Source organism: Scyliorhinus canicula, chromosome 12 (genome assembly GCF_902713615.1).
Source record: "Scyliorhinus canicula chromosome 12, sScyCan1.1, whole genome shotgun sequence".
Taxonomy (NCBI): domain Eukaryota; kingdom Metazoa; phylum Chordata; class Chondrichthyes; order Carcharhiniformes; family Scyliorhinidae; genus Scyliorhinus; species Scyliorhinus canicula.
The window spans coordinates 69,249,192-69,321,280 of NC_052157.1; the positions used below are offsets into that span (position 1 = coordinate 69,249,192).

The following is a 72,089-nucleotide window of genomic DNA, read 5'->3' on the forward strand; positions in this document are numbered from 1 at the left end:
TACTGACCAACCCTCTGACATTCATATCTAAATCATTTATATGAACCACAAACAGAAAGGCCCAACACTGATCCCTGCGGGACCGCACTACATACAGGATTCCAGTCAGAAACAACACCCCTCAACCATAACCTTCTGCTTATTGCCTCTCAACCAATTCTGCATCCAATTTGCCAAATTTCCATGGATCATTTGGGCTCTTACCTCCGCTATCAGCCTCTCATCTGGGACCTTATGAAAAGTCTTGCTGAAGTCCAAGTAGACTACATGAAATATATTACCCTCATCTACATACCTGGTCACCTCTTCGGAAAACTCAACCTCCTCTTAACAAAACCGTGCTGACTATTCTTGATTAATCCCTCCAAATGCAGATTAATTCTGGCTCTCAGAATTGCTTCCAATAGTTTCCTCGCCATTGAGGTTAGACAGACTCGCCTGTAGTTTCCTGGTTTATCCCTTCCTCCCTCTTTGAATAATGGAACATTGGCTATCCTCCAGTCCTCTAACACCTCTTCTGTGTCCAGACAGGAAGAGAAAATTATTACCAGCGCCCCTGCTATTTCATCCCTTCTCTCACTCATCAGCCTGGGATACATTTCATCTGGCCCTGGAGTTTTGCCTACCTTTAAGCCTGCCAGACCACTCAGAACCTCCTCTCTGCCTATAGTAATCTCTTTAATTTTATTACAGGCCTTCTCCCTGATTTATATACCCACACTGGCCCTCTCATGAGTGAACACTGACACAAAGTATTCATTGAGAACCCTACCGACATCCTCCGGCTCCACACAAAAATTACCACTGTGATCCTGAATGGGCCCTACTTTTTCCCTAGTTATCCTTTTACTCTTAATTTACTTGTAAAACAATTTAGGATTTTCCTTTATTTTATCTACCCGTACCATTTCATGTCCCTTTTTTGCTCTCCTAATTTCCTTTTTAAGTTCCCTCTTGCACATTCCATATACCTCTAGGGCTTCTGCTGTATTGAGCCCTTGATATATGCCATCAGCCTCCATTTTTATCCTTATCCAATTCTGTATATCCCTTAATATTAAGTATGCACTGGATTTGTTGGTCCCACTCTTTTTCTTGAATGGAACATGTTGACTCTGCACTCTCCCTTTTTCCTTCAAGAATGCATCCCACTGTTCTGTCACAGATTTATCTAAAAGTGTCCACTCCCAGTCTATTCTGGCCAAATCATATCTGATCTTATTAAAATCCCCCAGTTTAGAACTTTGATCTCAGGTCCATTGTTGTCCTTTTCCATAACAATCTTGAATCTACCCGAGTTAATAATAATAATTGTTTATTGTCACAAGTAGGTTTCAATGAAGTTACTGGGAAATGCCCCTCGTCGCCACATTCTGGCAACTGTTCGGAGAGGCCAGTACGGGAATTGAACCCGCACTGCTGGCCTTGTTCTGCATTACAAGCCAGCTGTTTAGTCCACTGTGCTAAACAAACCCCTTATGATCACTGATCACTGTTATGATCACTGTCTGCAAAATGTTCCCCCACTGATACTTAAAACTACTGAACCTTCTTTGTTGCCTAAAATTAACTCCAGGACCACCCCTTCTCTTGTTGGACCTTCTATGTACTGGCTTAAAAGGTTCTCCTGGCTGCATTTTAAGAATAGGGCTCCCTCTAAACCTTTCACACTTTGGCTTCCCCAGTTAATATTGGGGAAGTTGAAATCCCCCATTATCACTATCCTATTACTTCTGCACTTCTCTGAAATTTACCCACATATCTGTTCTTCTATTTCTCTCGGACGGGTTGGTCCTATAGAATAAACCCACCAATGTGATTGCTCATTTTTGTTTTTAATGTTCCACCCATATAGCCTCAGCTGAAGAGCCTTCTAAGATGTCATCTCTCCTTACTGCTGTAAATTATTCCCTGATCAAAATTGCGACACCCCCTCGTCTTTTACCTCCTTCTCTATCTCACCTGAAGATTCTGTATCCTGGAACATTGAGCTGCCAATTCTGCCTCTCTCTCAATCATGTCTCTTTAACAGCAATGACATCATAACCTCCCATGTTATAATTTGTGCCCTCAATTCATCTGCCTTGTTCATCAAACTCCTCGCATTAAAATAAATACCATCTAATCTTGCCAAACTCCCTGGTGACTGAACTGGTTTTGACATCCGATACCTTCCTGACTCACTTGATGTCTGCTCTAATTTTGGCTGTGCATCTATTCCTGCTGAACCTTCTCTCAGGATCCCAGGCCCCTGCCAAGTTAGTTTAAACCCTCCCCAACAGCACTAGCAAACCTTCCTGCAAGGACACTGGCCCCATTTCAGTTCAGGTGCAAACCGTCCACCTTGTAAAGAACCCACCATCCCAAAAACGGTCCCAAGTCCAAGAAATCTAAAGCCCTCCCTCCTGCATAATCTCTCCAGCCACACATTAATCTGGACTGACCTCCTATTTCTATACTCACTAGCACATAGCACCAGAAGTAATCCAGAGATTACTACCCTCTCGGTCCTGTTTCTCTAATCTGCTTCCTAGCTCCCTAAGTTCTGCTTTCAGGACCTCATCCTTTTTTCTGCCTATGTCATTGGTACCAATATGTACCACGGTATCTGCCTGTTTGCCCTCTCCCTTTTGTATGCCCTGCAGCGTTCAGTGACGTCCCTGACGCTGGCACCAGGGAGGCAACATACCTTTCTGGAGTCTCTTTTGCGGCCACAGAAATGCCTGTTTGTTCCCCTGACAATTGAATCCCCTACCACTATAGCCCTGACATTCTTCCTCCTCCCTCTTGTGCAGCAGACCCACCCATGGTGCAGTCATCTCCCCAACAGTATCCAAAACGGTATATCTGTTGGAAAGAGGGATGGCCACAGAGGACTCCTGCACTACCTGCTTCCTCTACTTTGCCTGGTGGTCACCCATGCCATTTCTGCCTGTTCAACCCTCACCTGCGGTGTGATCACCACACAGAACGTGCTAGCCATGCCCTGCTCAGCATCACGGATGCTTCCACAGTGAATCCACCCTCAGCCCCATCTCCGAAATGCGGTTGGCCAGTAGCTGCAGTTGCACACACTTTCTGCACACGGGGTCACCAGAGACAACTGAAGCTTCCTTGATTTGCCACATAGTACAGGAGGAGCAAATCACGGGTGCAAGCTCTCCTTCCATGACTACCCTTAAGCCCCTTATTTATTCCCTTTTAACAAAACTTCAGCTATATCAGAAGACCATTTACTTACCTCCCTTATGCGAACTTTACTTCCCTTATCGTACTTTGTTTACCTATATTACTTTATTACAATGACCTTTGGCTTACACGTTTTTGTTATTCCCCTCCTCCAAACCAAGAAAACACTTTTTATCGTCACAACTTTTTCACTGTGACGCTGACTGTGAAGTGAATGAGGACAGGATTCCGACCTTGCTGTTTATGAAACTCAACTGCTCACCACTCCTGCCTGGACTGAGCTCTGCATGCAGCCTTTTCAGTTTCACTTTCTCCCAGTTTCATCTAACTCCCTGTGTTCATCCAATTCCAAAAGCACTCTCACTCAGCTAAAAAAGGCACTCATAGTGCAGTCACATGCAAGTTTTATTTTTAACTTGGTGTCGACGAAGACTTCGGATTTCTTCAGCACATTTTTAACTTCATTATACGCCTCTTTGCAGTCTTTTGCCCAAGTCCATTGTTGGTTCGCACATAATAATGTATGCAATGGTTTTAATGTGGTGGTGAGATTTGGAATAGATGTCTCACAGTAATTTATAAGCCCGAAAAAAGACCTTTGTTGTGAAATATTTTACTGTCTAGGCACATCTAAAATTATAGTCATTTTCCGAAGCTCCTTGTGGAGTCTGTCCTTTTCAATTACATGGCCAAGATAGCTTACTGAAGACTAGAAAAATTTGTATTTCTCTCTCTTGTTGTGGAGATTGTACCTTTCAAGATGCTCCAAAGCATCTTCCAAATTCCTTAGGTGCTCCTGTACAGCCCTGCCTGTAATTAGATGTCATCCAAATAAGAGTGAACTCTGTTGAGGCCACTAAGGATTTGATCAAAGAACTTTTGTGATAGGGCCGTGCTGACATTATTCTGAACAGTAGGCGCTTGTACCTGAACAGTCCATTGTGTGTTACAATGGTTATAAGCGGTTGTGACTCAGCTGCGACCTTCTTCTGGAGGCATGCTTGGGACAAATCTATCTTACTGAACAATTGTCCACCCGACAATCCAGCAAATAAGTCCTTTCTAATGGTAAGAGATACTGGTCAGCACACAACAGTGGGTTGATTGTCATTTTAAAGTCACCACAGATTCTTACTGAGCCATCTGCCTACTTAAATGGAACAATTGAGATTGCCCAATCGCTCATCATCACACTTTCAATCGCTCCACCTTTGTTCATAGAACATAGAACATACAGTGCAGAAAGAGGCCATTCGGCCCATCGAGTCTGCACCGGCCCACTTAAGCCCTCACTTCCACCCTATTCCCGTAACTCGATAACCCCTCCTAACCTGGACACTAAGGGCAATTTAGCATGACCAATCCACCTGACCTGCACGTCTTTGGACTGTGGGAAGAAACCGGAGCACCCGGAGGAAACCCACGCAGACACGGGGGGAACGTGCAGACTCCGCACAGACAGTGCGGATTTGCCAAGTTCCACTTTGACTTTTGATTTGATAACATACGACACTGGTCTTGCCTTGAAGCATTTCAGGGTGCTATCAAGTTTTATCTTGAGTCGTGCCTCAGTTTTGGTAATTTTTCCTAAAGATTTTTTGAATATATTCTTGTACTTTTCTAAGAGCTTCAGTAATGTGTACTTTCAATCACCAGTTGGTTCACAGCTTGCCAATTTAGTTTGATTTTGTTTAATCAAGCTCTTCCGAAAAGTGCAGGTAAATTCCCTTTTACCATGCATTAGCAATTTTTCAGATTGGCCATTTACTTCAACCTGCACCAAGATATAAGCCTTCACTGGAACCACCTCTTCCATGTAAGTTTCCAAGATTTTATCAGGCCACTTTAACGGGACGTTCTTGAGTGTTTGTTGATATAAAATTTCAGAGTTGAGAGAGAGAACAGCTCCTGCATTGATTGCCATTTTAATTTTGTTCCCATTCAGTTTCAGCTAGCTCTCTGTACTTAAAACTGCATCGATTATACAGTGCGTTCTGGTTCTTTGATCTCTGTAGACACCTTCCTGGGAATTTTCATCATCTTCAGCCATTCTGTAGACTATTTTGTGGATTTGGTTGTGTTCTTACTTTTATCCCTTTTCGATGTTTAAGGATTCTGTCTGCCCCAGCATGCCTTTATCATGTGACCTTTCTTGCTGCAATTATGACATTTGTTTTCTCGTCACCAACATTCCTTTGGAGATTGCCCCACCTAGGCACACCTATGGCGTGCTTGTAAATTGAGAGATCTTCTTTACTCAGTATTCATCTTGTTTATTTTGGCACCAGTTCTGATTTGGGAAGCTTATTTATTTGTTAAAATATTTTTATTCAAGGCTTTTTACCTTATATATTCACAAAATATCAGAACAACAACACATAAACCCAACAAACAACCACAGATTTCCAAACTTCCCTGATACCAACACCCCACTACACCTTGCCTTCCTCATTTTAACCCCCTTACCTGCCCTCAACTCCCCCCCATCCTTGCTGACCCCTCAATCCTCCTTGAAGAAATAAATGAACTGTTTCCACCTCTGGTTGAACCCTTCGACAGACCTCCACAGAGCAAACTTGATCTTCTCCCAATTTCAGGAATTCGGCCAGGTTACTCACCCATACACCTGCCTTTGGCGGCTCTGAGTCCCGTCAACCCAATTGTATCCATCTCTGGGCTATCAGGGAGGCAAAGGCCAATGCATAAGTCCCCCCCCCCCCCCGCCCCCCGGGTCGTCTTCGCAGCATGTCCTCAAGGCCCGGTCAAAACTCACAATTCTTTGCTAGTGCCTGCAGTACTGCTACCACCAAATGATATACCAACCCCCCCCCCCCCCCCCCCCACCCCACCCCCAGCCTTCCTTCTGGCAACCCCCCAATTCATTCCCATTAACTACCCTGCCCAGCAAGCATGTTGGCTCCTGCCCAAGACCTCTAACTTCCCTCACCCCTCCAGTCTACCCCTCCCCCAAACCTCCCAACGACCAACAAACAAAGAGAAACAAGCGGGCAGGGTACAAAACCCTGAACTTCACCTGCTTCTTGAAGAGGGCCTTCTTTATTCGATTGTACCGAGCTCTCCTTCCCAGGTCCTTCTAAATCTGCAGCTCGCTACCCTCCCAGGTACATTTCTTGGTCTGCCTCGCCCACCTCAGGATCTTTTCCATGTCCATAAATTGATGCAGTCTTACCACCATCATCTTCCGTGGTTTCGCCATCTGAGGCAACCTCCTCTGCGCCCTGTCATCCAATCCACCTCGATGGGCCAGTTGACGGTCCCCTCCCCCAACAACCTTTCCAGGATGCTCACCACATACTTGCCGGCCTCCGTACCCTCAATGCCCTTGAGATATCCCAACAATCCTCAAATTATTCCTCCTGGAGTGGTTCTCAAGGTCCTCCAATTTCTCTCTTATCCTCTTCTGGCTGTTCATCCTGAGCTCCGTTTCCAACGAGGCCAGCTGCTCCTCAATGCTCCACCCCCCCACCGCAACTCCTCCACCTTCTGTATCTCCAGATCATGAGCCTCCTGCCTCTGCTTCACTCGCTCAATCATCGCCCTGATCGGCTCCACCACTTTGGCCAAATCCTCCAAGGCCTCCTTCTTCTGCTACTAGAATTTGTTATTCAAAAGCTTCACCAACCGCTCTGTCGACCACTGGGTGGGCAATGTTGCCCCCTTAATTATTATTATTACCTTCACCTGTGCCGCACCACAAAAACATGCCTGCTCTAGTTACTCTCTCTTTCTTGTGGCACTTCTCGTCCTCTGATCCATACATCAATCTCACCAGAGGAGTATTACCTTCCCTCGGCACTCCTACACCTTTTGCCCTCAAGTACTGCACCATCCAGGTGGGGAAGGACCGAAAAAGTCCAACTTAAGTGGGAGCCACCAAATGTGCGACCACTAACTCCATGGCTGCAATTGGAAATCTGGGAAGCTTATTTTGCTGACAACTTTATAGACACTGCTATTTCAACTGAAAGTTTGAGATTTCGAGAACTTTCTGCTTGCAATCACCTCTTGATTGTCTCATTTCTCAATCCGCACATAAGTCTACTTTGCCGCGTGTCCTCAAGGCTCGGCCCAAACTCTCAATTCTTTGCTAGTTTCTGTAGTACTGCTACTATTTGTGGACTATTTTCACTCCCTTCTTGACTATGTCGATGAAATCTGAATATCTCCGCTATGGTTTATTGACTTATTTTTCAAAAAATTAATTTAGAGTACCCAATTCATTTTTTCCAATTAAAGGGCAATTTAGTGTGGCCAATCCACCTACTCTGCACATCTTTGGGTTGTGGGGGCAAAATTCACGCAAACACGGGGAGAATGTCCAAACTCCACACAGGCAGTGACCCAGAGTCAATATCGAACAGTGCTAACCACGGCATCACTGTTCTGCCCCTCTCTGCTATGATTAATGGTTTGGATGAGAGCTGGTCTCCAAGGGATCGTGTTGTGTGCAAGTTGGCTGCCAGGTTTCTGACCTCACAACAGTAACTATATTCCAAAGAGGAGGTGGCCTGATGTGGTAAACAGCTTCACAGTAAGGCACGTTATTCCTGTCAAGAGACTGACTTCTCCTCTCTCATTTTCTTTTCAAATAATCCTTTGCCATTTGCACAGCATTCCCCTGGAATGGTATCTGAGGGAGCGTTAATACATGAAAGACTTTCAACTGGATTTTCTGTCAGCGGGATCCTCTGTTTCGCTGGCAGCGCACTCATGCCTGCGGACTTCCTGACGGAGTGGGGGTGCCCACAATGGCAAACCCCATTGGCTAGCTGCCGGGACAGAGAACTCTGCTGCCAGAGGGGGCATGCCGCACCAGAAAATATGTGCGGAGGGATGGAGAATCCCACCCTTTGCATTCTATAGCACCATTCACCGCCTCAGGACACCCCAATTAGGTACTTTGTGAATCACAATCACAACCCAACATGGGCAGCACGGTACTACAAGTGGCAAGCACTGTAGTTTCACAGTGCCAGGGTCCCAGGTTCGATTCCCCGCTAGTTCACTGTCTGCGCGGAGTCTACACGTTCTCCCCGTGTCTGCGTGGGTTTTCTCCGGATGCTCCGGTTTCCTCACACAGTCCAAAGACGTGCAGGTTAGGTGGATTGGCCATGATAAATTGCCCTTAGTGACCATAAAGGTTAGGAGGGTTTATTGGGTTACGGGTATAGGGTGGAAGTGAGGGCTGAAGTGGGTCGGTACAGACTCGATGGGCTGAATGGCCTCCTTCTGCACTGTATGTTCTATGTTCTATCTTGGGTTGAGCCAACATCAACCTGTGGGTACCATAACATTGGCTGCAAGAGCAGGTCAGAGACTGTGAATTCTGTGGCAAATCACTTCTTAACTATCTACAAGGCACAAGTCAGGAGACCAATGGTATTCTCCCCACTTGCCTCAATGAGAGGTGGGAGCAACTTCTCTAGAAACAGAAAAACAGATGATCATTTCTTAAAAGAGGAGCGACTGGGAAATATGTGATGTCCAAAGGTACCTGGGAGATCTTGTTCATGAGTCATCGAAAGCTAACACGCAGCTGCAAAAAGCAATTAAAGAGGCAAATGTCACGTTGGCCTTAATTGTAAATCGATTTGCGTACATGAATAAAGGAGTCTTGCTGCAGTTGTCTGAAGCCTGAGTGTGACTGTGCCTGGAATTGTCGGCAGTTTGGGGCTCCTTACCTCAGGAAGGATATACTTGCCATAGAAGACGTGCAGAGGAGGTTCACCAGTCTCGTCCTTGGGATGGCAGGAATTTTTTATGAGGGGGGATTGAGGAGACTGGCCTGAATTCTCCAGAGTTCATAAGAATGAGAGAGGGGGCGGAATTCTCCCGCCGTTCGCTAGCGGCGGGATGCTCTGGTCCCGCCGCAGTGCACCCCCGCCAGCAAGTTTTCCGGCAGCGTGGGGTGGCTTAAATGGAAATTCCCGTTGCCAACAGGGGGGGTTCCTAAACTGGGAAAACAGTCTCTCAATAAGAGGTGGGCCATTTAGGACCGAGATTTTTTTTTTTAATTTTTAGATTACCCAATTATTTTTTCCAATTAAGGGGCAATTTAGCATGGCCAATCCACCTACACTGCACATTTTTGGGTTGTGGGGGCGAAACCCACGCAGACACAGGGAGAATGTGCAAACTCCACACGGACAGTGACCCAGAGCCGGGATCGAACCTGGGACCTCAGCGCCGTGAGGCGGTTGTGCTAACCACTAGGCCACCGTGCTGCCCGATTTAGGACCGAGATAAGAGGGAATTCCTTCAGCCAGAGAGTGCAGAATCTTTGGAATTCTCTACCCCAGAGGACAGTGGAGGCTCAGTGTGCAGAAAGTAGAGGTCAATAGCCTTTGAGTTACCAATTGCATCATGAGATCTGAGGGCAGGGTGGGAAGATGGCATTGAGGCAGAAGGTTGGCCATTATCTATATAAATGGAAGAGCAGGCTCGAGGAGAAGAATGGCCTACTCTTACTCCTATGTTTCTAGATGATAAACCCACTGAGATTGTTCAGTGAAATTCTGCACACCCCATGGTAGATTGTGTGCAGTAACGCAATAACACATCTTGGTGTTCAAAACCATTGACATTTATGAAATTGGACTGATGGAGAAAGTGATTGTCTTCACTCACATTAATTGCCTGTGTTAACTGTTGGTTGCCATGGTGATGAGGGACATATCCCACAGATATTGGCCAAACCTTCAATTAAAATACAGTCTCACTATGTTATTTGTTCCCTGTCGATAATAACTTCCCCTATCATTCTGATCAGTGATGCATCTATGTAGCTGAAAACATGCAAGATGTGGCAATGCATCTTGTTGAGGCTGGTCATGAACTGACTGTGTAACTCTTTATCATCTTCACATATGCTATGGTGAGATGATTGTTATATTAGGGGAAGTATTATAGAATGGTTACAGCATTGAAGGAGGCCATTCAGCCCTTCATGCCTGTGTTAGCTTCAATCCAATAAATCTCAATCCCCCAACCACCGCTCCTCCACCCCCAGACAGATAAAGCCAGAGTCTTGTGCCTGTACTGAAGAGGTTCAATCAGATGATCACAGAGACTCGTTTCTGTATTAAAGGGGTTCAATCAGATAATCACAGAGACTGGTTCCTGTATTGAAGAGGTTCAATCAGATAATCACAGAGACTCGTTTCTGCATTAAAGTGGTTGTGGTGAATGTGTGCACCTAATGCATGAGCTGTCTGGTTGATATGGTAACCTATGACCTGGAAGTGGTGATATGGGCTACTTCCAGGTATTGTACTGTAATCCCGGTGGGCTCCGCCCTCACCGGGGCCATATATAGACCGGCCACCTGTGGGTGACGCTCATCTGTACAACTGACTCTGGCTAGGCAAGTTCATGATTAATAAAGCCTAATGTTCACTCGCTCTCTCTGACTCTCGGTGAATTGACGGTACATCAATTTATTAATCATCGACAGCACCATGGAAGCCGCTCTAAAGCCAGATAAGCTCGAACTCGACGCGCATGCGTCAGAAGCCAAGGAGATATTCGGACATTGCTTCGATGCTTCGAAGCCTTCCTCGACTCCTCCACAACGCCTCTCATGGAGACCCTTAAGCTGTGACTCCTCCACGCTCGGGTGAGCCATCGAATCTCAGTAATGATTGAGAAAGCGGCCATGTACGAGGCGGTGGTCGTAACCCTCCAGGCACATTTCATGAAGCCCATAAACGAGGTGTTCGCCCAACATCTCCTCACTACACACCGTCAACGCGCCGGAGAATTGCTGGATGAGTACCTGGAAACCCTGACCCTACTCGCGAGGAACTGCAGCTATCGAGATGTGATGGCGGAGGAACACATGGACTTACAGATCCGGGACCTACGTGGCTGGGGTCCGCTAGAACTACATCAGGCAGAGCCTACTGGAAAACGGGACCTCTGTCCTGGGGGACACAATAAAGCTAGCGACCTCGCTAGAGTTGGCCTACCAGAGCCTCAGTGTGTTCCCCGCGGACCCGCCGAACCCCTCGTGGACACCATCATCGCGGCCCCTGTCGGACCCAACTACGTCACAGGCCTGTGCTGCACAGCTGCCAGTCCAGACCGGGGAACCGCAGTGCTGCTTCTGCGGCCAGGGACAACACACCCGACAGTGTTGTCCAGCCCGCACAGCGATGTGCAGTGACTGTGGCAAAAAGGGACTCTTCACTCGAGTCTGTTTGGGCCGACCTAAGGCCCAGAAATCGAAAACGCACCAGGCCCGACCCATGGACTCGCAGGCCCACAGACTCCGCAATGTGGCAGCGTGCCTGCCCGGAATGCCCCCTCCAGATGCGTCATCAGCCTCGTGCGACTCGTGGGGGCCGCCATCTTGGCTATCGGCTCCGGCACGACCGACACGTGCGACCGATGGGGGCGGCCATCTTGGTTGCCATCTTCGCCCCAGCCCGACACATGCGACTCATGGGGGCCACCATCTTGCGAATCCACCGACTACACAGGCTACCCGTAGCTGGGCACAGCCACCCTCAATCAGTCGCAGCCAAAACAGCTGAAGAACTCAATGATGGTCGTCCAGGTCAACGGGCACGAGACCCTCTGTCTTTTCGACTCCGGGTACACGGAGAGCTTTGTCCTTCCTGACACGGTAAGGCGCTGCTCCCTCCACACCTACCCAGCCTCCCAAACAATCTCCCTTGCCTCCAGTTCTCATTTGGTTCAGATCCAGGGGTACGCCAATCTCAGGATGCAGGGCGCAGAGTACGCACGTTTTAATCTCTACATCCTCCCCCACCTCTGCATCCCCCTACTGCTCAGATTGGACTTCCAATGTAATCACCGAAGCCTGACCCTACTGTTTGGCGGACCCTTGCCCCCCTCACAGTATGCAGCCTCGCGACCCTCAAGGTCTCCCCCCCTTCGCTCTTTGCGAACCTCACTCCCGACTGTAAGCCTATTGCCACCAGGAGCAGGCGGTACAGTTCGCTAGACATGACTTTTATCAAGTCGGAGGTCCAATGACTGTTGAGTGAAGGGATCATCGAGCCCAGCAACAGCCCCTGGAGAGAGCAAGTGGTGGTTGTCCAGACCGGGGAATAGAATCGGATGGTTGTGGACTACAGCCAGACAATTAACCGGTTCACGCAACTGGATGCGTACCCCCTTCCCCGCATAGCGGAGAAGGTCAACCAGATCGCGCAGCACCATGTGTTGTCAACGGTTAATCTGAAGTTGGCCGACCACCAGCTCCCAATCCACCTGGAAGAGCGCCACTACACTGCCTTAGAAGCAGATGGGTGACTCTTCCACTTCCTCAGAGTCCCCTTCGGCATCACTAACGGGGTCTCGGTCTTTCAGAGAACGATGGACCGAATGATGGACCAGTACGGTTTGTGGGCTACATACCCATACTTGGACAATGTGACCATCTGTGGCCATGATCAGCAGGACCATGCGCTAACCTTCAGAGGTTCCTCCAGGTCGCCCAATCCTCAACCTCACATACAAGAAGGAAAAGTGCGTTTTCCGCACTACACGACTGGCCATCCTCGGCTATGTCGTGGAGAACGGACTCCGAGGGCCCGACCCCGACTGCATGCACCCCCTCATAGAACTCCCCCCTGCCCACAGCCTCAAGGCCCTAAAATGATGTCTGGGCTGTTCTCCTACTACGCCCAGTGGGTCCCCAACAATGCGGAAAAAGCCCGCCCACTTATTCAAACCACCATTTTTCTCCTGACGGATGAGGCTCGCTCGAGCTTCAGCCGATTCAAGGTCGACATCACCAAGGCCGCAATGCACGCGGTGGACGAGTCCATCCCCTTTCAGGTAGAGAGCGATGCGTCAGATGTCACACTGGCCGCCACGCTCAACCAGGTGGACAGGCCAGTAGCATTCTTCTTAGGAACTTCCTTGGTCGAGAAGGAAGCAAAAGCCATAGTGGAAGCCATGCGGCACTGGAGGCACTACCTAGCCAGTAGGAGGTTCACTCTCGTAACCGACCAGCGGTCCGTTGCCTTCATGTTTGAAAACGCACAACGGGGCAAAATAAAAAATGACAAAATCTTGAGGTGGAGGATCGAACTCTCCACCTACAATTACGGTATCAAGTATCGTCCTGGGAAGCTCAACGAGCCCCCAGATGCCCTGTCCCGTGGCACATGTGCCAGCGCGCAAGATGACCGACTTCAGGCTATCCACAATGACCTCTGTCACCCAGGGGTCACCCAGCTGACCCACTTCATTAAGGCCCGCAATCTGCCCTTCTCCACCGAGGTGGTCAAGGCCATGACCAGGGACTGCCAAGTCTGCGCAGAGTGCAAACCGCACTTCTACAGGCCAGACAAGGCCCGCCTGGTAAAGGCCTCCCGGCCCTTTGAGCACTGAAGCATTGACGTCAAAGGGCCCCTCCCCTCCACCAACCGTAATATATACTTTCTCACCGTCATCGATGTGTACTCCCGCTTCCCCTTCGCTGACCCCTGTGAGGACAAGACCTCAGCCACTGTAATAAAGGCACTGCACAGCATCTTCACACTGTTCGGTTTCCCTGCCTACGTCCACAGCGGCCGAGGCACATCGTTCATGAGCGATGAGCTGCGTCAGTACCTGCACAACAAAGGCAACGCCTCGAGCAGGACTACGAGCTATAACCCGCAGGGAAACGGGCAGGTGGAGAGGGAGGAGAACACGACAGTCTGGAAGAACGTCCTACTGACCCTGCGGTCCAGGAATCTCCCAGTTTCTCACTGGCAGGATATCCTCCCCGATGCACTCCACTCTATCAGTTCCCTCCTTTCCACGGCCACGAATGCGACCCCTCATGACCGCTTGTTTGTTTTCCCTATTGGAGCTACCTCAGGGGCCTCGCTTCCATCCTGGCTGAAGACACCAGGACCAGTCCTCCTCAGAAAACACATCAGGAGCCATAAAACCGACCCTCTGGTAGAGAGGGACCAGCTCCTGCACTCCAACCCCCAGAACCCCGATGGCCGACAAGATACCGTCTCCCTCGGGACCTGGCGCCCGCAGGCTCCACCACCACCTCAGCCCCCCCATTATACCTCGCCCAACCTACCATGTCCAGCGCCCCCACTCCTATATGGCTCCCACGCTCCCTCCCGCCCGCCACACCTGTCCACAGGAATGAAGCTCCAGAAGAGACTCTCCTGGAGTCCACGCCTGTGCCCGTACCGGCCTCACTTCCGATGCCCGACACCCGGACCAGCAGCAACACCAGTGCTTCGGCGATTGCAGCGCACAATCCGTGTGCCAGACCGGCTGAACTTATGAGCCCGTCACCTCCGCCGGACTTCATTTTTTTACAGTGGGCGGATGTGGTGAATGTATAGTACTAGTAATTCACCAGTGTATTAGTACCATGTTCTGCCATTGTATTACAGCTATGGTATGTTGTTGACCTTGTGGGCTCCACCTATGGGCCATTGTGTGGCTTCACCCACAGGGGGATATGTTGGGGCATGTACGGGCTCCGCCCATGGCTCCTCCCCTGGAAAGGAATTATAAAGAGCAGTTGACCTGTAGGCGGTCCACAGTATTGTACTAGCCGCAGGCAGGCTCTGTTCTAAGCTGATTAAAACCTCGGTTTGCTTCTACTCGTGTCTTTGAGTGAATTGATGGTCGCATCAGCTGGGCAAGATAGCGGCGCCCATGGGCCGCACGTGGACTGAGGGGGAGGAGATCGCGGTGTCCACTGGCCACACATGGCCCCAGGAGGAGAAGATGGTGGCGCCTATTGTGCATTTGGCAGGGGGAGGGGGCGATAGTGGTGACTGCGCGGGTCTAGCACACTGCTGCGAAGTGGCCCTTTTTGCTACAGGACTTGCAAGTGGTGGCACGGGCCGGGCAGCGTTGGTGGGGGTGCTTCTGTTGGCTGCAGAAGTAGCAGCGGGGACCCCGGGGGTGCGTGGATTGGCATGCAGCACAGACGTATTGGCTAGGCATGGCCCAGCTGGGAGGGTCGTTTGTGGGGTCCAGGAAGGGTTGGACGGGCAGGCCACGCAACGAGGGGGGTAGGCCTGGGCATTATGGGATGCGACCGTCATGGAGAGTGCTAAAGTTTTTGTCTCCGCTCGGTTGAGCGTGGCCCCTTCAAGCAGTCATCGGATGGGGTCCGACGCAATCCCCGTTAAAAACGCATCGCGCATGAGGAGATTAGAATGTTCAGTGGCCGTGACTGCCTGACAGTCACAGTCCCGGACAAGTGGGATTAGGGCCCGCCAGAAGTCTTTGATGGACTCACCAGGGAGTTGAGAGCGAGAGGCGAGTACGTGCCTGGCGAAGATCGTGTTCGCTTTCTGCGCGTAGTTTTCTTTTAGGAGTGCCATCGCTTCCGCGTAATTCGGGGCATCCTGAATCAACGGGAACACGCTTGAGCTGAACCTGGAATACAAGACCTGTATCTTCTGAGCCTCTATTGGTGTGGGGTTTGCTGTGTTGATGTAAGCCTCGAAGCAAGCTAGCCAGTGATTAAAGTCCTTTCTGGCGTCGGGCGAGTGCGGATCCAGCTGCAGGCGATCTGGTTTGATTCTTATATCCATTTCGGCAGCTGCAGTTGGAGGCCACGCATCTGACTGCAATAAATTGATGCACAATCAATTGCACAAAGACTCAGATTGGGTACAACTGTGGCTTTATTGCAGTCAGATGCGTGGCCTCCTACTGCAGCTGGTGAAATGGCAGATCAATGGAAGACACGCATATTTATACGGCTCCTTGTGGCGGAGCCAGCCGGCAGAGGCTACCGCCGAACCTGTAGTACAGGTCCTGCCTTACATCCTTACATCCCCTAAAACAGGTGTACACAGACTCCGCACACACAGTGACCCAAGCTGGGAATTGAACCCAGGTCCCTGCCGCTGTGAAGCAACAGTGCTACCCACTGTGTTACTGTGCCATCCAGTGTGAGCGTGCGCGAGAGTGTATGTGTGAGTGTAGTGTGTGTATCCATGTGTGTGCCTGGCTGTGTGTTGAGAAGGTTGGGAACTGGGATTATCTTTTCAAATATCTTTATATCTTTATCTGGGAATGTTTTTAGCTTAAATAAAAATCCGAACCCCTGTGTTTTAGATTGAAGAAAGTCTATTGTGGTGGCTAGAGACAATGCATTGGAGATTCCAGTCACAACAACCATCCCTTAAAGCGGCCGCGCTACACATGTCAAAATGATTCCTTTGCGAACAGCACTTAAACGCTTAAGCACAGACACCAAATTAATAGTTATCCTAATAAATTACAAACTAACAACTTGTCACATTGAATGGAGGATTGGGAAGAAAAGGGCTATTCCTGACACACATGTCCTCACTGGTGGTAGAAGTCTGTGTAGAGAAATCTCATTGAGGCATTCCAATCAAAACGAACATTGAGGCCCAGAAATGAGATGTAGTTTGGAATTGGGGAGTCACCCTGTGTGTGATATGTTACTGATCCCCACTGGCGAATCTTTCCCTTCGAGCACAGGAGGAAGCCATTCGGCCCAATATGCCGGTGCTGGATCTTTGGAAATGTCCAATTAGTCCCACTCACCCATAGCTCTGTGAGTTCCTCGTGTTTAAATATTTATCAAATTCCCCGTTTGAAAGTTGAGTGAATCTGCCTCCACCGAACTTTCACAACAATTTGCCGTGTGAAGAAAGATTCACCTGATTGGTGAAGGGCAGCACGGTAGCATTGTGGATAGCACAAATGCTTCACAGCTCCAGGGTCCCAGGTTCGATTCCAGCTTGGGTCACTGTCTGTGCGGAGTCTGCACACCCTCCCTGTGTGTGCGTGGGTTTCCTCCGGATCCTCCGGTTTCCTCCCACAGTCCAAAGATGTGCAGGTTAGGTGGATTGGCCATGATAAATTGCCCTTAGTGTCCAAAATTGCCCTTAGTGATGGGTGGGGTTACTGGGAATAGGGTGGAGGTGTTGACCTCGGGTAGGGTGCTCTTTGCAAGAGCCGGTGCAGACATGATGGGCCGAATGGCCTCCTTCTGCACTGTAAATTCTATGAAATGAAAATGACAGAACCATCTGAAATTTTACCACAGCTCAGATCATTGTTCTCGGGGTTCTGATTAAAACAGGCAGGCGACCAGAGTAATTAATGGCAGGAGAGGGAGGCAGCGAACAGCTGGGCTGTGGTTATTCAGGGTCACAGTGTCCGCGGGCTTCACAGCTGCCGTCTGCGGTGCTGGGCTGTGGTTATTCAGGGTCACAGTGTCCGCGGGCTTCACAGCTGGTGTCTGCGGTGCTGGGCTGTGGCTATTCAGGGTCACAGTGTCCGCGGGCTTCACAGCTGGTGTCTGCGGTGCTGGGCTGTGGCTATTCAGGGTCACAGTGTCCGCGGGCTTCACAGCTGGTGTCTGCGGTGCTGGGCTGTGGCTATTCAGGGTCACAGTGTCCGCGGGCTTCACAGCTGGTGTCTGCGGCATTGGGCTGTTGTCGGATGAGTTCACAGGCGATGTCGGTTCCATCGAGTTGTGGTTAGAAACTGTCAAATTGTAGGTGGTATTCGCGGACGACGTCTCCACTGACAAGCTGTTATTTGCTAGCACAACATTAATCATGTTCACAGGCAATGTCGAGCTGTAGTTATTCGCGGTCACAGAGTTCGCCGGGGTTGTAGTCTGTGCTGTGCTGAGTCCTGAGGAGACACTGCCACGGTTACACCCACTCCCGTTGCAACAGTAGAAGTCTTGCTCGGGTCGGAGGTGGTGAAACTTGAGCAGGTCTGGGTTTTTGCAGATACTCTCGGAGGCACAGCCTTTGAGGGTGACATTCTGCAGGTAAGTGGCTGCAAAAGGTAATGGTATGAGTTTAGTGTTACGTTGGCACCGCGCCACTCTTAGTTTTTGAGATAGCTGATGCTGTAACATTTTTGACTTACCTGTTGCTGACGAGTGAAGGCACCATGACTGCTTCCCGACACATTTCACCATTTCCTTCCAATCTTCACACATTTTATTTGAAAGAGGTGCACACCCATAACACTGGAGGCCGTTCAAGGTTGTGTTTGCTTTCCCTGTCCAACAACCAAGAAACTACATGTCAAATTCTTCCAAACTGATCACTTCAGACGTGCTGTAGTCGGAGGTCAACCTTATTATTATTATTAATCTTTATTGTCACAAGTAGGCTTACATTAACACTGCAATGAAGTTACTGTGAAAAGCCCCTAGTCACCACACTCCGGCGCCTGCTTGGGTACACAGAGGGAGAATTCAGAATTTTCAGCTGGGACGGGAATTGAACCCGCAGTACTGGCCTTGGACAACTGTGAGGATGGTATCAGATTTGTCATAATATACATCCAGGTATATGATGGTGCACAGACAGGCAGTGATTGACACACAGGATGACCAGTGAACACACAAAACACAGCAGCCAATCACCAGATAGGACACGGCCACTATAAAGCCAGAGGGCACTAGTTTTCCTGCTCTCTCGGGATCCAGTCTCTGAGACAGTCAGAGCTGGTGAGCAGCAACTAGAACAAACACCATGTGGTAGTAAGATAGTCTGGTCAGGTTAGCCTCAGGTCTCTAGTCAAGTCAGCATAGTGTCAACCCACAGTTAAAGCATGTATTATAGTTAAGAGTTCAATAAAATCAAGTTGCATTTCTTCAAGTGTTGGAAGCCTGTCTCTCTCACTGCTGCAGTAAACGCAGTCCTCGCAGACCCAGTTTACCCAGCACATCAACATTAACTGTGGCTTATAGCATTTCCTCAACCCAAACCTCCTGAAATTCAGTTCCATTGACTTGATCTGGGCCGATTATAACAGACTCTGACCCAGCCATCTTCAGACTTGTCTAATAGGTCAGGGATTTTTTATCCCTATCTTGCAGATAGCTTTGATGGGGTCCGGAGTTTAAATAGAACCAAAGCAAGTTTACACTATGGAATGAGGCCACTCAGCCCATTATGTCTTTAATCTTGAGAATTTGAAGCAGAGTAGGGATTTGGTGCAGAGCAGGAGGAGGTGCTCTTTGCTTTTTCTCCTTGCTTTGTAACTTTTAAATCTTCAGAGAGGGATCTTGCCCTGCAGCAGCTGAGGCTACAAGGGTGAGAGCTAACTGGTAAGTAGTAGGCAAGGTCGGTAAGTCTTTACAACTTCATAAATTACAGTTTGAAAATGGGTTTTGTGGTTTATACTTTGTAAGCGCTCTAATTTATAGCGATGAGGACAGGTAAAGAAGGACCATAAAAATTGGATTTAATCTACTATCAAGCATCTTTGAAAGCTTTAATTTAAAGGGATAAGTCATGGCAGGAGAACTCAAAGCCTTGGTTTGCTCCTCTTGCTGCATGTGGGAGGCCAGGAATGTTTCCAGTGCTCGGGACCAGCATGTGTGCAGGAAGTGTCTTCAGCTGCAGTTCCTGGAAGCCCGCATTTCAGAACTGGGGTGGCGACTGGAGACACTGTGAAGCTTCTGCACCACGGAGAGTATCAGGGATAGAACGTAAGGAGAAGTAGTCACACCACAGGCTCAGACTCCATAGGCAGGAAGGGAATGGGTGACCACCAGACAGAACAAGAGAGCTAGTTATGCAGTGCAGGAATCTCCTGTGGCCTTGCAAAACAGATACACCACTTTAGATATTGCTGAGAGCAATGACCTCTCCGGGAAAAGCAGCAACAGCCAAATTTGTTGCACCACGGTTGGTTCTGCTGCAGAGGGGAGGAGTAAAAAATGTGGGAATAGTTATAGGGGATTCAATTGTAAGGGGAATAGATAAGGGTCTTTGTGGCCACAGACGAGACTCCAGGATAATAATCTTTATCAGTGTCACAAGTAGGCTTACATTAACATGGCAATGAAGTTATTGTGAAAATCCCTTGGTTGCCACACCCTGGCACCTGTTTGGGTACTGAGGGAGAATTCAGAATGTCCAATTCACCTAACAAGCACATCTTTGCAGACTTATGAGAGGGAACCGGAGCACCGGGAGGAAACTCACGCAGACATGAGGAGAACGCGTAGACTCCGCACAGACAGTGACCCAAGCTGGGAATTGAAACCTGGTGCTGTGAAGTAACAGTGTTAACCACTGTGCTATCGTACAGTATGTTGCCTCTCTGGTGCTAGGGTCAAGCATGCCTTGGACCATTTACAGGACATTCTGGAGGGTAAGGGTGACCAGCTAGTGGCTGTGGTATACATCGATAACAACAACATAGGTTTAAAAAAAAGGGATGAGGTCCTGAATGCAGAATATAGGATGTTAGGAAGAAAGTTGAGAAGTCAGACCTCAAAGGTAGTGATCTCAGGATTACTACCAGTGCCATGTGCAAGTCAAGAGTAGAAATAGTAGGATGAATCGGATGAATATGTGACTGAATAGATGGTATGAGGGAGGGGTTTTCAGATTCCTGGGGCATTCAAACCGGTTCTGTGGAGGTGGGACAAACTGGACGGGTTACATCTGGACAGGACTAGGACTGATGTCCTGGGGGGTGGGGGGGGGGGGTACTTGCCAGAGCAGTTGGGGATGGTTAAAGTAATATTGCAGGGCGAAGGGAACCTATGTAAAAATTCAGAGCAGGGGGAATCAAGAACAGGTAAAAAGGCAGAAAGGAGAAAAAGAAAAGTGCTGGGTAGTGAAATAAAGGGCCTGTATCAGATAATTACAATGTACAAAATAGTAACAAAAGGACAGGATACATTAAAAGGACGAGCTTTAACATTTTGTACTTGAACACACGGAGCATTCAAAATAAAATGGTTGAATTAATTGCACATATAGATGTAAAGGGATATGATATAGTTAGGATTATGGAGACATGGCTCCAAGGTGACCAAGGACGGGAACTAAACATTGAGGACTATTCAGTTTTTAGGAAGGACAGACAGAAAGGAAAAGGTGGTGGAGTTGCATTGTTGATTAAATAAGATATTGATACAATATTGAAGAAAGATATCAGTACAGATTATGTGGAATCTGTCTGGGTGGAGTTAAGAAACATTCGTAGGAGTAGTGGTACCAAACTGCAGTGGTAATGCTGGGAATAGTATTAGACAGGAAATCAGAGACGCATGTGATAAAGGATCATCTGTGATTATGGGTGACTTTAATCTGCATATAGATTGGGTGAGTCAAATTAGTCACAGTACAATAGAGGAGGGATTTCTGGAGTGTGTACAGGATGGTATTCTGGACCTGTATGTTGAGGATTCAATAAGGGAAAAGGCCATCTTGGACTGGGTGTTGTGCAATGAGAAAGGATTAATTGGCAAACTAGTTGTGAGAGAACACTTGGGGGTTAGTGACCATAATATGGTAAAATTCTTTATCAAGGTGAATAGTGAGGTAGTTGATTCTGAGACCAAGGTCCTGATCCTCAATAAATGTTACTATGATGGTATGAGGCATGGGTTAGCAATGACAGACTGGGAAACATTACTGAAAGGAAGGACAGTGAACAGGCAATGGCAGGCATTCAAGGAATGAATAGGTGAACTCCAAAAGTTGTTTATTCCTATTTGCTGCAAGAGCAGAAAGGGAATTGTGGCCAAACCTGGCTTATAAGGGAAATTAGAGATAGTATTAGATTCAAAGAAGAGGCATACACATCAGCAAGAAAAATCAATAGACCTGAGGAGTGAGAACAGTTTCAAATTCAGCAAAGGCAGACCAAGGAATTGATTAAGATGGGGAAAACTAATGTTGGCCCTTTACAGTCAGAAAAGGCAGAATTCATAACAGGGATCAAAGAAATAGGTGAGGAACTAAATTTGTATTTTGCTTCTGTCTTCACAAAATAATGATGTGGAGATGCCGGCGTTGGACTGGGGTGGGCACAGTAAAAAGCCTTACAATAACAAGTTAAAGTCCAACAGGTTTGTTTGGAATCACTGGCTTTCAGAGCGTTGCTCCTTCATCAGGTGAGTGAAGAGGTAGGTTACACAAAACATATATAGACAAAGCCAATGATGCAGGATGATACTTTGAATGCGAGTCTTTAAGTCTTTACAAGTCCAGACGGTGCGACTAGAGAGAGGGATAATCACAGGTTAAAGAGGTGTGAATTGTCTCAAGCCAGGAGAGTTGGTAGGATTTTGCAAGCCCAGGCCAGATGGTGGAGGGTGAATGTAGTGAGACATGAATCCAAGGTCCCAGTTGAGGCTGTACTCATGTGTGCGAAACGTGGCGATCAGTTTCTGCTCGGCGATCCTGCATTGTTGTGCGTCCTGAAGGCCGCCTTGGAGAATGCTTATCCGAAGATCAGAGGCTGAATGCCCTTGACTGCTGAAGTGTTTACCGACTGGAAGGGAACATTTGTGTCTGGTGATTGTCGCACGATGTCCGTTCATCCGTTATCGCAGCGTCTGCATGGTCTCGACAATGTACCACGTCTCGGGACATTCTTTCCTGCCGCATATGAGGTAGACAATGTTGGCCGAGTTGCATGAGTATGTACCGTGTACCTGGTGGGTGGTGTTCTCACGTGTAATAGTGGTATCCATGTCGATGATCTGGTACATCTTGCAGAGGTTGCCATGGCAGGGTTGTATGGTGTCGTGGTCGCTGATCTCCTGAAGGCTGGGTATTTTGCAAATAATGGTCTGTTTGAGTTGTAACTTACTCCAGTTGAACCATCTGGACCTAATTACCTCCAAAGGTTCACATTCAAAGTATCATCTTGCATCATTGGCTTTGTCTATATATGTTTTGTGTAACCTACCTCTTCACTCACCTGATGAAGGAGCAACGCTCTGAAAGCTCGTGTCTCCAAACAAACCTGTTGGGCTTTAACCTGGTATTGTAAGACTTCCTACTGTTCACAAAGGAAGACTTTTTGCACAAAGGGGCTTTCCACAGTAACTTCATTGCAGTGTTGATGAAAGCCTACTTCTGACAATAAAAATTATTAATTATTAAAAATTATTATTAAGACATGAATAATGTACCGAAAGTTCTGTGAAACACAAATCTTAGTGAGGAGCTGAAGGAAATTAGTGTTAGAAATGAAATGGTTTTGGTGAAATTAATGGGATTGAAGGCAGACAGATCTCCAGGCTTGATAATCTGCACCCCAGAGTACTTATGGAAGTGATCCCAGAAATAGTCGATCCATTGGTGGTCATTTTCCAAAATTCTTTGTACTCTGGAATGGTTCCTACAGAATGTAGGGTAGCGAATGTAACCCCGCTATTCAAAAAGGGAGGTAGAGGGAAAACAGGGAACTATAGACCTGTGAGCCTAACATCAGTAGCAGGGAAGTTGCTGGAGCACATTACCTAGGATTTCAGCACAGCATTTGAAAAGCAGTGGTATAATCAGACAAAGTCGGCATGGATTTCTGAAAGGAAACTCATGCTTGACAAATCTACTTTAATCTTTTTGAAGATGTAACTAGTAAAGTTGACCAGGGAGAACTAGTGGATGTGATTTATTTAGGCTTCAGAAGTCTTTTGCCAAGGTCTCACATCGCAAGTTAATGTGTAAAGGTATGGATTACGGGTAGTGTCTTGAGATGGACAGAAAGCTGGTTAGCAGACAGGAAGCAAAAAGTTGGAAAAAATGGGTCTTTTTCTGATTGGCAGGCAGTGATGAGTGAGATACCGCAGGCGCCCTAACTTTTCACATTATATATTAACGATTTGCAGGAGGGAACTAAATGTATTATCTCCAGTTTTGCAGATGACACTAAGTTGGGTGGGAGGGTAAGCTGTGAGGAGGATGCAGAGATGCTTCAATGGGATATGAACAGGCTGAGTGAGTGCGAACATGCATGGCAAATGCAGTATAATGTGGATAAATGTGAGGTTATCTGCTTCAGTAACAAAAATAGGAACACAGATTACTATTTGAATGGGTGTAAATTGAGAGAAGTGGATACTCAGTGAGACCTTGGTGTCGTCATGCATCAATCGCTGAAAGTAAGCGCACAGGTATAGCAGGCAGTAAAGAAGGCAAATGGTATGTTGGGCTTTATAGTGAGAGGATTTGAGTATAGGAATAGTGATGTTTTACTGCAATTCTACTGCAAGGTGAGGCCACACCTGGAGTATGGTGTGCAGTTTTGTTGTTCTTATCTGAGGAAGGATGTTCTTGCTATGGAGGGAGTGCAGTGAAGGTTTACCAGGCTGATTCCTGGGCTGGCGGGGCTGTCATATGAGGAGAGACTAAATTGGTTTGGATTATATTCATTGGAGTTTAGAAGAGTGAGAGGCGATCTCATAGAAACATGAAATGAAAATCGCTTATTGTCACAAGTAGGCTTCAATGAAGTTACTGTGAAAAGCCTCTAGTCGCCACATTCCGGCGCCTGTCCGGGGAGGCTGGTATGGGAATAGAACTGTGCTGCTGGCCTGCTTGGTCTGCTTTAAAAGCCAGCAATTTAGCCGGGTGAGCTAAACCAGCCTCTCAAATTCTAACAGGATTAGACAGGTTGATTCAGAAAGAATGTTCACGATGGTGGGGTAGTCCAGAACTAGGGGTCATAATTTAAGGATAAAGGGCTTTTAGGACTGAGCTGATGAGAAATTTATTCACCAGAGAGTGGTGAATCTGTGGAATTTGCTACCACTGAAAATAGTTGAGGACAACCGTCCCTATCTCTGTAAATTCCTCCAGTCCCCACAATCCTCCCTATCTCTGCAACATTCTGCAGCCGCTACAACCCTCCCATTCTTTGTAACCTACTCCAATCCCTACAACCATCCCTATCTCTGTAACCTCCTCCAGCCCCTATAATCCTCCCTTTCTTTGTACCCTCTTGAACCCGTAACAAACCTTCCCTTTTAACTGAAGCATGTCAATACAAAATGGTGCTGAACATTTTAAACTCTAATTGGATCTGACCTAGTGCTAAAGTTGTACAATCTCTGTATTAATAATCATCTATTCTGCCTTGTCGAGGGAAAGTGCATTCAGAAAGAGTCAATGTTCCCTCGCACTTAAGTTGGAAATGAGGTTTTAACTGTTTAATAAATTGCACTTATTGTTTAATAGACAACAACAAATATAAAGGGGTAAAGGTGGCACTGCGGTGTTGTTGGGAAGTGATTGCTGAACACAATAAACTTGGAATAGAAGAAGTAAATACTTGCTTTCAAGTTCTTATTATAATGTTACCATCGGAATTTGACAGGGTGGAATGCATTTTTCTCTGTCCATGAGCTGGAGTGTTAACAATTGAAGATACACCGAGTGTGAGGTAAAATTGCCTCATTCCCTACTTAAAATCATAGAATTCCAGGGCAGCATGGTGGCGCAAATGGTTAACACGACTGCCTCACGGCACCGAGGTCCCACGTTCGATCCTGGCTCTGGGTGGAGTTTGCACATTCTCCCCGTGTTTGTGTTGGTTTCCCCCCCACAACCCAAAAGATGTGCAGGATAGGTGGATTGGCCACGCTAAATTGCCTCTTAATTGGAAAGTCTAAATCATAAAATTCCTATAGTGCAGAAAGAGACCATTCAACTAATCGAGTCTGCACTGACCCTTTGAATGAGCAACCCCCCCCCCCCGCCGTCCAGCCATCCACACCACCCTATCCCCGTAACCCAGAACACAACCTGCACATTCCTGGACATTAAGGGGCAGTTTTAACATGGCTAATCCACCTAACCTGCACATCTTTGGACTGTGGGAAGAAACTGGAACACCCAGACAAAACCCACGCAGACATGGGAGAATGTACAAACTCCACACAGACTGTGGTCGGAATTAAACCTGGGTCACTGGCACTGTGAGGCAGCAGTGATGACAACTGTGCTACTCCAACAATATGGGAAATAGTTTCCTGTGAAGACATGATCAAGGTTAGAAGTATAAGGAAACCACATTCTACTTGGATAACAGGAATCTAAATGGGGCCAAGGAATAAAGGGATCTGGGGCTGTACATCACAAAAATAGTGACAGAGGTCATGAGAAAAAATGAAAATCAGTGAACAAGGCAACGTGATTAATTTCTAGAAAGATAGAAGTGAAAGCAGAGACGTTATGTTAAACTTGTACGCCCTCTTTTGGCGTATTGTGTACAGTTCCGGTCTTCATATCATAAAAGAGATATAGTGACATTGGAGAAGATGAAAAAAGAGATTTACTAGAATGAAATCAGAACTGAGGTTATAACCATGAGGAAAGATTGAACAGGTTGATGCTCTTTTCTATGGAAAAGAGAAGGCTGACGGGTCACTTGATTGATGTTTTTAAAATGATTGCAGGGTTTGGTAGGGTGTATGCAGAGAAGAGATTTCCTGTTGAGACTAGAACTAGGGGACATCAGTATGAGACAGTCACTAATGAATCCAACAGGGAACTCAGGAAAAACTTCTTCACCCAGAGAACGGTGAGAATGTGGAGCCTGTACCACAGCGAGTGATTGAAGTGAATAGCATGGACAGATTTAAGGGAGAAGTTGAGTGAACACATGAAGGAGAAAGGAATAGAAGGATATGGGGATGGGGTGAAATGAAGAGGGGGTCATGGGAGCAGGCTCGTGTGGAGCATATCAACTGTCACGGAGCAGATGGGCAGAATGGACTGTTAATGTGCTGTAGATATTCTGTAATATTTTGATAGTTCTATAATCCTTTGCATGCATTTGTACCATACCTGCGATGGTTCGATTGTTGCAGAGGTGAGATTGGCAGCATTCCTCCGCTCTTTCCACTTTGAATGTACCAGTATTAAGGGAGTAATTTTCAGTACAGTTCCCGCACCCTTTAACAAAATGCTCTTGGGATGTTCCATCTGTGAAAATTGAACCATGAATTTTATTCAGTTACAGACTGTGAGGACCGTGTAGCCTGGTTCTGCCCCAATCCTCCTGCAGGCAGTTAGTTTATACAACACTCCACCGTTAGCAGCCTTGAATAATCTTCCCAATTTTGGTGTTCTTCACGACCAACACAGAACTTTTTAAAAAATAAATTTAGAGTACCCAATTAATTTTTCCCAATTAAGGGGCAATTTAGCGTGGCCGATCCACCTACACTGCCCATCTTTGGGTTGCAGGGCAAAACCCACGCCAACATGGAGAGAATGTGCAAACGCCACACGGACAGTGTACTAGAGCCAGGATCGAACCTGGGACCTCAGCGCTGTGAGCCAGCCGTGCTAACCACTGTGCCACCATGCTGCCGACTAACATAGAACTGACAGAAACAGACCAAGTGACCAAGTTGGCCCATCATGATGTTGCTCCTCCGCACGAACCTCCTCCCACCTTACTTCACCTAACCCCAGTGTGGGCACGAGGATCGTTTTATTTATCATGTTATCTAAGCCATTATACAGCATTGAAAGATCTGTGTAATCAGTAATTAGAACAATTCTCTGCCTGAATAGCTTCCAATTACATTGCAGTTATTGTTTTTTCCACTGGTGTTGCTGTCGTTCTCCTGTACACTGGACCACGATCAAAATCAGCCAATCAAAGAGCAGGAAGAAGGCCATTCAGCCCCTCACACATATTCCAGTTCATCATACAACACTTTTATGAGGTAATTTTGGCTGATGAAATTCAACGTGGGCAAGTGCGAGGTCTTGCACTTTGGAAAAAAGAATAGAGGCATGGACTATTTTCTAAACGGTGACAAAATTCATAATGCTAAAGTGCAAAGGGACTTGGGAGTCCTAGTCCAGGATTCTCTAAAGGTAAACTTGCAGGTTGAGTCCGTAATTAAGAAAGCAAATGTAATGTTGTCATTTACCTCAAGAGGCTTGGAATATAAAAGCAGGGATGTACTTCTGAGGCTTTATAAAGCACTAGTTAGGCCCCATTTAGAATACTGTGAGCAATTTTGGGCCCCATACCTCAGGAAGGACATACTGGCACTGGAGCGGGTCCAGCGGAGATTCACACGGATGATCCCAGGAATGGTAGGCCTAACATACGATGAACGTCTGAGGATCGTGGGATTATATTCATTGGAGTTTAGGAGGTTGAGGGGAGATCTAATAGAAACATACAAGATAATGAATGGCTTGGATAGGATGGACGTAGGGAAGTTGTTTCCATTAGCAGGGGAGACTAGGACGCGGGGGCACAGCCTTAGAATAAAAGGGAGTCACTTTAGAACAGAGATGAGGAGAAATTTCTTCAGCCAGAGAGTGGTAGGTCTGTGGAATTCATTGCCACAGAGGGTGGTGGAGGCCGGGACATTGAGTGTCTTTAAGACAGAAATTGATAAATTCTTGATTTCTCGAGGAATTAAGGGCTATGGGGAGAGAGCGGGTAAATGGAGTTGAAATCAACCATGATTGAATGGTGGAGTGGACTCGATGGGCCGAATGGCCTTACTTCCACTCCTATGTCTTATGGTCTTATGGTCTTAATTTTAAATTCAGATCATTTTTTAAAAATCTAACCACGGTCTGTCCTTCTCCTTATCTCAGTAACCTCCTTCAGGTCCTATAGCCCTCCCTATATCGGCAAGCTCCTCCAGCACCTACAACCCTCACTATATCAGTAACCTCCTCCAGCCCCTACAACCCTCCCTGTATCTGCAAACTCCTCCAGCCCCTACAACCTCCCCTATCTCTGTAACCTCCTCCAGCCCCTACAGCCCTCCCTTTTTCAGCAAGCTCCTCCAGCCCCGACAACCCTTCCTATCTCTGCAAATTCCTCCAGCCCCTACAACCCTCACTATATCAGTAACCTCCTCCAGCCCCTACAACCCTCCCTGTATCTGCAAGCTCCTCCAGCCCCTACAACCTTCCCTACTCTAACCTCCTCCAGCCCCTACATCCTTCCCTATCTCTGTGACCTCCTCCAGCCCCAACAGCGCTTCCTATCTCTGTAACCTCATCCAGCTCCTACAACCTTCCCTATCTCTGAAAACTCCTCCAGCCCCTATAGCCCTCCCTATCTCTGAAACCTCCTTCAGCCCCTACAACCCTCCTTATCTCTGTAACCTCTCCCAGCCCCTACAACACTCCCTAGCTCTGTAACCTCTTCCAGCCCCTACAACTCTCCCTATCTCTGTGACATCCTCTGGCCTGGACAGCCCTCCCTATATCTGTAACCTCCTCCAGCCCCAACAATGCTTCCTATCTCTGTAACATCTTCCAGCCCCTACAACCTTCCCTATCTCTGAAAACTCCTCCAGCCCCTACAACCCTCCTTATCTCTGCAACTTCCTCTAGCCCCGACAACCCTCACTATATCAGTAACCTGCTCTAGCCCCTACAACTCTCCCTATATCATCAACAGCCTACAGCACCTACAACCCTCTCTATCTCTGTAACCCCCGACCCATCTACAACCCTTGCTACCTTTGCAACCTCCTCCAACCCCTACAACCATCACTATCTCTGTAACCTCCTCCAACTGCTACAACCCTCCTTATCACTGTAACATCTTCCACCCCTACTACCAGTCCTATCTCCGTAACCTCCTCCAGCTCCCATAACCCTCCCTATCTCTGTAACCCCCTCCAGTCCCTACGACACGCATTATCGCTGTAACTTCCTCCGGTTCCTACAACACTCCTTATCGCTATAACCTCCTCCAGCCTCTACAACCCTCCCTTATCTCTGTAACCTCCTACAGCCCATCTGGGATCTCTACGCTCCTCCAATTATGGTCTCTTGCACATTCCCCGGTTTCCATCGCCCCACCATTGGCCTCCCTGCCTTCAACTGCCTGGGCGAGAAAATCTGGAATTCCCTCCCTAAACCTCTTGGCCGCTCGCCCTCCTCCTTTTAGATGATTCTTAAAATCCACCTCTTCACATAAGGTTTTAGTCACCTGTCCAAATACCCCCATAAGTTACTCAGGACAGGATTTCACCAGCCCTCCCTGCCAACGGGATCGTCCACTTGTACTAATATCTCCATTTGTGACTTGGTGTCAAATATTGTAAACAATGTGCCTGTGACAAACCCTTAACTACCTTAAAGGCACTTTATAAATACAAGATGTCATTGGTACATTATTAGAGGCTTTGTAGATATCGATGTATTGTCATAGGTATCGCTGAACCTAAAGTATAAACAGTTCAAGTTTTTGAAGAGCTTTGACATTCCTACGCACGGTTTGCATTGGATTACTTACTATTAACTTCTTTGATGGAGACGGTTCTGCAGCTTGAAGAGATGCATTGCATTATCCTGGATTGGTAGTCTCCAGGTTTCCCTATGCAGGTGTGACATAGCTGCCCTGAAGTGGAATAAAAACAATGTTAGTCTCAGTGACTTCACTCAGTAGACCTCAGTGCCATGTATATCCTGTGCCCCGTGATTAGTACCTGTGAAGGCCATGTCTTTGTTGCACAGACTCTCCTTGCAACTGTGGATATCTGGACTGGTTTGTACTCCGAAAGATGATGATTTGTGATATTCACAGATGCTCTCAGACACACAACCTTTGAAGACAATGTGCTCTCCAGCTGTTGGTAACAGAAAGATACTGGTCATCTGATGTGTAAATAACCTGTTATAAATCCAGCTCCCCTGGGGAATTCTGAAAACTGAAGCTCAAATCTAAATGTTTACTTATTTACAAAACAAAATCAGCTCCAAAGACTGGGATTGGAATCCAGGTGAGGTTTACATTTTCACAGCAAGATTCCCACTCCCTGCTCCTCCCAAACGTACCCTGAATCTACAGCACAGACACAGGCCATTCGGCCCATCAATGCAATGTCAGTGTTTATGCTGCACACAGTTCTCTCCCCATCTTACTTCAACGGAACCTATCAGCACAGCTTCCTGTTCCTTTCTCTTCTGTCCTTATCGACTCATGACCTAAAATGAACTTGGACAATTTTCACCTCCAGCCCAACTGGATGCAAGCTTACAGGGCAGCCCTGCTCCTAATTTAGCAAAAATCTCATTCCCTTTTCCCCAATATTGCCAACTAACCTGAATGGGGAAGAATGGGGGAGGATGTGGAATAGATCTCAGTGTGTGTGTGACATCATCCTCTACCTAACATCACTACAGCAGTTCCTGTCCTAGGCCCAACCATCTTCAGCTGCTTCGTCATAAAGTCAAAAGTACCGATGTTCGCTGATGAACTTCTCAGGTACTGAAGCAGCCCATGTCCAAATGCAGCAAGACATGGCAACAACATTCATGAAACTCAGCAGCATCCAGGGGACACTTGATAGGTACCCATCCAACATCAGCACCGAAGGACAGTGGCAGCCGTGTGTACCATCTACAAGATGCACTGCAGCAACTCACCAAGGTTCCTTCAGAAGCACCTTCCATACTCACAACCTCGGCAGCTTGGAAGGACAAGGGTAGTAGGTGTATGGGAACACCACCAACTGCAAACTCGTCTCTAAGCCACACACCATCCTGACTTGGAACTATATCGCTGTTCCTTCACTGTGAGGAAAATTTGCACGACCATCACTGACTAATGATCCTGCTTGATCTCATCAGAGCTGATGCAAGACAACAAAAAACTATATTTTCTACTTTTCATTGTGACTATAAATCTACTTGTTATTTGTTTGAATATCCTGTTTTCGACATGGTATTTGATTTCTGCATTTACATTTTATCCTGAGATATCTTTTTTATTCCAAACACTCCTCAGAGGGAAGACACTATTTTAAGATGGAGTCTATGGTTAGCACAGCTGATAAATCTCTTATAATGAGGTGAAATTCTTCTGTTGAGAATTCAGGCTGAGAATAAGTTGGACTTTACCTTGCAAGGAGTGTAAAGATATCAGAACCTTAACATTCCAATACCACATCAGGCGTCGTCGTTTAAGAAGGCAGCTCACCATCATCTTCTCAAAGGGCAATTAGGGATGGATAAGAAATGCTAGTCCAGCCAGCAACACCACATCCCATGGACGAATGAGAAAAAACTGTAGGCTACTCCGACCCTTGCACAACCCTCCGAATGTTTGGATATGCAATAGCCTCCACAACACTTCTTTCTAAGTAACTAACTTCAACCATGACGATCTTTTCTAAATGCATCGGCTTCTCCAGCCCCTACAATACTCCCTATTTCTGCAACACTCTCCAACTCCTATAACCCTCCCTATCACTGTAATCTCTTTCAGTCCCTACAACCCTCCCTATCTCTGTAATCACTTCCAGCCCTTGAACCCTCCCTATCTCTGTAACTTCCCCCAGCCCCTACAACCCTCCCTATCTCTGTAATCTCTTACAGCCCCTACAACCCTCCCTATCTCTGTAACTTCCTCCAGCCCCTACAACCCTCACTACCTCTGTAATCTCTTCCAGCCCTTCAACCCTCCCTATCTCTGTAACTTCCCCCAGCTCCTACAACCCTCCCTATCTCTGTAACCCTTTCCAGCCCCTACAACCCTCCCTATTTCTGCAATCTTCTCCAGCTCCAATGACCCTCTGATCTCTGTAACCTCCTCCAACAACTATGATCCTCCCAGATCTCTGTTAGCTTCTCCATATCTGGCCTATTGTGCATCTACGATTCTAGCTTCCATCTCCTTGGGCCCTAGACATTGGAACACCCTTCTTAAAAGTCTCCACCTCATACTCTCTCCTATTTGAAGACTCGCCTTTAATGTTACCTTTTGGAACAATTCAATTATATCGAAGTGAAGGGGTCAAAATTTATTTCATGAGTTTTTATGTAGCAATCCGAGAATGGTTTATCAATTTATAATTCACTCCATCCTTACAAATAGACCTGAAATAACATTTCATAACTGACTTGCATATCACATCTCGGGCGCGATTTAATGCCCAAAGAACAAAATTCTGTTTTGGGCGCATATAGCAGGTGTTTGTCGGTGCCTGCAAGCGCCAAGAACAATCACATTATAAAGTAAACTCCTTTTCGGCCTCGACGAAGGCACAGATGTTATTTCCTGAACCTTGGGAGAATCGAGCTCTGACATACTTAAATGAACCTAATGGCTTATTTAAATATGTAAATCTGGATCTCGCCCAGTGATGGCAAGATCCATATTGCAACATCTTGCGGGATCTCCTGGTGTTCCGAGCACCGCAAATCTCACAGGAAGCCTCTTCTGCGAATTAATTGCCTCGTTGCGTCAATGAGTCGGGCATAATGAGGCCATTCGATCGTGCCCCTCAATTTGATTCACATTCATCAAATGCGGAATTGCTCATTAACTGGGAGACATTGCAACCCTTACCATGATATATAAGCACGTAAACTTACAGCTGGATAGTGGAATGTAATTGTGGCTGCAACGATTCTGAATCCCCACACATTTCACAATGCTCGTACTATTGGCACAGGCAGCAGAAGAATCACTATGGCATCCATCGCACTCCAGACCATTCAATGTCATATTCTCTTTAACTGAAAGAGAACAATAAAATGTTAACCTACGGGAACCCATTGATTTCAATCATGTCTGAAGGCGGTGCCCAAGAGCTGAGACCTCTTAAAGCTGAATAGCTAGGATAACACTAGAATGGTTCTACATAAATTAGTTTATTAAGGATTAAGATTAATCATAGAAAGTATACCCAGTAAGCATTATTAACCATTATACCTGTATTTTAGACATAGCACTGATAATCAAGTAGGCTCTGGCTACAAGCAGTGGCCACAATACATGATGGAATTTAAGATAGCTAACTTGCCCATGTTTTTGATAGGATTGTGTGGTCAGGAGATTACATAGTCGACTTCGTAAACAATTTTTATCAGTGGCCCCAATATCCTGTTTCAAACAATCCATGAAGTAAAGAGGAAGCCAGCTCTGGTATCCTGCCCCTGGATGAACAATGAGGTGGATAGGAATGACTGCGATACATAGTAGGCAATGTCCGAAAACCACTTTAGAATGGACACAAGATCCTGATAAACAACAGGTGACAGGATGGGGTTAAATCATGAGCTGATCACAAGTCATCATTTTGTTTAAAGTAATTTTACTATACAATATAGATGTGATAGTTCCAAGAATTGGATCAAGTCCAACAGGTGTGGGCCATTGATTTTTGGAAAATGCTTCAATTAGTGTGTTTTTATCAGTGATCAGTAGATCGATCTTGGCATTTATCCAAATCCATCTCTCGTGTACATGAAAGCAAGCTTGGGATAATAAAGCCGTTTTAACCAGGTTGTGTGTCTGTCCCGTTTATTAAGCTAAACCATAACAATGAGGGAGGAACCCCGCTTGAAAGCTGGCTCAATACACATGCATTGAAAACTCTCCTACAATGTCTCTACAGGGAAGGAAATATGCCATCTTTAAAGGGTCTGGCCTACATGTGAGTCCAGACCCACAGCAATATGGTTGACTCTATACTGCCCTCTGAAATGGCCTAACCAGCCATTCAGTTCAAAGATAAGCAGGGATTGGCAGCAAAACCTGGCCCAGCCAGTGATGCCCACGTCCAATGAGTGAATAAGGAAAACAAACTAATTAGGAGCAGGAGTAGGCCAGTCAGCTCCTCGAGCTTTATCCGCCATTCTATGTGATTATGGCTGATCGAATTATAACTTCACCCTTTTGTTTACCAAGAGTCTATCTAGCTCTGCAGTAAAAACATTAAAAGGACTCCTACCACTGCCTTTTGAGGAAGAGAGTTCTAAAGACCCATGACCCTCTGAAAAAAAAACTTTCCCCTCATTTCTGTCTTCAGTGTACAACCCTTATTTTTAAAGATCAACTTCTAGTGCTAGTTTCTCCCACAAGAGGAAACACCTTGCCTAAGCCAAGACAAATCAGGGTTTTATATGTGGTTAGATGGCTTAAATGCCTTGAGTTGATTGTTCCAAAAGTACTGCCTTGGTGATGAAGGTGCCCCAGTTTATTAATGTAATTAATAAGCAATCAACTCCAGGTTTTGCACTGGAGTGCTGAGCTTGTGGCATTTGAGTGCTACAGTGAGAGTTTGGTGACTGAGGGAGTATAAGGATTCATTTTTATTTAAAGTCTAGTATTTCTTTTATTTAGTTAACTACCTTAAAAGTTGCTGTTTGGTCTATAAGAAGGTGAATTTTGAATCAGCTTTAAACAAGGTTCTACTTGTACTTACTTGCAGCTGGAGCTTGTTAACTAGTTAATTGGATTAGGCCAGTTTTGAGAGGCGAGAGTCACAGCATAAATAGGAGCTAGTTACAGTGCAGACTTTGTTTGCACTGGAGTGCTGAGCTTGTGGCATTTGAATGCTACAGTGAGAGTTTGGTGAGGGAGGGAGTTAGTTAGTTAGTTAGGTGAGGAGGGAGTAAGGTGCTCCTTACATTTCATTTCCTATATTTATCAACGAGCGTGAAGGGAGCCAGGAGTTTAGAGTACAGCTGACTGGAAGCAGAGTCGGAGGGCGGAGGTCCAGTTGGTCCACGGGGCAGCTAATTCTGTAAAGTAAGAGGGGATGGAGGCTAGGGCAGTTGCATGCTCCTCCTGTAGGATGTGGGTGGTGAGGGAAACCACTGGTGTCCCCGCTGACTATACCTGCGGGAAGTGCACCCAACTCCAGCTCCTCAGAGACCGTGTTAAGGTACTGGAGCTGGAGCTGGATGAACTTCGGATCATCCGGGAGGCAGAGGGGGTTATAGAGAAGAGTTACAGGGAGGTAGCCACACCAAAGGTACTGGACAAGAGAAGCTGGGTTACAGTCAGGGGAAAGAAAACTAACAGGCAGACAGTGCAGGGATCCCTCGTGGCCGTTCCCCTTCAAAACAAGTATACCATTTTGGATGTTGTTGGGGGGGATGACCTACCGGGGGAAGGCCCCAGCAGCCAGGTCTCAGGCACTGAGTCTGGCTCTGGGGCTCAGAAGGGAAGGGGGGAGCATAGAAAAGCAATAGTAATAGGAGATTCAATGGTTAGGGGAATAGATAGGAGATTCTGTGGTCGCGAGCGAGACTCCCGAAAGGTATGTTGCCTCCAGGGTGCCAGGGCCAGGGATGTCTCGGATCGTGTCTTCAGGATCCTGAAGGGGGAGGGTGAGCAGCCAGAAGTCATGGTGCACATTGGTACTAACGACATAGGTAGGAAAAAGGGTGTGGAGGTAATAAACAAGTTTAGGGAGTTAGGCTGGAAGTTAAAGGCCAGGACAGACAGAGTTGTCATCTCTGGTTTGTTGCTGGTGCCACGTGATAGCGAAGCTAGGAATAGGGAGAGAGTACAGTTGAACACGTGGCTGCAGGAATGGTGTAGGAGGGAGGGCTTCAGGTATTTAGATAATTGGAGCGCATTCTGGGGAAGGTGGGACCTGTACAAGCAGGACGGGTTGCATCTGAACCAGAGGGGCACCAATATCCTGGGGGGGGGGAGGTTTTCTAGTACTCTTCGGGAGGGTTTAAACTAATTTGGCAGGGGAATGGGAACCGGATCTGTAGTCCAGCAACTAAGGAAGCCGATATTCAGGACGCCAAAGCACGTAGTGATGCAGTGGGGAAGGTAACACTGACAAAGGAGAGTACTTGTAGGCAAGGAGATGGGTTGAAGCGTGTATACTTTAATGCAAGAAGCATCAGGAATAAGGTGGGTGAACTTAAGGCATGGATCGGTACTTGGGACTACGATGTGGTGGCCATCACGGAAACTTGGATAGAAGAGGGGCAGAAATGGTTGTTGGAGGTCCCTGGTTATAGATGTTTCAACAAGATTAGGGAGGATGGTAAAAGAGGTGGGGGGGTGGCATTGTTAATTAGAGATAGTATAACAGCTGCAGAAAGGCAGTTCGAGGGGGATCTGCCTACTGAGGTAATATGGGTTGAAGTCAGAAATAGGAAAGGAGCAGTCACCTTGTTTGGAGTTTTCTATAGGCCCCCCAATAGCAGCAGAGATGTGGAGGAACAGATTGGGAAACAGATTTTGGAAAGGTGCAGAAGTCACAGGGTAGTAGTCATGGGTGACTTCAACTTCCCAAATATTGAGTGGAAACTCTTTAGATCAAATAGTTTGGATGGGGTAGTGTTTGTGCAGTGTGTCAGGGAAGCTTTTCTAACACAGTGTGTAGATTGTCCGACTAGAGGGGAGGCCATATTGGTTTTAGTACTTGGTAATGAACCAGGGCAGGTGATAGATTTGTTAGTGGGGGAGCATTTTGGAGGTAGTGACCACAATTCTGTGACTTTCACTTTAGTTATGGAGAGGGATAGGTGCGTGCAACAGGGCAAGGTTTATAATTGGGGGAAGGGTAAATACAATGCTGTCAGACAAGAATTGAAGTGCAGAAGTTGGGAACATAGGCTGTCAGGGAAGGACACAAGTGAAATGTGGAACTTGTTCAAGGGACAGGTACTGCGTGTCTTTGATATGTATGTCTCTGTCAGGCAGGGAAGAGATGGTCGAGTGAGGGAACCATGGTTGACAAGAGAGGTTGAATGTCTTGTTAAGAGGAAGAAGGAGACTTATGTAAGGCTGAAGAAACAAGGTTCAGACAGGGCGCTGGAGGGATACAAGATAGCCAGGAGGGAACTGAAGAAAGGGATTAGGAGAGCTAAGAGAGGGCATGAAAAATCTTTGGCAGGTAGGATCAAGGAAAACCCCAAGGCCTTTTACACATATGTGAGAAATATGAGAATGACTAAAGCAGGGGTGGGCAAACTTTTCCGTGCAAGGGCCACATTCAAAAATTCACAATTCACAAAGGGCCGCATAGTATATTAAGTAAAATAATTACTTCACCCAGTTATGATTCTGGGCGCCTCATATAGAACATAGAACAGTACAGCACAGAACAGGCCCTTCGGCCCTCGACGTTGTGCCGAGCAATGATCACCCTACTCAAGTCAATGTATCCACCCTATACCAGTAAGTAACCCAACAGCCCGCCTCCAGTAACCTTAAAAATTTTTTTTAAAAAAAATAAAAAAAAAATTTAAAAAAAAATTTTTTTTTTTTTTTTTTTAAATGACTTGGCGGGCCGCAGAAATACCTTTGACGGGCCGCATGCGGCCCGCGGGCCGTAGTTTGCCCACCCCTGGACTAAAGCGAGGGTAGGTCCGATCAAGGACAGGAGCGGGAGATTGTGTATTGAGTCTGAAGAGATAGGAGAGGTCTTGAACAAGTATTTTTCTTCAGTATTTACAAACGAGAGGGGCCATGTTGTTGGAGAGGACAGTGTGAAACAGACTGATAAGCTCGAGGAGATACTTGTCAGGAAGGAAGATGTGTTGCGCGTTTTGAAAAACTTGAGGATAGACAAGTGCCCCGGGCCTGACGGGATATATCCAAGGATTCTACGGGAAGCAAGAAATGAAATTGCAGAGCCGTTGGCAATGATCTTTTCATCCTCGCTGTCAGCAGGGGTGGTACCAGAGGATTGGAGAGTGGCGAATGTTGTGCCCCTGTTCAAAAAAGGGAATAGGGATAACCCTGGGAATTACAGGCCAGTTAGTCTTACTTCGGTGGTAGGCAAAGTAATGGAAAGGGTACTGAGGGATAGGATTTCTGAGCATCTGGAGAGGCACTGCTTGATTAGGGATAGTCAGCACGGATTTGTGAGGGGTAGGTCTTGCCTTACAAGTCTTATTGACTTCTTTGAGGAGGTGACCAAGCATGTGGATGAAGATAAAGCAGTGGATGTAGTGTACATGGATTTTAGTAAGGCATTTGATAAGGTTCCCCATTGTAGGCTTGTGCAGAAAGTAAGGAGGCATGGGATAGTGGGAAATTTGGCCAGTTGGATAACAAACTGGCTAACCGATAGAAGACAGAGAGTGGTGGTGGATGGCAAATATTCAGCCTGGAGCCCAGTTATTAGTGGTGTACCGCAGGGATCAGTTCTGGGTCCTCTGCTGTTTGTGATTTTCATTAACGACTTGGATGAGGGAGTTGAAAGGTGGGTCTGTAAATTTGCAGATGATACGAAGATTGGTGGAGTTGTGGATAGTGAGGAGGGCTGTTGTCGGCTTCAAAGAGACATAGATAGAATGCAGAGCTGGGCTGAGAAGTGGCAGATGGAGTTTAACCCTGACAAGTGTGAGGTTGTCCATTTTGTAAGGACAAATATGAATGCGGAATACAGGGTTAACGGTAGGGTTCTTGGCAATGTGGAGGAGCAGAGAGATCTTGGGGTCTATGTTCATAGATCTTTGAAAGTTGCCACTCAAGTGGATAGAGCTGTGAAGAAGGCCTATGGTGTGCTAGCGTTCATTAGCAGAGGGATTAAATTTAAGAGCCGTGAGGTGATGATGCAGCTGTACAAAACCTTGGTCAGGCCACATTTGGAGTACTGTGTGCAGTTCTGGTCGCCTCATTTTAGGAAGGATGTGGAAGCTTTGGAAAAGGTGCAAAGGAGATTTACCAGGATGTTGCCTGGAATGGAGAGTAGGTCATACGAGGAAAGGTTGAGGGTGCTAGGCCTTTTCTCATTAGAACGGAGAAGGATGAGGGGCAACTTGATAAAGGTTTATAAGATGATTAGGGGAATAGATAGAGTAGACAGCCAGAGACTTTTTCCCCGGGTGGAACACACCATTACAAGGGGACATAAATTTAAGATAAATGGTGGAAGATATAGAGGGGATGTCAGAGGTAGGTTCTTTATCCAGAGAGTAGTGGGGGCATTGAATGCACTGCCTGTGGAAGTAGTTGAGTCGGAAACGTTAGGGACCTTCAAGCGGCTATTGGATAGGTACATGGATTAGGATAGAATAATGGAGTGTAGGTTAACTTTGTAAGGACAGCACGGTAGAATTGTGGATAGCACAATTGCTTCACAGCTCCAGGGTCCCAAGTTCGATTTCGACTTGGGTCACTGTCTGTGCGGAGTCTGCACATCCTCCCTGTGACTACGTGGGTTTCCTCCGGGTACTCCGGTTTCTTCCCACAGTCCAAAGATGTGCAGGTTGGGTGGATTGGCCATGAAAAATTGTCCAAAATTCTATGATTAACCTAGGACAAAAGTTCGGTGCAACATCGTGGGACGAAGGGCCTGTTCTATGCTGTATTTCTCTATCTCTATCTCAATACATTGTCAGTTACCAGGAATATCACAGCATAGAATGAGGCCATTAATGCCATTGTTCTTGTGCCAGCCCTGGCATCAGGCCCTTGTCATTTGTTCCCTTTTGAGTTTGTGATTCGTCCAAAAGTGCTGACTGGTATAATGCGTTTATGACTGTACCTTCATGACTGGGATCATTACATAAGTCAGAATTGCAACAACTGGATCCCATGAACTGCGCAAGAATGCCGGTGTTCAGTGAAGTGGGCACAAAGCAATTTCCACAGTCTTTGATAATCTGTCTTGCAGTACTGACACCTGAAAACACACAGCATTTGTTCATGTTCAACTCAGTATCCAAACCACTCCACCTATTATTAAACCGTCCATGTCTGTCTGTCTGTCCAACTGTATCTCTCTAACTGCCCGCCTCTATCTATCTAATTTTCTGTCTATTTATCTCTCTTTCTGTCTATTTATCTCTCTTTCTGTGTCTGTCCCATCTGTCTGTCTCTGTGCCTATCTATATCCCTATCTGTGCACCTACCTACCTACTTACAAATCTATCTATCTTTCCACCCATCTATCTACTCATCCATTTAAATATCTATTTGTTGCCATTCTTTGTTTTGAGGCAGCACTGTCATTTCTGATGCTATTAGCAGGAGATGGTGGCATAGTGGTATTGTCGTTGGACTAGTAATCCAGAGACCCAGGATAATGATCGGGGGACCCTGCTGTTGCTGATGGCCCACAGTGCCTCATGGATGCCCAGTCTTCAGTTGCTCGATCTGTTTGAAGTCTATCCCATGGTGGCATGGTGGCGCAGTGGTTTGCACTGTTGCTTCACAGCGCCAACGTCCTAGGTTCGATTCCAGGCTTGGGTGATTATCTGTACGTCTGCGCGGAGTCTGCATGTTCTCTCGGTATCTGCGTGGGTTTCCTCCGGGTGCTCCGGTTTCCTCCCACAAGTCCCGAAAGACGTGCTGTTAGGTAATTTGGACATTCTGAATTCTCTGTGTACCTGAACAGGTGCCAGAATGTGGCGTCTAGGGGCTTTTCACAGTAACTTCATTGCAGTGTTCATCTAAGCCTATTCGTGACAATAAAAGATTATTATATTATTAGAAAAACACAATCTGCATCCTCATGGCCTGGCATATAGCCCACTCTACCATTACCAGCAAGCCAGGGGATCAACCCTGGTTCAATGAAGAGTGCAGGACAGCACGTACCTACACTTCAAGGACTGCAGCAGTTCAAGAAGGCAACTCACTACCTGTACCACCTTCTGAAAGGCAACTAGAGATGGGCAAAAAATGCTGGCCGAGCCAGCGACGCCCACATCCCGTAAATGAATTTTTAAAATGCATGTTCTGCTACTTTGTTTTTCATAACTTATTCTGTTATTAACACCTGCTTTCATTTTTAATACCAACAGTACTATTTCCTTTGTCGTGTGCTACATGGAATCTTTGTTATTTAATCTCTCCTGACCTTTACGCAATCTCTGACCTTGTATTTTGCTCCACCTGCACTTCCCCCATTTTACAAACCTATCATATTTCTATCTCTCCCTTGTTCTGGTGAAAGAGTCAGATTGGACTTGAAACATTCACCATGTTTCTCTCTCCACAGATACTGACCGGTCTGCTAATTTTTTCCAGTATTTTCTAATTTTATTACTCTGTATATCTATCTGTCATTTCTCATCTAACTCTCGTGCCTGTCTCTCTGTCCCCCAGTCTGTTTGCCCACCAACCTTCTACCTATCTTTCATTTTGCCTATCTATCCGTCCATCTCTGTATCTATCCACCATTGTATGTTTGTAATCTTACAGGAATTAGAGTTATTTGGAGACATTCTCACCGATTCTTGATGTGATTAACGTGGTTGTGCATTGGAGGTTCAGAGCTGGATCACAGACTTTCTGCTGTGTACAGTTTCCTGTTGAACTCTCACATTTGAAACATTTTAGAGTCAAGGCTAAAACAAAGCAAAGCAAAGAATCATCAGCTTATGTTACAGTCACATTGAAAGGAGCTCACGCAAAGATTGCGGAGTTCTTGTGGCGCAGTGGGTGGTGTCCCCACCTCTGCACGAGAAGCTCCAGGTTTAACTCCTACTTGAGAACTTGATGGCCATAGATGCTGGGCCCGTAATATGGACAAACGGGTTGATTATCAGCCTGTAAATCCCTCCCAGATGCCTGATGGTAGGTGGCAAAGAGCAGAAGAATTTCCTGGTCAACCATACTGCAGAAGGCAACAGCTAATCACTGCAGTATGTTTCCAAGCGCAATGGACCAATCCAATGCAAGTCCATGGTCGCTGACAGAGGAGAGGGGGTGGGATGGGCAGGTCACAGAACAGGGCGCTTTGAGAGTGTCCAGGATGTCCCAGATTGTTTGAGAGCAAAGGTCACAGGTGCAGTCACTGTTGTAGTACAGGAAAACACAGCATCTAATCTATGCACAGCAAGATCCCACAAAGAGCAATGAGATGAATGACCAGAGAACTTAGCATCCTCTTGAGAATGGTTTAATGTCCCATTGGAAAAATAGCGCCTCTGAGAGAGCAGCACTTCCTTAGTACAGTCGCAGGATGTATCAGCCTGGATTTTATGTCGTCAGTTCTCTGAGAGAAGGACTTTGAAGCCTTCATGTGGCATGTGGCTCAGAGATCAGAGTTTTACCCACTGAGTAAGCATCAGTATCATGAATAGTGGGGGGCGGGGGAACAAGGTTATCATTGACCAGAAACTGAACTGGATTAGCCATATAAATATTATGGCTACAAGAGCAGGCCAGCGACTAGGAATCCTGTGGCAAGTAGTTCACCTCCTGATTCCCCAAAGTCTATCTACAAGGCACAAGTCAGGAGTGGAATAGAATACTCTCCACTTGCCTGGGTGAGTGCAGCTCCAACAAAACTCAACAAGCTCAACACCATCCAGGACAAAACAGCTACTTGATCTGCACTCCATCCACCACCTTCACCATTCACTTCCTCCACCACCAACGCACACTGACAGCAGTGTGTAAATCTCTAAGTTTCACTGCAGCAACTCACCAAAGCTCCTTCAATAGCACTTTTCAAATCCACAACCTTGGCCACCTGGAAGGTTCAGAGCAGCAGATGCATGGAAACACCACCTGCAAGTTCCCTCCAAACCACCTGACTTGGAACTTCATCGTCGCTGGTTCAGAAACCTGGAATTCCCTTCCTGACAGGACTCTGGGAACACTTAAACCACAGGGACTACATCAATTGAATAAAAATGCTCACTGTCACCTTCTCAAGGGCAATTAGGTTTGGGTAAGAAATGCTAGGCTTACCAGCAAAAGCCATTTTCAAATAATTAATTACAAAAACACCAACATATCATTGGTGTAACAAGCATTGCATTTGCACGCCCCATTTGGGAATGGAATATTATTTACATATGTATAATGGTGCCACTAGTTAATATTTCCATTCATTCAACCGACCTGAAAGATATTAGTAAGTGATCCAATTATAAAAAGTCTCACCTTTAGTCACAAGAGCACAAATGATAAAAATGCCAGAGAACAACTCCATCTTGCTTTGATCGTTGATCACATGCAGACCAGTAGCATAAACGTCTTCTCCTCGGCACTCTGTGAATGGTGTCGATCAGTCAGTAAATATATTTGCAAGGAGGAGCAGCTAGTTCCAGAATTTCCAGTTTATTGTGTCTTTGACAAGGTGGTTTCACTTGCATTCCAATGGCAAATGTCTCAGTTTCGAACTCCCAACCTCCCTCCCCCAGCAACCTGAGCTGGCTACTGTACACCGCCATCTCACTGTTGCTGGCCCTGACTTGAGATGGTGTGAGGGGGGACCATTGGAATGGAAGGGTCCAGACAGACCATTGCTTACAAAACATTACTCAGATTGAAAACTGAAAAAAAGAAACAGAAAAGCCCCAGGGCTGAATGGTTTGATTTAATCTGAGATTTGTCACCCAACCTGTTTTCAGACCAATTGGAACGATATTAGCTCTTCTGAAAGTGGATTTGACGTCAGTGATGTACTCGATCCAATTCCGAGAGATTGACCCCGCCTGGTTTAGCATGTCCAGACAGTTTGTCAATACGTTGTTCACTGTGAATTTTGGATAGTAAGAGTAGGGCAGCAAGGTGGAGAAAGTGGTTATAGTTTAGTCACTATCTTATTGAATAATAGACTAGACTTGAGGGTTTAAATGCGCAATTACTGCTGTTCTTTTTTGTGTTCTACTTTCTGATCAAAATGTGAGAAACAGGTTGCTAAATAATTCAATGATGGTGACCTCTTCTCTTTGAGAATGTGTTTCAGTGTAAGTGGCTGCAGTTGTTTGCTTTTCAATGTCTTTCCACTTCTGTCTGAAGATGTTAATGCCTTTGAGACCTCCGAAGCTGGAACGTGAATCTGAGAATTATCGAACAGTACAACACAGAGGAGGCCTTTCAGCGCAGAGAATCTGTGCTGGCTCCTTCAAAGAGAACAGTTTATCTCCGTCAAGTACAGATCCAATAGGGCAGCATGGTGGCGCAGTGGGTTGGCCCTGCTGCCTCATGGCGCCGAGGTCCCAGGTTCGATCCTGGCTCTGGGTCACTGTTCGTGTGGAGTTTGCACATTCTCCCCGTGTTTGCGTGGGTTTCGCCCCCACAACCCAAAGATGTGCAGGATAGGTGGATTGAACACGATAAATTGCCCCTTAATTGGAAAAAAAATTAATTGGGTACACTAAATTTATTTTTTTTAAAGTATTGATCCAATTGGTTTTTGAAAACTATGACTGAATCTATATCCATGACCTATGTCAGGACTTGCGTTCCAAATCCAGACCATTTATTTCAATAAAAAGCTTTTCCCTGTGTAACCTCTGGTTCCACAGACAATTACATTAAATCTCTGACCTCTGGTTACTGATCTTGCAGACACTGGAAACAATTTCCCCCTTCTCAAAACCCATCACAATTTTGAGTGTCTCTATCAAATTTGTTCTTAACCATTCCTGGTCTAAGGAGACAGACCACCACTTCTTCAGTCTCTCTCCACATCATTGTAATCACTCAAATCCTGGAACCGTGCTAGTAAATCTCTTTTGCAGCCTCTCCAGAGAGGCTGGGACCATCAGAGATCATCATTATCCCTCGGTTGCCTCCAACTGTTCAGAAGGGCCAGTGGGGTGGGTGGAGGGTGGGGAGGGGGTGGGGGGGGATTGTGCTGAGGAGTTCAGTGAACAGAGGCTGAGCTTTAAAAATAAATCATTTAGAGATGTGGGTGTCGCTGGCTATAGGCCAGAAAGATACCCATCTCGAATTGCCCTTGAGAAGGTGGTGGTGAGCTGCCTTCTTCAACCGCAGCAGTCCCTGAGGTGTGGGCACATCCACAGTGTTGTTAAGGAGGGAGTTCGAGGATTTTGAACCAATAATAGTGAAGGAATGGCCGATATGTTTCCAAGTCAGGATGGTGAGTGATTTGGAGGGGAACCTCTAGGTGGTGGTGTTCTCAGGTATCTGCTGCATTTGTCCATCAAGCTCGGAGTGCTCACGGTCATACCAGACATCTGGTGCACATGTTTGAGCTCAAGTGGGGAACCTCCAAGGAAAAAAGCGGACTAGGCGCAGCAGATTTGGTCAATTATGCCAGGAATGATGTTTCAGGATCGATAGAATCAGTGAATGAGAATCAGGGCTTGGCATCAGTGAGTGAAGCTCAGTGTGGGTCTTTATTGGGATAATGAGTGAGGATCAGTGAGGTTCAGGACAAGGATAGTGAGTGAGGATCAGTGAGGGTCAGTGTTGGGACAGTGAGTGAGCATCAGTGAGGGTCAGTACTGGGATAGTGAGTGAGGATCGGTGTGGGTCAGTACTGGGATAGTGAGTCAGGATCAGTGAGGGTCAGTGTTGGGACAGTGAGTGAGGATCAGTGAGGGTCAGTACTGGGATAGTGAGTGAGGATCGGTGTGGGTCAGTACTGGGATAGTGAGTCAGGATCAGTGAGGGTCAGTACTGGGATAGTGAGTGAGGATCAGCACTGGGATAGTGAGTGAGGATCAGTACTGGGATAGTGAGTGAGGATCAGTGAGGGTCAGTACTGGGATAGTGAGTCAGGATCAGTGAGGGTAAGTACTGGGATAGTGAGTGAAGATCAGTACTGGGATACTGAGTGAGGATCAGTGAGGGTCAGTACTGGGATAATGAGTGAGGATCAGTGAGGGTCAGGACTGGGATAGTGAGTGACGATCAGTGAGGGTCAGTGTTGGGACAGTGAGTGAGGATCAGTGAGGGTCAGTACTGGGATAGTGAGTGAGGATCAGTGAGGGTCAATACTGGGATAGCGAATGAGGAACAGTGAGGGTCAGTGTTGGGACAGTGAGTGAGGATCAGTGAGGGTCAGTACTGGGATAGTGAGCGAGGATCAGTGAGGGTCAGTTCTGGGATGGTGAGTGAGGATCAGTGAGGGTCAGTACAAGGATAGTGAGTAAGGATCAGTGAGGGTCTTTACAGGGATAGTGAGTGAGGATCAGTGAGGGTCAGTACTGGGATCGGGAGTGAGGATCAGTGAGGGTCAGTACTGGGACAGTGAGTGAGGAAAAGTGAGGGTCTTTACAGGGATAGTGTGTGAGGATCAGTGAGGGTCAGTACTGGGATAGTGAGTGAGGATCATAGAGGGTCAGAACTGGGATAGTGAGTGAGGATCAGTGATGGTCAATACTGGGATAGTGAGTGAGGATCAGTGAGGGTCAATACTGGGATAGTGAGTGAGGATCAGTGAGGGTCAGTACTGGGATAGTGAGTGACGGTCAGTGAGGGTCAGTACTGGGATAGTGAGTGAGGAACAGTGAGGGTCAGTACTGGGATAGTGAGTGACGGTCAGTGAGGGTCAGTACTGGAATAGTGAGTGAGGATCAGTGAGGGTCAGTACTGGGATAGTGAGTGAGGATCAGTGAGGGTCAATACTGGGATAGTGAGTGAGGATCAGTGAGGGTCAGTACTGGGATAGTGAGCGAGGATCAGTGAGGGTCAGTACTGGGATGGTGAGTGAGGATCAGTGAGGGTCAGTACAAGGATAGTGAGTAAGGATCAGTGAGGGTCTTTACAGGGATAGTGAGTGAGGATCAGTGAGGGTCAGTACTGGGATCGGGAGTGAGGATCAGTGAGGGTCAGTACTGGGACAGTGAGTGAGGAAAAGTGAGGGTCTTTACAGGGATAGTGTGTGAGGATCAGTGAGGGTCAGTACTGGGATAGTGAGTGAGGATCATAGAGGGTCAGAACTGGGATAGTGAGTGAGGATCAGTGATGGTCAATACTGGGATAGTGAGTGAGGATCAGTGAGGGTCAATACTGGGATAGTGAGTGAGGATCAGTGAGGGTCAGTACTGGGATAGTGAGTGACGGTCAGTGAGGGTCAGTACTGGGATAGTGAGTGAGGAACAGTGAGGGTCAGTACTGGGATAGTGAGTGACGGTCAGTGAGGGTCAGTACTGGAATAGTGAGTGAGGATCAGTGAGGGTCAGTACTGGGATAGTGAGTGAGGATCAGTGAGGGTCAATACTGGGATAGTGAGTGAGGATCAGTGAGGGTCAGTACTGGGATAGTGAGTGACGGTCAGTGAGGGTCAGTACTGGGATAGTGAGTGAGGATCAGTGAGGGTCAGTACTGGGATAGTGAGTGAGGATCAGTGAGGGTCAGTACTGGGATAGTGAGTGAGGATCAGTGAGGGTCAGTACTGGGATAGTGAGTGAGGATCAGTGAGGGTCAGCACTGGGATAGTGAGTGCGGATCAGTGAGGGTCAGTACTGGAATAGTGAGTGAGGATCAGTGAGGGTCAGTACTGGGATAGTGAGTGATGATCAGTGAGGGTCAGTACTGGGATAGTGAGTGATGATCAGTGAGGGTCAGTACTGGGATAGTGAGTGAGGACAAGTGAGGGTCAGTACTGGGATAGTGAGCGAGGATCAGTGAGGGTCAGTACTGGGATAGTGAGTGAGGATCAGTGAGGGTCAGTACTGGGATAGTGAGTGAGGAACAGTGAGGGTCAGTACTGGGATAGTGAGTGATGATCAGTGAGGGTCAGTACTGGGATAGTGAGTGAGGACAAGTGAGGGTCAGTACTGGGATAGTGAGCGAGGATCAGTGAGGGTCAGTACTGGGATAGTGAGTGAGGATCAGTGAGGGTCAGTACTGGGATAGTGAGTGAGGATCAGTGAGGGTCAGTACTGGGATAGTGAGTGATGATCAGTGAGGGTCAGTACTGGGATAGTGAGTGAGGATCAGTGAGGGTCAGTACTGGGATAGTGAGCGAGGATCAGTGAGGGTCAGTACTGGGATAGTGAGTGAGTATCAGTGAGGGTCAGTACTGGGATAGTGAGTGAGGATCAGTGAGGCTCAGTACTGGGATAGTGAATGAGGATCAGTGAGGGTCAGTACCGGGATAGTGAGTGAGGATCAGTGAGGGTCAGTACCGGGATAGTGAGTGAGGATCAGTGAGGGTCAGTACTGGGATAGTGAGTGAGGATCGGTGTGGGTCTTTACTGGGATAGTGGTCGAGGATCAATGAGGTTCAGTACTGGGGTAGTGAGTGAGGATCAGTGAGGGTCAGTGCAGGGATAGTGAGTGAGGATCAGTGAGGGTCAGTACCGGGATAATGAGTGAGGATCAGTGAGGGTCAGTACCGGGATAGTGAGTGAGGATCAGTGAGGCTCAGTACTGGGATAGTGAGTGAGGATCAGTGATAGTCAGTGCAGCGATAGTGGGTGAGGATCAGAGAGGGTCTGTACTGGGATAGTGAGTTAGGATCAGTGTTGGTCAGTACTGGGATAGTGAGTGAGGATCAGTGAGGGTCAATGCTGTGATAGTGTGAGGATCAGAGAGGGTCAGTACTGGGATAGTGAGTGAGGATCAGTGAGGGTCAGTACTGGGATAGTGAGTGAGGATCAGTGAGGGTCAGTACTGGGATAGTGAGTGATGATCAGTGAGGGTCAGTACTGGGATAGTGAGTGAGGACAAGTGAGGGTCAGTACTGGGATAGTGAGCGAGGATCAGTGAGGGTCAGTACTGGGATAGTGAGTGAGGATCAGTGAGGGTCAGTACTGGGATAGTGAGTGAGGATCAGTGAGGGTCAGTGCTGGGATAGTGAGTGAGGATCAGTGAGGGTCAGTACAGGGATAGTGAGTGAGGATCAGTGAGGGTCAGTACTGGGATAGTGAGCGAGGATCAGTGAGGGTCAGTACTGGGATAGTGAGTGAGGATCAGTGAGGGTCAGTACCGGGATAGTGAGTGAGGATCAGTGAGGGTCAGTACTGGGATAGTGAGTGATGATCAGTGAGGGTCAGTACTGGGATAGTGAGTGATGATCAGTGAGGGTCAGTACTGGGATAGTGAGTGAGGACAAGTGAGGGTCAGTACTGGGATAGTGAGTGAGTATCAGTGAGGGTCAGTACTGGGATAGTGAGTGAGGTTCATGAGGCTCAGTATTGGGATAGTGAGTGAGGATCAGTACTGGGATAGTCAGTGAGGATCAGTGAGGGTCAGTACTGGGATAGTGATGAGGATCAGTGAGGGTCAGTACTGGGATGGTGAGTGAGGATCAGTGAGTGTCAGTAGTGGGATAGTGAGTGAGGATCAGCACTGGGATAGTGAGTGAGGATCAGTACTGGGATAGTCAGTGAGGATCAGTGAGGGTCAGTACTGGGATAGTGAGTGAGGATCAGTGAGGGTCAGTACTGGGATAGTGAATGAGTATCAGTGAGGGTCAGTACTGGGATAGTGAGTGAGGATCATGAGGCTCAGTATTGGGATAGTGAGTGAGGATCAGTTAGGGTCAGTCCTGGGATAGTGAGTGAGGATCAGTGAGTGTCAGTAGTGGGATAGTGAGTGAGGATCAGCACTGGGATAGTGAGTGAGGATCAGTACTGGGATAGTCAGTGAGGATCAGTGAGGGTCAGTACTGGGATAGTGATGAGGATCAGTGAGGGTCAGTACTGGGATAGTGAGTGAGAATCAGTGAGGGTCAGTACTGGGATAGTGAGTGAGGATCAGTGAGGGTCAGTACTGGGATAGTGAGTGAGGATCAGTGAGTGTCAGTACTGGGATAGTGAGAACAAAGAGCAAGCCTGTATATGTCATGATACCATCCTTGTCCTAATCCCTGAACACTACCTTGCGCTGATCCATCTATACACATCCTTTCCATGTGTTTGTTTAGATGCCTTCTGAATGCCTTTAATGTATTAACGTTTCTGCTTCCACAACCTCCCCTGGCAACGCGTTCCAGCACTCACCATCCTCTGCGTAAAAAAACCTGCCTTGCACATCTGCTCTAAACTTTGCCCCGCGGACCTTAAACAAATGCCCCCTCCACCCTGGGAAAATGTGCCTGCCCATCCACTCTATTCATGCCCCTCATTATTCTGTAGACCTCTATCAGGTCACTCCTCAACCTTTGTCATGTTAATGAAAACATTAGGATGAAAACATCCGAGTTTGTTCAGCCTCTCCGCATAGCTAACACCCTCCAGACCAGGCAACATCCTGATAAACTGTTTCCCCCCCTCTCCAATGCCTCCACATGCTTCTGATAGTGTGGTGACGATAATTGTGTACAATATTCCCAAGTGCAGCCGTACCAAGGTTCAATACAACTGTGGCATGACTTGCCAGTTTTTTATTCTCGATGCTCCGTCCAATGAAGGCAAGCATTCCATATGCTTTATTGACTACCTTGTCCACTTGTTTCGGCACTTTCGAAGATCTATGGACCTGCACACACAGATTTCTCTGACTTTCTTTATTCCTAGGAGTTTTGCCACTTACAGAATATGTTAGACCTACCAAAATGCATTAGCTCACATTTGTTTGGATTCAACTCCATTTGCCAATTCTTTGCCCAAGTCTCCAACCTATCTATGTCCTGCTGTATCCTCTGACAATCCTCAGCATATCTGCCACTCTACCAACCTTGGTGTCATCCGCAAATTTACTAATCAGACCAGCTACATTTTCCTCCAAATCGTTTATATATAAGACAAACAACAGAGGCCCCAGCACAAATCCCTGTGGAACACAACCTTCCATTCCAGAAAAACACCCTGATACTGCTACACTTTACCTTCTGTGACAGAGCCAGTTCTGTATCCATCTTACCACCTCACCTCTGATCCCATGAGACTTCACCTTTTGTGCCAGTCTACCATAAGGCACCTTGTCAAAGGCTTTACTGAAGTCCATGCAAACAACATTCACCGTCCTCCCCTCTTCAATCAACTTCGTCACCTCCTCAAAAAATTTATCAAGTTAGTGAGGCATGACCTCCCCTTCATGAACCATGTTGTTTATTGCTAATGAGGCAATTTGTCTCCAAATGGGTATAAATCATGTTCCTGTGAATTCTCTCCAATAATTTACCGACTAATGTCGTGAGGCTCACCAGCCTATAGTTTCCTGGATTACCCCTGCTACCTTTCTTAAACAGCGGTACCACATTAGCTATTCTCCAGTCCTCTGGGATCTCACCTGCAGCCAATGAGGATACAAAGATGTCACTTATGCCCTTGCAATTTGCTCCCTTGCTTCCCTCAATATTCTGGGGTAAATCCCATCCAGGAGACATATCTACCTTAATGTCTTTTAAAAGACACAATACCTCCTCTTTTTTGATGTCAACATGACCCAGTCTGTCCACACACCCTACCCAAGAATCATCTTCCACAAAGTCCTTTTCTTTGGTGAACACTGATGCAAAGTACTCATTTAATACCTCGCCCATTTCCTCTGGCTCAACACATAGATTCCCCTCACTGTACTTAAGTGGTCCAATCCTTTCCCTGGCTACCCTCTTGCTTTTTACATATGAATGAAAAGCCTTGGCATTCACCTTAACCCTAATTGGCCCCTCCTAGCCCTCCTAATTTCACACTTCAGTGCCTTCCTACTTTCTTTATACTCAAGGGTTTTGACTGACCCCACCCTTCTACACCGTACAAAAGCTTTCTTTTTCTTTTTCATGAGGTTCACAATATCCCTCGTTATCCAAGGTTCCCTAAACTTTCCATACTTATCCTTCATTCTCTCAGGAATGTGACTTTCCTGAATCCTAATCAACTGTTGGTAGTAAAACTCCGATATGTCCAATGTTGATTTACCCTCCAACAGCCGCACCCAATCCAAATTCTTCAATTTCTGTCAAATAATATTGTAATTTGCCTTCCCCCATGTTTAGCACCTGAAGGGATGATTACCCTCATCCCTTTCCAAACGTACCCTAAAATTTACGGAACTGTGGTCACTACTCCCAAAATGTTCCCTTACTGAAACCTCAACTACCTGTCCAGACTCATTCCCCAATATCAGGTCCAGTACTGCCCTTTCCCCAGTTGGGCTATCTACATATTGCATCAAGATGCCTTCTGTTGTGTTATGCTGCTTCGGATAACACAGGCTGCTACTTGATGCTGTCTTAACTAAAGGATGCTCCAGACTCTGAAATGAGTTCAACGTGTTTATTTAACTATTAACACAGTTCTCCAATGAGTTTGAGTCTGCTAATCTAACTGTAGTAACTCAGTCTAACAGTACCAGCTTGCTCTAAGCCACGTGCTGGGGTGTGATGCTGCTGACTCAACCCTGTCTAACTCTCTAGATGTCTGTCTGTGGAAAGAGGCAGGGTGTGAGTGCCTCATCCCTTTTATAGTGTTTATGTCATGCCCCCTTGTGGTGATACCACCTCTGAGTGTCCTTACTGCCCATTGGTTGTGTCCTATTCTGAGTGTTCATTGGTTGCATGTTTGCATATCATGAAATCTCCCTTTTTTTCTTCTTTTTTAAAAAAGATGCATATGCATGTGAATGTGACTGTCTAATGTGACTGACTGAGGAATACAGAACAGAACAAACAAAACAAATGCTCGTAAGTCCAATCTCTGAGGCCTGCGTCTGATCCTTGTTGACCGCTGGAGAGGTGGTGGAGGGGACGACGGTGTCTTGATGGGCGAGTGGGAGGCATGACTGGTGGCCTCGTGGTTCGAGGTATCTGGAGGTGACAATTCGACATGTGGAAATGGAGGGGAAAGTGGTTGTGGGCAAGCAACTTTTCGCAGTGCCCTCCGATTCCTTCGCACAATGGAGCCATCAGCCATACGTATGACACAGGATCTGTGCACGGCCTGTCGAACAATGACAGCCGGAACAGACCACCCACCATCCTGTATCTTGATCCTGACCGTGTCTGCCGGGGATAGCACATCCAGATCGGTGGCATGTGAGTCATAGCCCTGCTTCTGGCTATCGTGAAGCTGCTGCATCTTCTGCAGCACCGGGAGGTGATCAAGGTTGGGCAGGGGTATGGCTGGAAGTGTTGTCCGCAGGTCTCAGTTCATCAGTAGTTGAGCTGGCGACATGCCAGTGGACAAGGGAGTCACCCGGTACGCAAGTAGTGCATGGTGTATGTCAGAAGCATAGTCCAAGGCCTTGCGGATGAGCTGCTTAACGATGTGCACCCCTTTTTCGACTTTGCCATTGGACTGCGAATAGTGCGGACTGGAGGTGACATTGTAGCTCTTGGCAAATGTGGACCATTCTCAACTGTGGAATCATGGGCCGTTGTCTCTCATGACGGTGTTCAGGATGCCATGCCGTGAGAATGTCTCTTTACACGCTTTGATAACGGCAGAATATCAGAATACTGGGCCGATTCAAGGGCAGGAATCCGACCGACTATGTAGCACAGATGGTGGATAATGTTGTGATGTGGAGATGCCGGCGTTGGACTGGGGTGAGCACAGTAAGAAGTCTTACAACACCAGGTTAAAGTCCAACAGGTTTGTTTCAAACACGAGCTTTCGGAGCGCAGATCCTTCTTCAGGGGACTGGGGAGGTATGATCCAGAAACATTTATATAGACAAAGTCAGAGATGCAGGAATTGAGAATTTGCAGGTAATCAAATCATTACAGATCCAGAGATAGGGGTAACCCCAGGTTAAAGAGGTGTGAATTGTCTCAAGCCAGAACAGTTGGTAGGATTTTGCAAGTCCAGGCCCGATGGTGGGGGGTGGATGTAAAGCGACATGAATCCAAGATCCCGGTTGAGGCCGCACTCATGCGTGCGGAACTTAGCTATAAGTTTTTGCTCGGCAATTCTGCGTTGTCGTGTATCCTGAAGACAGCCTTGGAGAACGCTTACCCGGAGATCAGAGGCTGAATGCCCTTGACTGCTGAAGTGTTCCCCGACTGGAAGGGAACATTCCTGCCTGGTGATTGTCGCACGATGCCCGTTCATTCGTTGTCGCGGTGTCTGCATGGTCTCGCCAATGTACCACGCTTCGGGACATCCTTTCCTACAGCGTAAGAGGTAGACTACATTGGTCGAGTCGCACGAGGATGTGTCGCGTACCTAGTGGGTGGTGTTACCACGTGTAATGGTGGTATCTAAGTCGATGATCTGGCATGTCTTGCAGAGATTGCCCTGACAGGGTTGTGTGGTGTCGTGGTCGCTGTTCTGAAGGCTGGGTAATTTGCTGCAAACAATGGTTTGTTTGAGTTTGCGCGGTTGTTTGAAGGCCAGTAGTGGGGGTGTGGGGATGACCTTGGAAAGATGTTCATCTTCATTGATGATGTGTTGAAGGCTGCAAAGAAGATTTCGTAGTTTCTCCGCCCCAGGAAAGTACTGGACGACGAAGGGACTCAACTCTTTAAATATTCTCTCCCTCTGCAAGCAGCACTGAGTGGCATCAGTGCGTCAATGCTTTGCAGCAATGTGCCAGGGCTCCCTCAACTGAACCTTCCAAACACATGACATCTACCCAGGTCCAGGCAGAAAGATCATTTCTTGTATATCCCCATCCCCCTGCACACGGTCCACATCATTCAGGTGCCAAAAAATGGAACCTATTGCCACATGGGATCAAACCCTTTTCCACAGGTTGGCTTTTGTACTCTATGCCCTAGTTATAATGCCCATCGAAAGCTACGATTTCAATATGATGACCTTTACAACCACGGCTTCATCAGGCAATTACACACCATTCATATTATGCAACAAGCTTTGCTTCTTTGAAACTGTGATGTGGAGATGCCGGCGTTGGACTGGGGTGAGCACAGTAAGAAGTCTTGCAACACCAGGTTTGTTTCGAATCACTAGCTTTCGGAGCACTGCTCCTTCCTCTTTGAAACTGGCCCTATGCAAATCCAGAAAGCAACATCCAAAAGACCTGAACCTCACTGCAAACAACAATCCTACGTACAAATGAAAATATCTTTGACGTGACATGTTCTATTGTCGCAGGACGCCAGGTTTTACTTCCAAGTTTAAGAGTAGCAAAATCTTGCAGTAAACTAGCATCTGACAATCCCACCTGCAATAATGTACTATTTCTATCCAAACAGTGGGCTTTGTTGGACTGGATTTGTCTCATGTACCGAGGTACAGTGAAAATCATTGTTCTGCATACAGTTCAGACAGATCACTCCATACATGAAAAACATGGGGCAAATCATAAATTCACAATGTAAATACATAGACACAGACATCGAGTGAAGCATACAGGAATTAAGTATTACTCAGAAGAGATGTGAAGAGATTAGATCAGTCCATAAGAGGGTCGTTCAGGAGTCTGGTAACAGCGGGGAAGAAGCTGTTTTTGAATCTGTTAGTGCGTGTTCTCAGACTTTTGTATCTCCTGCCCGATGGAAGAAGTTGGAAGAGTGAATAAGCCGGGTAGGAGGGATCTTTGATTATGCTGCTCGATTTCCAAGGCAGCGGGAGGTGTAGACAGAGTCAATGGATGGGAGGCAGGTTCGCCTGACGGATTGGGCTGTGCTCACGACTCTCTATAATTTCTTACGGTCTTGGGGCCAAGCAGTTGTCACACCAGACTAGGATGCAGCCAGATAGGATTCTTTCTATGGTGCATGTATAAACGTTGGTAAGAGTCAGTGCAGACACGCCGACTTTCCTTAGTTTCCTGAAGAAGTATAGGCGCTGTTGTGCTTCCTTGGTCATGGCATTGACTTGGGTGGATCAGGATAGATTATTGGTGATGTGCACCCCTAGGGATTTGAAGCTGTCAACCATTTCCACCTCAGCACAGTAGCGCAGTGGTTAGCACTGCTGCCTCACGACGCCGAGGTCCCAGGTTCGATTCCGGCTCTGGGTTACTGTCAGTGTGGAGTTTGCACATTCTCGATGTGTCTGCATGGGTCTTGCCCCACAACCCAAAGACGTGCAAGGTAGGTGGATTGGCCATGCTAAATTGCCCCTTAATTGGGGAAAAAAATAATTGGCTACTCTAAATGTTTTTTTAAAAAATCATCTCCACCTCAGCCCCGTTGATGCAGAAAGGGGTGTGTACGATACTTTGCTTCCTGAAGTCAATGACCAGCTCTTTAATTTTGCTAGCGTTGAGGGAGAGATTGTAGTAGTTTACACTGAGAGTTCGGCTCAAGTTAGAATCAGAGCAGAGCAGCACGGTGGCCTAGTGGTTAGCACAACCGCTTCACGGCTCTGAGGTCCCAGGTTCGATCCCGGCTCTGGGTCACTGTCCGTGTGGAGTTTGCACATTCTCCCCGTGTCTGCGTGGGTTTCACCCCCACAACCCAAAAATGTGCAGAGTAGGTGGATTGGCCACGCTAAATTGCCCCTTAATTGGAAAAAATAATTGGGTAATCTAAATTTTAAAAAAAAGTTAGAATCAGAGCTTAATGGGAAATGGAATGAGAGTTTGGTCAAGTTAAAAATCAGAGCTTGATGGGAAATGGAATGTCAAGTTGTACAGCAATGTGAACGTGCCTTGTTAAATGAATTGTTCCTCTGAGAAGGCATTATCACGACCTTGACCGTCTGTGAGAATCTGTGGTGGGAACGAAACACTGCCGGGGGAAGATTCACTCCTCAGGACTTTTGATAAGAATTGCTATGTTATGAAACTAACTGTATTACTAATGATGGGAAGAAAATAATTACTTAAAGGAGGGGCGTAATGAGATAATTGTATCACTAATGATTGAAAGGCTTGATGGGTTTTGTAAGAATATATAGTCAGCTATAACTAAGAGAAATTGGCTTTTTCACTTGCTGTAACAAGTTACACTTGTGCTACAACCCCGTGGTAAATAAACGGCTCTTTGAAGTTATCTGGTGTTCGACTGCTGATCACCTCCTGACTGCAAAATTTAGTATTATCATTTGGTGGAGAATGCGGGCATCTCTAGTGCGGGATCAGAGGGGAAAATAGGGCCCCCAATTAAGCATAGCAATAAAGCGGGTAAAGATAGCGGCAGTACAGGTTGTGCAAACTAGCAAAAGACATCACAAAACTGCCAACAATTACGGCTAATGATTGTCCCGGAATGTCTCAAGGAGAAAAAAAAATCAAATTAAGTGAAGTCCAAAAGATCAGAAAGGGGCTAAAACACTCAATTAGTTTTTGTTCAGGAATATCTGAGGATGACTAATCCCCCTCCCAAAACGAAAAATGGGGAGGAAAGTCAATACAAGGTTACGGTTAGAAACTTAACAATGGATACATGTCGAGAATAACTTCAGATCGTTTCAAGCCATCCAGATAAATTCGGCAGTAATTCAATTCGTTTGAAATAAAAGAAAAATAAACATCCAGTAATGCCTCTTTCCAGAAACCGGTTAAGTAACGAACATTGAAAATTTTTTAAAAGGATGGATAATGTCTGAGGTCACATAGAACATAGAACAGTACAGCACAGAACAGGCCCTTCGGCCCTCAATGTTGTGCCGAGCCATGATCACCCTACTCAAACCCACGTATCCACCCTATACCCTTAACCTTACTTTTATTAGGACACTACGGGCAATTTAGCATGGCCAATCCACCTAACCCGCACATCTTTGGACTGTGGGAGGAAACCGGAGCACCCGGAGGAAACCCACGCACACACGGGGAGGACGTGCAGACTCCACACAGACAGTGACCCAGCCGGGAATCGAACCTGGGACCCTGGAGCTGTGAAGCATTTATGCTAACCACCATGCTACCTGCTGCCCCCACGTAGCGGATGGAGATAGCATCATGCCAAGTTCTCCACCACTTTCGATTCTGTACAAAAATTTAACCATTTCAGCAAGCAGGTCATCTGCACAAAGAAATATACGTCTCTACGAATAGCTAATACCTCTAAAATTAATCAGTGGAATTGACTTAAATGGAATAACACAGATAAAGTTTTCAAAGAAGAATGAAAGATTTTGTTCAGTATTTTAATTGAGCTATTGTGAAAATTCTGTCTCTTTACTCTGATATTTGCGACCTGTGAGAATGTGTATGCTTGGTATGTGAATGTTGATACCTCTCTGCTACGATTTATCTTCTGAGAAAGTAACCTTGGGTTTATAATCTGGAATTTTAGAATAGGCTCATACAGGAAAAGTTTCATACGGACAACATTTAACACCTGGTGATGACCAGGACACTTTTCCTTTCAATTTTTAGGTTAAACATTCAGGAAAGGCTGGCATGACAGCAGCATATGTGAAGACTTGTGATGACTCTTGAGATCTCAGAACCACTACAAGCACTTCAAGGCGCTTGACATCATTGACTTATTGACTTCACGTACACAGGATACATGTTTCTCTATGAACTCTGGTGCTTTAGATAATTTTATTGATGAGATATGCATCCCAGCAGTCAGGGACTGGACCAAGGACATAGCTTATTTTAATGCTTGACTCCAGCTACATTCGGGGAAAGACATCGGATGTGTATACAACTTGTGTGTGCTTCTCGCGCGTTTCGGTATTGTTCATAATATGAATTGAATATGTACAGTGTTTTAAGTAAGGTTGTTATGAAGCAGGCTGCCAATGACACGGGTGCCACTAGATTTTGAGGGTATGACGACCTACACAGGATTAGAAGAGGTATAATCAATAATGTAGTGACTTGATTTAAGACAGAAACTTCTATGGTAAATTCACTAAGCATGCAAAGGTTGAATGCGAAGATAGAACAACTTAGATATTAATGACACAAAATAGCTGAACAAGCCACATTCCCTGTAAACTGTCTTATGAGACTCAAGCATGGGTATGTACAGGCAGTATCCGCTAAAACAACAAGCTATTCCCAGCCTGGGCTCTCATTCAGTCACGGCATTACTAGGCCAGCTCCAAACTCAGCATCTCACCATGGCTCGACAGAACAAGTATGAGATTTATCTCTTGAACAGTCCAAAGCTCCAATTCCACCATTGCACCACTATTAATCTTGCACATTTTCTCACCAATCCACCCCTTGAGCAAGAACACCCTGGACACGATTGCATGTCACTTATAAAGGACGATTCATCTGTCAGGGAGGACCTATCGGATGCCCCTCTTAACGACCCAGACCTGACCATGTTCACAGATGGAAGTGCTTCCATTGGTGAAAGGGGGGAGCGGTTATCAGGAAATGCGATAGTAAATCAGAAATGCGATAGTAAATCAGGACGGGAAAACCTTGGAGGCAGCAGTCCCGTTCTCAGCCCAACAAGCCGAGTTATTTGCCCTAATTCGCGCCTGTGTCCTCAGAAGGGATTTAAGGGTGACTATTTATACAGACTCTAGATATGCCTTTGGAGTCACGCATGACTTTGGCTAATTATGGAAAAATAGAGAAATTTTGACATCCGCCGGCAAACAAATTTCACACAAGGCATTAGTTTCTCACTTGCTACAGGCCCTGATGCTGCCCAAACAAATGGCGGTTATAAAATGCACTGTCCATACATCGGGTAAAACCCCCAACAGATATAGGAAATACACAGGCAGACCACCAAACCAAAGAAGCCTCCCAATGGAAGGAGATGGTGGTGCCAAAAATTATGAATCAGACTAAAAGCTCACCAAGCCAGCCTCCCTCGGAAAAGCCAAAGCCAACTATTACCAACGTCGTTAAGTTGCAGGACACTCCTAAAAGTATGAAAGAGTTGTTGGAAGAATTGGGTGTCATTATGATCACGTAACTAAGTTGTGGGTCACCCCGGCAGGACAAACTTGTATGACCGACGCCTTGGCAGCCTGGGTCACTGAATGTGTTCACTTTGCAACTCATTGTGGTGCACAAGCTACGGGTGATATATTGCTGAAGACTTGGTGGCATCCAAGCTGCAGGAAATAGCACAGAAAATTAGCAGTCGTTGCCTGGTATGTCAGCGGTATAACCCTGAAAAAGCAATACCCTGTGAAATGGGTAAAACCCCGTTACCGGAAGGTCCCTTTGAGACACTCCAGATGGATTACATTGAGTTGGAAAGATGCCAATGTTATAAACATGTATTGGTTATTGTTGATGCATTTAGTAAGTGGATAGAAGTTTACCCCAGTGTTGATAACAAAGCTTCCATGGTGGTAAAAGTTTTGATGCGAGAAATTGTTCCTAGATTTGGGATTCCAAATCAATTAAGCTCTGATAATGGACCTCATTTTGTGGGACAGATCAATAAGGAATTTTGTACTCAGCTGGGAAAAAAACAACAACTACATTGCGCATACCGACCTCAGGCAGCGAGAATGGTAGAAAGAGCTAATCAGACATTAAAAACGAAACTGGAAAAACTACAGGCAGAGACTAGAGACTGGAGCCACTTGGCTCAAATTATTGCCTATTGCCCTCTTCCAGATACATGCAACCCCGGCCGGAAAGACACAACTGAGTCCCGCCAAAATTCTATACGCAGACCCTTTTGCACCCCCTGGGATCAAGAAAACAATGACTACTGAAATGGCCAACTATGTGATAACCTTAACTAAGGTGTTGAAAGGCCTCCATTCATGGGTGCGAGCTGCTTATGAGCAAATACCTCCCTTCTGTCACTATTAATCCAGGAGAGTATGTCCTGATTCGTAATTGGATTAGGAAAGGACTGGAAAAAAATGCCTGGATCCACATCCATCATTGTAAGGCCTTTAAGTGAAATGAAAAGTAACCTTTTTTGTTTCCAAGCCCTAGGTTACCGTTCCACCCAGCCAGTAGGATGAAGTACCTACTTATCACCATGATCTTGATGGGACTCTTGGAGACAAGTGGGGAGGCCAAGCAAAGAACCTGTGGATGCAGCGGAAAATGAGTCCATCCCCTGTGTCAAGACGACACTTTGCGCTGCATCAACAATGACCCTAAGGAAGGAGGATCCTGGAACGTGACCCCGGTGGATGGATGTTCGGCCTATGGGCGACAACTGCACCAAACCCTGCTCCTTGATGGAAGAACTGAAGGAAGATTGCTCTGCCATCGGATTGGATGTAGATGGGACTATAGTTGCAAAATCAGGCATAGTACCGCCAGGACAAAAAAGTATAAGGGAGAGAAATGTTAGTGAAGAACAATCCTTCAAAGGACAAGGCATAACGTTAACGAAAGGCAGAAAAAGGAATTACATATAAACACGTATCTGGGCGGATCATGGGGGTCTTACCTGGCGCATGGATTAATGATCCTGGGAATGGTAATACTTATAATCATAATGTTTAGCTACCTAATGGAATGCTTGTGTAAAAGTGTCAGTGCAGCAGTAATTCCACAACAGTTAATACAGCAACATGAAGTGAGCCTAATGGATGAGAAAGAAGATGCAGAGGGAAGGAGGAAAATGATAGAAGTGCAGATAGAATGGGAAAGACTGAGACAAGTGGCTATTGATTAGAAGTTATCATGAAATGATGAAAGAGGGGAATGAGAGTTTGGCTCAAGTTAGAATCAGAGCTTAATGGGAAATGGAATGAGAGTTTGGTCAAGTTAAAAATCAGAGCTTGATGGGAAATGGAATGTCAAGTTGTCCAGCAATGTGAACGTGCCTTGTTAAATGAATTGTTCCTCTGAGAAGGCGTTATCACGACCTTGACCATCTGTGAGAATCTGTGGTGGGAACAAAACACAGCCAGGGGAAGATTCACTCCTCAGGACTTTTGATAAAGAATTGCTATGCTATGAAACTAACTGTATTACTAATGATGGAAGAAAATAATTACTTAAAGGAGGGGCGTAATGAGCTAATTGTATCACTAATGATTGAAAGGCTTGATGGTTTTTGTAAGAATATATAGTCAACTGTAACTAAGAGAAATTGGCTCTTTCACTTGCTGTAACTCAGTTACACTTGTGCTACAGCCCCGCGGTAAATAAACGGCCCTTTGAAGTTATCTGGTATTCTACTGCTGATTACCTCCGGACTGCAAAATTTAGTATTATCAACACCATGCCACTAGGTTCTCTATCTCCCTCCTATACTCTGACTCATTGTTGTTCGAGATCCGACGCATTACTGTCGTGTCGCCAGAAAACTTGTAGATGGGGTTGGAACCGAAAACTGACACTTTGTACAGAGTGATTAAGTTGAAACGAACCACACTAACAAATGCCCAGGGTGGAGCTTAAAATAAGTGAGTAAAATATTGACAGTGCTGGAAATCTGAACTACAGACAGATAATACTGGAAATGCTCAGTAGGCCTGGCAGCATCTGTGGAGAGAGAAACAGAATCGACGCTCCAGGTCTCCAGTCTTCACTCGCCCTGACGAAAGACCACTGACCTCTCTCTGGTTCTCTCTGCACACTGACCACCAGGCATGCTGAGAATTTCCAACACTTCCCATTTCTAATGGATCAAAATTGACTCCTTTTGGCAGCTCTCCAAAAAAACAATCACACTATAGTGAGCCTCTCCTTCCCCTTCAACCATAAACACAGGAGCAGCTGCCAGAGATCCAGGTTGGCATTTGGCATAAGACATGAAAAAAATGTTTAGGTATGAAAAAAAACATAACAATGTGATGAGCAAGAAAAGTCAATGTCAAGGTGATGATTTAATCATTTAAAAAGAAGTAACATAAATGACCAGTAAAAGTGCCAAGCGGCAGAGCTAATGGAAAAAACTTTTTTTGGCCTTTTGATTAAATTAGAGTTCGAGAGAGACAGACGAGGCCTCAAACACTGGTCACTGGGAAAGGGGTGGAGGGTAGGGGCTGAGATAAGGAGTTGGGATTAACTAACAGCGACCTTGCATTCACCTCTGGCGAAGCTGCAATCAGCGGAATTCATGCAAAGGTTGGGGTTGTAAGTGGGTTGTTCAGTCAGGATTTCCCTTCCCTTCTGGCCAATTGTGTGGATAAGGGGCGAGATTCTCTGATTCCCACTGTTATAACCCCAATGGAGGTCCCAGGATCAGGGCTACGATTTCCCAAGACGTGACTGGTTTTGCTTCAATCTAAAGATTGCTGTTTTTTTTACCACCTATTCAACAATTCATTCTGGATCACAAGGCAAATAATAATGTGCAATACAAAGTGTAATATAACACGAACCACTGTGCTGTTATTTCACAGCTCACCCCATCTGGGGAGAGAACATCAGATTGTCTCCCTGGACGCAGAGAAGGCCTCCAACAGAGTCCAGTGGAAGTACCTCATTGAGGTAATTGAGCAGCTTGGGCTAGGGACGGGGTTCACCTTATGGGTGAAACTCCTGTACAGTTCCCCTAAGGCGAGCATACGGAACAACACCACCAACTCTGAATACTTCCAGTTGCACAAGAGGCACCAGACAAGGATGCCCACTGTCCCAGCTCTTATTTGCCCTGGCAATTGACCCATTGGAGATCGCCCTCAGAGCAGCGAGAAGCTGGAAGGGAATTCACATAGAGGAGCCAGAGAGCACAGAGTCTCGCTCTGTGGGGATAACTTGCTCTGTTAGACGTTTAGCCACTGTTGTATAAAGACTCAAAGGTACTGCTCCTTTTTTACAAACACCTTTATTTCATTTTAACAGACTCTGCACAAAGCTCTATCTTCACATCACCTGACACAAAGGCCACCTAAAGCCCCTTTACATATGAGTGTCAATTATTGGATACTTAACATAAATGAGACAACTAATTGGAATATCCCTTAACCCATTACTTAACAGTCTCCCCTTCCTTGGAGCAAAAAAAAAATTATTAGGTGAAAACAAAATTACATGAAACTCAAAAACACACACTCAAATTTCCCCCCTTTTTTCATTTTTTTTGCAAGAAAAAAACAGTCACAGAAAGAGGCGCCCTTCATGAACAATATCCAAACGTTTCAGTGAACTAGCCCCTCATTTTGTAAAACAGTCTGACAATTGATAGCAAAAATAAATTACTTAAATTCTACAGAGTTTTGGTTTTTTTTCGGGGGGTATCTGATTGCCATCTCCTTTTCTGGTGTACTTATATTCTTGCTTCCATCATCAATTTAAACGAGTGCAAAATATTTATCTTTCTCTGCATCTACTCCCTCCTTTTCCCTCTGTTTTTTGTTACAAATATTCTTATAAACGGCTGCTGGCTGTTGCATATTATCTTTAGAGTCGATAGTTTTGCAGCACAGCTCGTTTCATTTCAAGAGGTCCTTCAGTCCATTATGTCTGCACCTATCTATTCTACTCTCATTCTCCAGCGCTTAACCCAAGCTTTTATGCTCTGGTGCTTCAAGTGTTTATCTAAATGTTTCTTAACTGTTGTGAGAGTTCCTGCTTCTCCTACTCTTTCAGGCAGTGAGTTCCAGATTCCGACCACCCTCTGGGTCAAATCCCTGCTAAATCTCAAACCCCCCTGGTTATTGACCCCTCTTACTAAAAATCATAAATTCACTACAGTGCAGAAGGAGGCCATTTGGTCCATTGTGTTCCATTTGGGGCAGCACGGTAGCATGGTGGTTAGCATAAATGCTTCACAGCTCCAGGGTCCCAGGTTCGGTTCCCGGCTGGGTCACTGTCTGTGCGGAGTCTGCACGTCCTCCCCGTGTGTGCGTGGGTTTCCTCCGGGTGCTCCGGTTTCCTCCCACAGTCCAGGGATGTGCGGGTCGGGTGGATTGGCCATGCTAAATTGCCCGTAGTGTCCTAAAATGTAATGTTAAGGGGGGGGGGGGGGGGTGTTGGGTTACGGGTATAGAGTGGATACGTGGGTTTGAGTAGGGTGATCATTGCTCGGCACAACATCGAGGGCCGAAGGGCCTGTTCTGTGCTGTACTGTTCTATGTCTATGTCTACTGTTAACATCAGAGAACAGCACTCGAGAGAACAAAGGTTTTCAAGTTGCATTGGCAATTTGCCCACCCGTCTTCCCAAAGATTAAAAATTTTGCTCCGGGATGTGGGTATGAGAGAGAAAACAGTTAACCAAACTTATAAAACAGATAAGTGATCGAGGTGATATATGTAAGAAATATAGAAGAACACCATTGCAACCCAGACTATGCCCATAATGAATAATCTTTATTATTGTCACAAGGTTGCTGACATTTGTACTGCAATGAAGTTACTGTGAAAATCTCCCAGCTTAAGGGCAGCACAGTAGCACAGTGGTTAGTACAGTTGCTTCATAGCTCCAGGGTCCCAGATTTGATTCCTGGCTTGGGTCCATCTCTGTGTGCAGTCTGCACGTTCTCCCCGTGTCTGCGTTGGTTTCCCCCGGGTGCTCCGGTTTTCTACCACAGTCCAAAGATGTGCAGGTTAGGTGATTTGGCCATACTAAATTGCCCTTAGTATCCAAACAAAAGGTTAGGTGGGGTTACTGGGCTACGGGGATAGGGTGAAGGCGTGGGCTTGGGTAGGGTACTCTTTCCAAGGGCCGGTGCAGACTCGATGGGCCGAATGGCCTCCTTCTGCACTGTAAATTCTATGATTCTATGACTCCGGCGCCTGTTCGGGTACACAGAGAGAGAATTCAGAATGTCCAATTTGTCTAACAAGCATGTCTTTCGAGACTTGTGGGAGGAAACTGTTGCTACCTATATTAATAACCACAAGCTGCGTATATGTTTCTTGTATTGACCAAATGACCATACTCTGCTGTCGATTTTGAGTACTTATTGCACTTCAAACCGTTTCAGTGACTACAGAGGAAGCTTTGGTGTATGCAATGACCTTAGCTGGCTGCTTCTTGGAGAGAAGCAGTCAGCTGCAGAGATTTGTACCATAGTAAACACAACTGTTAGCTCCAGATCTCCACTCTTAACTGGTGTCATTTAGTTTCTATCATTCACAATTAAACATTATTTCAAGTAATTCAAACTTAAGATTCTAGTAATTCTAATCAATTGCTTGCTAAAATACTTAACTTCTATCAAAGGGTGAAAAACCTGTTCCCTTTGTGTAACTTTAAAACTTAGAACATAGAACATAGAACGATACAGTACAGGCCCTTCGGCCCTCGATGTTGCACCGACATGGAAAAAAACTAAAGGCCATCTAACCTACACTATGCCCTTATCATCCATATGCTTATCCAATAAACTTTTAAATGCCCTCAATGTTGGCGAGTTCACTACTGTTGCAGGTAGGCATTCCACGGCCTCACCACTCTTTGTGTAAAAAATCCACCTCTGACCTCTGTCCTATATCTATTACCCCTCAATTTAAGGCTATGTCCCCTCGTGCTAGCCACCTCCATCCGCGGGAGAAGGCTCTCGCTGTCCACCCTATCTAACCCTCTGATCATTTTGTATGCCTCTATTAATTCTGATAACTTTTCTCTAACTTGAAAGAAAGGTATCGGATTACCGCATAAACTGTTTTGAGATGTTATCTCAAAGCCTGTGTGATAATGGCTGTCTTCATTCTAAAGAACTTTTGTCTGCAGTTAACCCTTTAAGAGACTTCTCCTTTATCATTTTTTAGCATTTTATTACATTTATGTAATAGAAAAGGATCTTTTCTATTACTTTGCTTTTTCTCATGTTCCTTCGGGTTTCATCATCAGACCTTCATGTTTCAAATGACATCTTTCCCATATTATTTTACAGTATGCCTTTCCAAATAAGGGGAAGTGGCACCAGTGAATCTGCTACTGTTGCTGTTCCTTGATTTGAGTCTATTGTCCTGGGGAAATCAGTGATTGACCTTTAACAGGTGCAGGTTTCTGTTCGGTCTGGTTTCCTTTGCACAAATTGGGGCTGCACGGTAGCATGGTGGTTAGCATAAATGCTTCACAGCTCCAGGGTCCCAGGTTCGGTTCCCGGCTGGGTCACTGTCTGTGCGGAGTCTGCACGTCCTCCCCGTGTGTGCCTGGGTTTCCTCCGGGTGCTCCGGTTTCCTCCCACAGTCCAAAGATGTGCGGGTTAGGTGGATTGACCATGCTAAATTGCCCATAGTGTCCTTAAAAGTAAGGTTAAGGGGGGGGGGGGGTTGTTGGGTTACGGGTATAGGGTGGATACGTGGGGTTGAGTAGGGTGATCATTGTTCGGCACAACATCGAGGGCCGAAGGGCCTGTTCTGTGCTGTACTGTTCTATGTTCTAATACACGGGGTCTGTGTACTGTCTGTGTCCCAACTTGACCACAATTCCCATTATCCTTTGCGGGTGGCCATTTTAGATGGCCACTATCCATCCTCCTGATCCTGAACGCGAAGCGTGGTGGATCGCAGACTCGAGCCCATGTCTAGCTTATTGTCCCAGTCACCGTCGGTCTGTTCAGGTACCACTCTACTCTGTCCTAAATTCATTGCACAGTTTTACCTAATTCATTATTATTACAAACAGTTCGTCAAATCAAATCCATTGCTAATTATTATCTCATTTATAAATTAAATTCATATATAGACAGTTCATTTCTAACCAACCTTTCTAAGCTAACCTACTCTCATGCTGCTTGCTCTTACGTTAAAGAGCTTATTTACAATACAAAATTTAAAGCAGCAGCACCTCATTCATTCTACTTATAATTAATACAAAGGCACAAATAGCTTATTTCAGCAGCGGTTGTTACATTCTCAGGATACCTTCTTGTTGAAATCCAAAAAGGGGGGGCTTGGACCGTGCATGTCTGTGGGTGGGGGGCTTTTGCCTTCCACTTATGGAGTTGGAATGTGAGGATGACAATATATATGACCACAATCAGGAGGAGGGCCTCGACTATGTAGGGGAGGGGGTTCCATTTTGCAAAGTCTTCCCACCAGGTGAGGGTTTTGGTCTCAATCTCTAACAGTTGCTGGGTGATATCCTGACTGGAGGTGGTCTGTTGGGTGGTGGTGTTTGGGGCTAGTTTATGTCCTAATCTAATTCTGTGCAATACCAAGTTACCTTTAGTGGGTGTCCCGTTGCAGTTTTGCCCGATTCCTAGTGTGTTCCCTGAACTTCTCCTCAAAGATCCAATTTCCGGACACCCTTCATTCATAAGTTGCCACCAATCCGCTTTTCCAGTTGTGCTGATGTAGCATGCAGATGTGGTCCCGTTGGGCCTTTTGTACATTGCCCGTTGATTGTTATACCCAAATAGGATGCTTCTGTTGGGGTTTACCCATAATGGACCGTCCTCACATTCCCCTGCACTTGGTGGGGTGAACCACAGTTGTCCAGCATGGAGTAAGTCCATGTTTTGTTGCGCTCTGAGTTGAGTAAGTCCAGCGATGATCATTGTGAAGAATAGGGGTTCTGTAGTTTGTCTGTCTTCCCTGTTTTTCCATGTATTCCTAGGGAATCAAGCATAATATTGTGTTAATATCTTTGGTTAACATCTGTATTTTATTACAGTAGTTTTATGTGTGACTCCCCCATTAAAAAAAAAAGATTTTGGAGAGAGACCAGAAATGCGAATTAAAGTGCAGAATTCCATTGTTTGAGTACCTCACAGCTTGTGTGGTCGATGCTTGGAGTGGGTGGATACTTTCTTCAAGCAGTCTCCATCTTACTCACAACCATGGGAGATTGAGGCTTTGCTTAACCAGCCGAATTTCAAGGTGGCCAGTTTTATAAAGTTCCGTCCCAGGGGAACAGAAGGATTCCGTGTATAGCAGCAGTAATCAACAACCGTTGTGTCTTAAGTGTAGATAGCATGTGGGAGTGAACAACCGAAGGGGTTTTGAGAAAGGTGGAAGAGAGAAGGGTTTAGAGTGCGGAGCGTTGTGGAATACATTCTTTATCCCACAACCAAACGGAGGGGATACAGTCAGATTGGAAGTGAAGATTAAGACCTGCTGAAGGCAATGAAGTGTGCAGAAAACTATTCCAGCGAATTTGAGGGTGATATGGGTTGTGTATGGGCAGATACAGGTGACGAATATGTGGGATTCTGGGCAGGGCAGGGGAAATGCCATTTGAAAAATGAAAATCGCTTATTGTCATGAGTAGGCTTCAATGAAGTTACTGTGAAAAGCCCCTAGTCGCCACATTCCGGCGCCTGTCCGGGGAGGCTGGTACGGGAATCGAACCATGCTGCTGGCCTGCTTGGTCTGCTTTAAAAGCCAGCGATCCCCTCCACTACCCGAGTTTATTTGACCAGTTTTGGAGTTCTCTGGTAGGGCGGGGATCAGTGCCGCGTCTCCCTACCTGGGTGACAGTGACAAATGAGAAGAGTTTGTATTCATGTGAAATCTTTCTCCATGGGGATAGCACATCTAAAAGGCGGGAAGTTCACCAACTACTTGTACTGGAAAACCCCAAAATTTCTCATTGTATGAATTTGATGAGGTGTGTACAGTTCGGTGTGGGGCCAACAGATTGTGTCTTTGACTGCCATTGGTCAGTATACTGTGTCTTTGACTGTATAGAGATCTTCTTGTACGATATGGTGTCGGTCTGACATAAATTAAAACCATGTTAAAAAGAGAGATGAGAAAGAAGAATAATAAGAAGAGAGCGGGCAGGCTCCATCAGAAATTGGACACCTTAATTCTTAGTAGGTGTCCGCTTGTCATCATCTGGACACCTCAGATATTTGCGTACATCAATTGTTCCATTAAATCATTTCCCAGAAGGGGCTCATTGTCTGAATCATCTTCCCCTCCTGGCTGCCAGACACGCGTCTGCAGGTTCATACCGTTGCTCTAGGCCAGGAGTTCTCAACCTTTTTTAACCCATAGACCCCTTTTCCTCTTAATTTTTTTTTGTGGACCCCCATAGCCATTCCACAGAAAAAAAAAGCTTCTTATATGCGTGGTAAACTAATCCTTATATTTTGTGCGATGACTAAAGTCCATCTACCTTACCGTGAGGGTTGGAAACGGATTAGCGGTATTTTCGTACGTTGCCAAACTTATTCTAATATGAAAAGTAATGAAAAAACGTTTTACTGACTAAATTGAATTAAATTACTCTAAAAATAACCAATTCATATCAAATATACACAATTTCTAGGGATTACTGGGTTCTGAGCCCCTTCAGCCCTCAAGGTAAATTAGATAGATTATAATCTCTCTTTGACCTTTGTCAGTGCGAGAGAGAGAGAGAGAGAGAGAAAGGTGAATATTCATCATGAAAACAAACATCTAAGGTCCCTGCCTGCTACCTGAGAAAAGACGGGTGATTTTCACCTCCGTTTGTTCTCGGTGACTTTAAATTTACGACACTGTCAAATGTAACGTTTTTTTCTTCTACTTGATTGCCATAAAAAATTCATAGCTACATGAATATTTCTACTTTTAGTATTTTAATATGGCGTAGATTACTGTAAAAATTTAATTCTCAGTAATAACAATTGTTCTGAAGTAGAATTGCTCTATGGACCACTAAAATATCACCGTGGACCCCCAATTCGGTATTGTTTTTGTGTGGACCCCCAGTAATGTTACATGGACCCCCAGGGTCCATGTGGACCCCGGTTGAGAACCACTGCTCTAGGCATTTGCCACGTAGGCCTGTGAATTGTCTGATCCGTCATGCTGTACCAATCTGCGAGAAGGGTCCCGGTGCCATAATTGAGGATTGGGGTTGTGGCATGGCGGAGGATAGTAATGGTCTGGGGTCCTGGCAGTGGAAGCAATGCTGCAAGGGGAAGGCAGGTAAGTCAGTGGGGACGCCAGACAGGCATGGGGCCTAATTGAACCAAGTTGTTGTTCTGGGGCCCAGGATAACTGACGTCAGAGAGATCAAGCACGTCGCTAGGGTTACTCGTTAAATCCAGGAGGTCATCATCCAAGTCAAGTTCAAGTGCGAAGCTTGTATGTATGGGTGGAGTGGAGGGAACGGTGTCGTCATGAGGGGGGAATGGTTGGATCGGGGGCTTCAGTGGGCAGGGCGTCATCATCTCTCATTGCCAAGGTGACGTGGTGGGCGTGGTTACGTTGGGCTCCGTAGGCTTTGAGTTGGTTGATGTGGAACCAACCAATCTTATCGTTAGCGTATTACGGTGGCAGAAAGGATGCAAGAAGGGGACTCTTCTTCCGAGGTAGTATGGGCTGAGGTTAGAAACAGGAAAGGAGAGGTCACCCTGCTGGGAGTTTTCTATAGGCCACCTAATAGTTCTAGAGATGTAGAGGAATTGATGGCGAAGATGATTCTGGAAAAGAGCGAAAGTAACAGGGTAGTTGTTATGGGAGACTTTAACTTTCTAAATATTGACTGGAAAAGATATAGTTTGAGTACATTAGATGGGTCGTTCTTTGTACAATGTGTGCAGGAGGGTTTCCTGACACAATATGTTGACAGGCCAACAAGAGGTGAGGCCACATTGGATTTGGTTTTGGGTAATGAACCAGGCCAGGTGTTAGATCTGGAGGTAGGCGAACACTTTGGAGACAGTGACCACAATTCGGTGACCTTTACATTAGTGATGGAAAGGGATAAGTATACCCCGCAGGGCAAGAGTTATAGCTGTGGGAAGGGCAATTATGATGCCATTAGACATGACTTAGGATGTGTAGGTTGGAGAAGTAGGCTGCTAGGCTTGGGCACACTGGATATGTGGAGCTTGTTCAAGGAACAGCTATTGCGTGTTCTTGATCAGTACGTACCAGTCAGGCAGGGAGGAAGGGGTCGAGCGAGGGAACCGTGGTTTACCAAAGAAGTGGAATCTCTTGTTAAGAGGAAAAAGGAGGCCTATGTGAAGATGAAGCGTGAAGTTTCAGTTGGGGCGCTTGATAGTTACAGGGAAGCGAGGAAGGATCTAAAGAGAGAGCTAAGACGAGCAAGGAGGGGACATGAGAAGTCTTTGGCAGGTAGGATCAAGGAAAACCCAAAGGCTTTCTATAGGTATATCAGGAATAAAAGAATGACTAGGGTAAGAGGAGGGCCAGTCAAGGACAGTGGTGGGAAGTTGTGTGTGGAGGCTGAGGAGATAAGCGAGATACTAAATGAATACTTTTCGTCAGTATTCACTCAGGAAAAAGATAATGTGGAGG

General features: G+C 46.2%; 1 protein-coding gene across 1 annotated transcript; it reads right to left on the bottom strand.

The window, feature by feature from the left end:
• Nucleotides 1–17,084: 17,084 nt before the first annotated feature.
• Nucleotides 17,085–43,621, bottom strand: LOC119974163. Its single transcript, XM_038812871.1, has 9 exons — nt 43,525–43,621; nt 41,862–41,978; nt 40,172–40,309; nt 33,294–33,437; nt 30,404–30,544; nt 30,211–30,315; nt 26,766–26,903; nt 18,082–18,216; nt 17,085–17,988 (listed from the first exon to the last, which is right to left on the bottom strand). Exons 1-9 carry the CDS (start codon nt 43,571–43,573, stop codon nt 17,270–17,272), a joined length of 1,686 nt encoding a protein of 561 aa, XP_038668799.1. The 5' UTR covers nt 43,574–43,621; the 3' UTR covers nt 17,085–17,269.
• Nucleotides 43,622–72,089: the final 28,468 nt, after the last annotated feature.

Excerpts from the sequence above, each read along its gene's own strand:
- LOC119974163 (XM_038812871.1), bottom strand. The coding sequence starts at position 43,573 with ATGGAGTTGTTCTCTGGCATTTTTATCATTTGTGCTCTTGTGACTAAA. Across the intron at positions 33,438-40,171 it reads TAATGATCCCAGTCATGAAG|TTAAAGAGAATATGACATTG; the intron begins GTACAGTCATAA and ends GTTCTCTTTCAG. Across the intron at positions 30,545-33,293 it reads TTACATTCCACTATCCAGCT|CTGGAGAGCACATTGTCTTC; the intron begins GTAAGTTTACGT and ends TGTTACCAACAG.